This window comes from Helianthus annuus, chromosome 16 (genome assembly GCF_002127325.2).
Source record: "Helianthus annuus cultivar XRQ/B chromosome 16, HanXRQr2.0-SUNRISE, whole genome shotgun sequence".
Taxonomy (NCBI): domain Eukaryota; kingdom Viridiplantae; phylum Streptophyta; class Magnoliopsida; order Asterales; family Asteraceae; genus Helianthus; species Helianthus annuus.
This window is the reverse complement of record NC_035448.2, coordinates 167,335,102-167,407,190: the sequence shown is the minus strand read 5'-3', so window position 1 is coordinate 167,407,190 and position 72,089 is coordinate 167,335,102. Positions and strand designations below refer to the sequence as shown.

Below are 72,089 nucleotides of genomic sequence, written 5' to 3'. Positions count from 1 at the left end.
TAGACATGTTAATGGTTTAAAATTTTGAGTTTTATATATCATTTTGATTAAATTCTTCCAACATATTATAGTAATTTTAAATTTAAATTATATTTGATTTATTTTTAAATAAAGTTACCTGAAATAGAAGTTGACTACATTCATTTTTTATAATTGCTAATTATCCTAATTTTTAATAAACTTTAATCAACAATTATTGGTTTCTATATAGCTAATTAGATTCAAATTATTCAACAATCATATGAAAAATATTTATTGGTTGTTACATATATGTTTTAAATCATTAAAATTAAATTTTAAGCTTATATGTTTTTTGTTTCGATTCATAGGAAATACCGTATGATTTTGCAAGCTTATTTGGCTGATAATTTCCTTATTTAGATGATAGATAATAACTTGATTTAAAATTCAAAATTTTGAATTGGAGGATATTATGGAAGTAAGCGATTTATAGTTAATAACATTAATTGGATTTCCTTTTTAGGTGGATTCAATGTACAAAGACATGTTAGTGGTTTAAAATTTAAAATTCTATATATAATTTTGATTAAATCTTCCAACATATTATAGTAAATTTAAATTTAAATTATATTTGACTTATTTTTAAATAATGTTACCTAAAATAGAAGTTTAATATATTCATTTTTTTATAATTGTTAATTATCCTAATTTTTAATAAACTTTAATCAACAATTATTGATTTCTATATAGCTAATTAGATTCAAATTATTCAACAATCATATTAAAATATTTATTGGTTCTTAAATATATGTTTTAAATCATTAAAATTAAATTTTAAGCTTATATGTTTTTTGTTTCGATTCATAGGAAATACCGTATGATTTTGCAATCTTATTGTGGGAAGGAAAAGTTCCATATGGTCAATGTCTTGAACTTATTGATGATGACTTATGCAACTACAGGAGTTTGAATCTTTTTCAAACACAAGAGGTAAGTTTAATTTTATCGTTTTTTGGTGTTTTTTGATCCGGTATAATGATAGTCAATTATTATTTTAAATTTATATTTTTATTTTGAAGTAAACCATTATTGTGTGTGATTTTATATTTTTAATTTCGAAGTCAATCATTATCTTAAATTTAAATTTTGAAGTTTGCCATTAATGTGTTTGATTTTAAATTTGGAAGCCAATCATTTTCTTAAATTTAAATTTGGAAGTAAACCATTAATGTGTTTCATCCATTTAGCCATTCCTTTTTCAATTAACTTAATTCATCTTTAGGGTATGTTTGGTATGGGGTAATGGAATGTACGGGGGAATGGAATGGACGAGGTAATGGAATGGATGATGTAATGGAATTGATCATTACCATTCCATGTCTTGTTTGATTACCATGTGAGAATGGAATGAACCAAAACTTTTTGTTGTTTGGTATGCGAGAAAAGACGAAGGAATAAAATCGGATGGCGGTGGTCAATGATGGGCGGCGATGGTGGGTGGTGCTAGGGGGAAGTTGTAGCGGCGGCGGCGGTGGTGGGTGGAGACGGCGGCGATTGGAGACGGCGACGGGCGGTGACAGTGGTGGTGGTGGGTGACGGTGAAGGTGGGTGGCGGTGGTGGTCAGAGGTGGTAGCGGTGGCGACAGTGGTAGCAGGTGGTAGCGGTGGTGGTGGTGGTGGTGGTGGTGGTGGTGGTGGTGGTTGATAGCGATGGCAGAGGTGGGTGGCGACGACGGTGATGATCGGAGGTGGCAGCAGCAATGGTGGTGGCGATGATCGAAGGTGGGTGGTGGCGTTGATCGGAGGTGGCAACGACGATGGTGGATGGCGGCGACGGTGGTGGCGGGGATGGAGATGGGTGTCGGCAACGACGGTGGCGGGTGACGGCGGTGGCGGGTGGCGGCGAAGGTGGGTGACGGCGGCGGATGACAGTGGTGGTAGGTGGTGGCAACGGTAGTGGGTTGTGGTGTTGTTAATGAATGATGAAGATGGAATGGAATGAAAAAAAAACAAGGGGGAGAGATGGAATGATTTTGAGGGAATGAAATGCATTTTGGAATGAGCGATTCCATTCCATCGACCAACCAAACACTCTTTTCTTCATTCCCTCTCAATGGTTCATTCCATTCCACCTCTCATTCCTGCATACCAAACGCTACCTTAATGTGACAGAATTGATGGAGTGATATAAGAAGGTTTCTTTGTTAATTGATTATTCTCTTCCGCTTACAGGGGATGGCGCTAAGGTAATTAACATCAAAATTCTATATTTCTATTACTTGAATTCTCTTGCTTTATAATTTCTTTCAATGTATTATTTTGTGTTTTGACTTGGATATAAAACATAATGTGAAGGTATATTTTAAACTTATTTTACCGAGTTTTTTTATTTGGATTGCAGAATAAGTGCTTTGATGAACTAATAGGTGTTTGGATTTTGTGTTTACTTTGCTCTGCATAGGGCTCCTTCAGTTTTTTGTATTCTTTTACTTCGCTCAGTAATTCTTCTATTTTCAAGATAAGAATACAGGCTGCATCTGCATTGGCTACCCTACCAACAATAGTGGATGAATCGGTAATAACAAAACTATTGAGATAAGTTTTAAAGTTTATCGAGAAATATTGATTGTGTTTCTATAAATACTTTACCGTTTAATTTTGTAAAAAACCTTCATATTTAATTTTCAGATATGGATCCCATGAACAACAGTCCTTCATTTTTAAAGCTTATTGAGGAAGATGACCCGATATTTTTGGTACGGTTATTGGTATTCTAAATACTAATCAAATTTTTAGTAAACTGATGTTTGTCTTTTTTTTTTTAAACTCATAGCAAGTACCTAATGACTTTGCTTCAATGATTTGGGGAGACCAACCACCTTACAAAGATTCAGTTAAGATTGTTGATGGCAACAAGTTATGGTTTGTAAGACTAAAAAAAACTGATGTTGGCCCTGTTCTTGCTAATGGCTTCACCAAAGTTGTTCGGGATAGTTGTATAAGAAAAAATAACTATCTTATGTTTCAGTCATTTGGACAATCATCATTCTTTCTAATGGTGTTTAAATCATTTGTTCATCAATACTGCTTTATATCCAAAATCACACCTGACGAAGACGTTATTGTAAGTAGTATATTATACAATCAGTATGATGAATAATGTTTTCTTTCTGTATATTGGTTTTTAAATTAATTTTTAATTATCACTGCCTATGCAGGTCATGGCTGATGAATTTTGGAGACAATTTTATGGGAAAATTTTCAAAGGTGGTCAATCAACTCTTTATTTAGGAGATAGATTTTGGAACGTTAAGATGGACGGATTAACTGACAACTGTGTTTTTACTCATAGATGTTCTGAGATGGTAAACGATCTTGCCTTAGACAGGCGATCTATCTTTGTCTTTTCAATGGTTGGAAATAAAATTTTCGAGCTTTCAGTCTTTAATCATCAAACCAGTACTCAAATTCACCCGCGAACTTCGCGGGTCTGAAAATTTAATCTGCATTTGAAAACGCCTCAATCTTAAGCTTCAAGATCTCGAGTAATTACATTATTTTTTTCCTTTATATTTTATAAATATTACCTAATTTTGTTAATCTGAAATTAATTGCCTATATTCTTTTTTTAGAGATGTTGAGGTTGATTTAACTCTTTGGGATGATTATGCGAAGGACATATGTTCATACATGCTTAGTCAAGATCTTGAAGCCTATGTTGTCAAATCTGTTCATTTTGGTGCTGTTAAAACCTAAAAAGGTATCTTATTAAGTCTAAGATTTAAAAATGTATCTTATTAAATTTCCCATCATAAAAAAACATTCCATTTATAATATCATTTTATATATATTACAACATACATCTCCATTACATATCAACTTTCATTCTATTCTTTGGTTTCTTCAACCAGGTATTTTGCAAAATTCTTAAGTAATACACAATCTCTTTTTCATGTATCAATACAAACTAATATCATTTATGTTTTATTATACGTTTCCATTTTACTAGGTGTTTCGTATAATGGATCAAATTCCGTTTGATGTTGTGATCATGGAAATTTTTGTATCAATACAAACTAATATCATTTATGTTTTATTATACAAAAACAAGTCATTTGGATACAATGTTTTATTTGATCAATAAAGACGCATGAATATTTTTTTACACAAACAATTTGAATTTCCAAATTAATATATTTTTAAAAACAAACAAATTGAATTTAAAACCATCAATGATGTAACCGTGAGTACTTTCTTATATTTTTAAAATCAAAGTAGGTAAAAATTTAAGGTTTTCGAATTTGTTAATAAACTAAACATTAATAATTTATATTTTATCTTTATTATTTCCCGTTTGTTAATATCAATTTATAAAATATTTTGTAAATCAAACAAACTACTGAAATTTGTCTCTGTAATTTTGAGAATGTCGTGTATGTTTACCAATGATACTCCATAGATAGATTTATTTTATAATTTTGAGGTAATAATTTTGTTTACAAATTGACAATCTATTATTATGAAGTAAGATTTTACCTCATATGTTTAACTTTTAAAGTTTCAAAAACCACTTTTAGTATGTTTTGTAAATAATAATTAATAGGTCAAATATAGTTACGTAAATAATATTATAACAATAATAAATACATTTGAAAACTATGCATTTGAAATTTGGATTGCACTACAGTCAACTTTCAACATGTTTGGCCTATATGTGTGGTACTCAACCAATGTGATTCTGCATATCAAAAGATATTGTGTTTGTGTGTTTCAAAGGTTGGTGACGATGGTGGTGTTAAAGCCTTGGAGAATTCATTATAGTTTTTTTTTTGTACATGTTAAGTGTTATAATAAAGAACGATCAAAATATTAATAAAGTTCTAATAATCTGTAATAAATAAAAGTTTTTTTTTTTTGTCGTGGGTCATTCAGGCAAATTTCTGGCTCCGGTTCTTGCCCAAAGTTTCTGACCTTACTCGCAACCCTAACAACTACAACTTTCAATTCAAAACAATTATAAAACAAGTTTGTTCGCAACCCTAATGACTACAACTTTCAATTCAAAACAATTATAAAACAACTTTCTGACATAGTTTGATTAATATAAAGTAAATTTTCCTACCCGCGAAGTTCGCGGGTGATAACCTAGTAACTTATATAAAATTAAATAGTAGTTTCAACTCACAAAAGTTTTTTTGTGAAATTATAGAGGGAAATTCACTAAATTAATTTTGAAAAACAAATAAATATTGATTTTTGTTATCAATGGCAATAAATCCCAAATCTCAAAGACGATTTTGACAAAAAAGGTCAGACGTTTAAATGAAAATGGAAAAAGATATCAAAAGTGAAGGACTATATGATACAAAAAGTTTTTTTTTTTTTGAATGAAAATGACAAATATGCTTAAAGCTCAGAGACGATTTTGGCAATTTACTCTAATTAAAATAATGTAAACTAAACTAAACTATGGTATGGTATAGTATAGTATGGTATAGTATAGTGTAGTGTAGCATACAACAACAACCATACCCAGTATATCCCACAAATAGCAGAACTATTCGTAGGGTCTGGGGGAGATGGGATGTAGGCAAACCTTTCCTCTATCCTACGAATAGAGAGGCTGCTTCCTGAGAGACCCCCTGATCCAAACGTTGATTTTAAAATATCTATTGTGTAGTATAGATATTAAAATATTATCATATTTATTTCCAAGTGTTTAGTAATTTGTAGAAATTCACTAAATTCATTTAGAAAAAAGAGTAAATTACAAGTTTTGTCCTTTATGTTTGTCCTAAATTTTAGGCGCTGTCCTTTACCTTTAAAATTGATGAGTTTTGTCCTTAACGTTTCAAAATCATGCACGTTAAGTCCTTTAGGGCAAACTCAGTTAATTTTCAATGTTAAATCTGGTCACATAGACCCCACATAAGGGCAAATTTGTCTTTTTACCTTTCAATAAAAATATTAAATATATATTTATAAATCTTCATCTTCTCCACTCAATCTCCCTCACCTCTCTCTCTCTTAACATCTAAACATCCACATGAGTACCCAAGCGATCAATTAAACAGTTTGTCATATAACACAGCAACAAAATGACAATAAAGTCAACAACAACCAATATGAATGCCTGTAGCAGATAGATAACAAAACAGCTCAACAACAAATTATTAAGAAATAAACATAGTGATTGTGTCACGCGCGAGTTTTAACAGAAAAGGACCTAGATCGGGGGTTATCGAGAGAGGATTCATCTAGTAATAACTGCTTTTCTGGAGATTTCTTCTTTCCGGAGCTCCGATCTGGCGACGGCTTGGCGCGTGAGGATGACGGAGAGGGTGATGGAGGCCTCCGTTGCGCCGGTGGTGTTGTTTTGGGGTTGATTGAGTCGGGAGTGGTGTGGATCTGGTGGTTGTCTTCTGGAATGGAGATTCGTGGTGGCGTTTTGACGGAAACTAAACCGGGTATGATGGAGATGTGTTGATAAAATGCAGATCTGAAATTACCGGTGAGTGCGGAGGTGAAGGGTGGCGGTGGTGGTGGGGAGTGGCTCAGATTTACTTCTTTGAATTCGATTATCATATGTCATTAATTGTTTTCGTGTTTATGCACCAATGTTGTTGGATCTCGTTTTGTTATTAGGTCAAGACTCACCAAATATCAAAGGTTTTGTCGACTAAAAACGTTTAGAACCGCTTTAGCACTGCAATTAGGCTGTTATTGATGAAGAGATGAGGAACCAAATTACTTGAATTATGTTGGAATTCCTGGTGATAAATGATATTTGTTGATTTTTACAGCTTGTTTTTGGGGGTTTTAAAGTGCCTAGGTTTTTGTTTCAGCTAGCTTAGTAGTGGTTGTGAGGTGATAATAGCAATGGTTCAGCTCAGTCGGAGTGATGATGGAGAAGGTGGGTGGTGTGAGATGGGTGCAGGGGGTTTGGTGGTCAGTGATGGCAGGTGAAGGGTATGGCGGCGGCGGTGGTGGGGAGTGGTGACAGCTGCTGTGGAGGTGGAGGTGATTGTGGTTTTTAGTGAGTGAGGGTAGAAAGAGAGATGAATGTCTGCAATTTGAAGATGGTGAGGTCTTTATTATAAGTTAATTATATAAATTTCTCAAAAAAACGAAATTACAAAAATGCCCCCATGTGCCTTGCACATGATCAGATTTAACATTGAAAATTAACTAAGTTTGCCTAAAAGGATATAACATGCAAAATTTTGAAACATCTTTTCAATTTTAAAGATAAAGAACAACGCCTGAAATTTGGGACAAAGATAAAGGACAAAACTTGTAATTTACTCTAGAAAAAAATAAACATTGATTTTTGTTATCAAATCAATTTATGTATATAATTATTATTTTAGTTAAAATAAAGTAAATTAGGATTGTTACTATATAGTATGTAACGTGTATATTATATGATATAATATATGATATTAATATATTATAATATTTATTTGAAATTAGAAAACTTAAGTAGGGATAAATAGGAGATATAGATGAAATTATTTAGTTGAATAAAGATAAGAATTAATGATAAATAGTAAAGCATAATTAAAAAATTTAAGATTGAAGGAGAAAATAACATATGGCATTAATTGTAGTCTTTTATCATAATTTAGATTGAAGTTATAATTTATAACTAGATATTTACATTTACATTTACATTTATTTATTTACAATACATACAAAAGAAAGTGGCCGGCGAGAATAGTTGTGTTATGTGGTTGGCTAAAAGTGGCGGCCACTTTTTTTTCATATAATATTTATTTATAGGTCTTGTCAAATTACAATTTTATCCCAAGTTTAGAATTACGATTTCGCCTTCGGTTTAAAATATAATTTTGGTTTAGCCCCCGTTTAAAATTACGATTTTGCCCTCAGTATAAAAATACGATTTTGCCCCCAGTTAAAACAAATATGGTTTTGCCCCCAGCTAGTGTCCTGCCAAATTACGATTTGGTTCCCAGTTAAAAATTACGATTTCGCCCCTAGGTAAAAAAAATTGTTTTTTCGCTAGCTAAAAATTATGATTTTGCCCTTGGTAAAAAACCACGATTAGAAAAATGGTTTTGCCCTCAGTTCAAAAAATGATTTCCATTTTAAAGTTACGAATTTACCCCAACTAAAAATTGCAATCTTGCCATCGTTTTTTTTTTTTTTTTTGGAAAAACTATGGTAGTGTTTTATTTTACTTGGTTGACTCAATTTAGTTTTTATTCATGCAAAACAGCTGCCTAGCACTCGCTAATTGGTCCTCACAAATTATTGTTTTGCTCCCAACTCTAAATTACACACTTGCCATCGTTTTAGTTATTTTTTATCATAACTATGGTAGTGTTTTTGTTTGATTGGTTGACTCGATGTATCTTTTTTGAGATCGTGTTATAAGTAGCATATATAACTAACCGAAATAAAGGCGTATATGTTATTAAACTAAGAAATACTCGGTTTATCGCCGTGCAACGCGGGCGGCGCATAACCCTAGTTATATTGCATAATTCACAATTAAGGATGGTATAAAAACATGAGTTTGACAGACCGAAACCTAAAACATCTGGGACGGATATTGATGCATGGCATCGGGTAGGGATTGAAACAAAGATACATTATATGGGTATATGATTATATGATACCCAATTGGATTACCTGATAGTCCGAAACTATATATCTGTTTACCCGCTTTTATTTACCTATAACCCTGTTTATTAATGCTTTATTCTAGTAGCTTCATCATGTAAAAAATAGACATTCCTTTTGAAATATATTATACTAGTAATAGTAATACTTGTATGCTACAAAATACAAATTTATTTTTTAAAATTTATATCATCACCAAATTTACATATTTAAGATATTTAGATCTTAAAATAAAAGATTAAAATATAAGATTTTCTCTCAACTTGTATTCCCATGATTTGACTTTAACAAGCAATTAATAAAATTATCATTTACGATATCTAAAATACATCCTTATTAATGTTTTATGTTAATATGCAACGTCAATTTATTGTTAGATATTTTAGTGGTAACTAGATTGTTGTCCAAGATCACGCGCTATGACGATGATGTCTTAGTTGTTTATAGTCGATGGCGGCACGTTATATGACGCTAAGCGTATGAAAACGTGTGTTTTGACATATCTGATCTAACTTGGTATAAATTATATAAACATTGCAGTTACAGTGTATGATGGGGACATTGACATGTGGTGCTTGCACGTGGCATTACGTGTTTTTTACTTTGTTACACAAGTTACGTTCGTGACAATAACATCATTAGATATAGATAAAAAAGTACGTATCAGTTGTTTTGGTGTAAAGTCGTAAAAGTAATTTAGACAACGATGTAAAGTCATAAAAGCAATTTAGGTACTAACATGTTTAGGCATAGATAAAAAGGTATAATAATGTGTCGTACATTGCGGTGTAAAGTCGTATAATAATATAAAAAAATGAAGTGTCACGTTATCAAGTAGAAAAGGTTGTGAGGTCAGAGTTGTCAATTACCAAAAGTTAGAAGTAAACGTGTAACTTACTTAAAGTAGAGGGGTACAATTGTGAAAGTTTGGGGTTGTTTTGGTCCTATTTTGAAAGTTTGGGGGTGTTTTGTTTGCTAGTAGCGGTGTTCAGAATTCGATTCGGATTTGAAAAATTCAAAATTCGACTCGATTCGAATTCGATTAAAATAGTTTGAATTCGTGTTGATTTGTATTCGAGTCAAGTAATCGAATACGAATTTATGATTTTCAATTCGATTCGATTAGAAATTCGAATTAAATTTATATATAATTTTTTAAATATATATATATATATACACGCACACAAACATATACACACATATAACTTCTAAACGTGACCCAAGTATAAACTACCTACATAAGTGATAAGTTCATTAAACAACAATGCACAAGAACTAGGTTAGTAACCAATACAGCATTTACGATAACTCACGAGATACAAACCCTCACAACGAATGACAAAGTGCAATACTAAACATCCATCGAATTTACGACGAATGACAAAGTATAACCCTAATGTGGGCAGCACTTAAACATCCATCGGATTGGTTTAAATCGATCGGACATTGAATCGTAGCAGCGATCGAGTTAATACCCGGTATCGTAGCAGCGCCTAGCTATCTTGAATTTGTGATTTTGACAGTATAACTTCGTTTTTGAAAGTTATTTTCGACACCAGAGAACATGCCATGACCCGATCTATTTATAGGTGAAAAATGGGGTTCACGCGGCCCGCGTGAACCTTGGCTCGATCCCTACGCGGCCTGCGAGGGCACCTAGTTATAGATTAGGGCTAGCGTGTCATCAGTAGGCATGCTACGTGTGTGACACGTGGATCGGGAACGCTTATCCGGTCAAACATATGTTGACACGGCCCGCGTAAGGGTCTGGTCATCCTTTACACGGCCCGCGAGAGGACCAAGAATCTTGATTTCTTGATTTTTGACATGGATTAGGGTTTCAAGGGTCTGGGTTTTTACTTATGGGTCGTTTAGGGACATTTTTGGCATTCCTTACAGATGTTAAGGACTTAAGCTTTGTGCGGATGTTATGGTTTATACAGATGTTAAGTTTGCTCCGGACTTTGAGGTTGGTTCAGATGCTAAGGTTTGTCCGGATGTTAAGTTTCATCCTGCTGTTGGTCCTCAAGTTTGGTTCCTAGTTTTGTAGTTTATAGTGTTTCCTTATCTAAAAATTGTATCTGGATATATATTATTTGAACGTTGATCATGGCCAGACGTACTTACGTCATCATGTCCCCTGATGCATTGTGTTGTCGTCTTTAGTGATTTGTACTCCACGGGCATGTTCTCATCTGCCTCTGTTTTTCCTTTCACCTTAACTATGGCGAAGTATGATATGTGTACAACTACCTCAAGGTATCAAACAAATATGTCACATGCTTTTGTCAAAAGCCTCATCTTTCCAATGATGGTTTTACAGAAAGCATTCTATCCTTCTGAAGCAAAATCCTACACCACTCCAGCCCTATTCGGAGCATGTTCTTTTTTTGGCGAGCATAAGCCTGAAGTCAGAGCCATTACTTTGTGAACTAATGTTAGGGTATGAGTAGAGTCTAGCCAACGTGAGATATTTCTAGTTGATGTGAATGTGACCTGTGCTTGATATTGAAAACCAATCGACATTGACACGTTTTTGAAAAAAAATTAGCTTAGCAACCTTATACAGAGATTATTATTAGATAATCTTTTGCCTACCTTGTATAATCTTTTATTTTGAAGAACACTATAAAACTATACTTATTATTGGATAATCTTTTTCCTACCTTATATAATCTTTTACCTTGAAGAACACTCGCTCATATAAAGCTATACTTTTAAGAAGATCTATTGCAACAATATTTGCTTAACTAGGAGTGTTCAAGACTGCCTCCGAAGATGACTTTAAATCTAAATGGCCAACCAAAATTGAGTCATAACTCATATGAACCAATATGATCAATGTAACGAGACACTTTCTATTTTGGCACGTTATATTCTTAGCTTGATAAAGTAATCGAAGCTGAAAAACAAGCTGCAAAAGATTTGCTTCGTGAAAAGAAGAAAGAAAGGGCCTTGTTAGCACTAAAGAAGAAGAAAGTACAAGAAGATTTATTGAAACAAGTCGATGCTTGGCTTGTAAATGTTGAGCAGCAAGTAAGCAGTTGTTTATATTCATTTTTATTTCCATGATTTTTGCAATAAAATAGTAGCTTAAATTGTATCAAATATTTAGTTGGCAGATATTGAACTGGCAAGCAAGCAGAAAACTGTGTTTGAGAGTTTAAAAGCAGTCAATAATGCAATGAAGGCAATCCAAGGTGAAATTAATTTGGATGCTGTTCAAAAACTAATGGATGATACAGACGAAGCCAAAGCATACCAAGATGTGAGTTATTTTTCCTTTTTTCCATTTAATAACCTATAGATTTTACGAACTTATAAACAAGCAACTATAAATGTATTGTTAGAGCTTATGAGATCGTTGGTACTTGTGCTGGATTAGTTTGATAATAGTTTGTATGCATTTTGAATGTTTAGGGGGTTATTTTGTATTTATCTAGAAGTTGTATTCCTGACTTAGTGTAGTTAAGATTCCAGCAAATTTATAAATTTGCTGGCAAGTCAGGAGGCTAGTATAAATACCCCAAGCATTGTAACTTATTCAAGCTTTTGGCTCTTGGTGGAATCAAGTGTTGTTTACATTCATATTGTGCTTAGATCTGATTTCCAAGGTTATTCATTGCTATATCTTACTGTTTGGATTAAATACAACACTAGTTGTATTCATCAATCCATTAGCTTCATCTTCATTCTTGATCTTTCTTGACTCTTCATAGTTCAAACACTTAATCAATAGGTGTTTTGGACTAAAACAACCAACCACTGTGATCTGGATACGTTTTGGGATCTACAGTATAATCCATGTATTTTACATGCAAAATGTTGTAAATGACCCTTTGGTTTGTGGTCAGGAAATAAATGCAATCTTGGGAGAGAAGTTATCTGCTGAGGATGAAGAGGATGTTTTAGCAAAATTTGAAAACCTAGAAGCTAAGGTAAGAATTGTATATAGTTACATAAATAATAATTATTTTTTTTCAAATTTTGTATAGTTAGTTAGTTATTACTCCCGTATAAGAATTGCAAGACGCTGACATGGTAATTTTGAAGTGCTTACCAACAGGTTATTAAAATTTCAAATGCTATTATTTGTATTTTAAATTATTGCTATTTGATGTTACAGATGACAATTCAAGATCTTCCAGAAGCTTCTGTTTCCATACAAGATGAAGAAAAATTGGATCTACCTGATGTACCAACAAAAGCACCTGAGATTGTTGCTGATAAATCTCAACTTGTAAAAACAAAAGGTTATATTTCTCTAATTTTATTATTCTTACCGTATATACTTTGCAATTTAGTTAGGTGGATGTTTCCCCGCAAGCAATAAACTCATTAATCGACGTTTAACATCCATCAAAATCTTCAAAAACATACTAAAACATTTAGCCATTCGACGCTTATACTTGGTTTTAGTAATTTTTATTTCTTGGTTTATACTTATAAATTAGATTAAAATCTAACAATATCATGTTTTTTGGTCTTTCTTGGACGATAAAATAGTTATGGAGGAGCATCTACCTGCATAAGGTATTCACGATCAATGACCCACTAGAATACTTGGTGATATGTGATGACATTTGCTGCGGTTCATCTGCAATCCTTTTATAACCGATTGAAGGAACTGTGGGTCCCGCAGGCGGATTTTTGGTGCACAATCATAATCTTATTTTCAGTTGTGTATATTTGAATGGATGCAAGGATTATTGAAATTGTGTTCAAGTAAAGTGTACAAATTTTTTGTGTTTATATGTAGACAAAAGCTGATAATTTATAAACTTTATTAACATAGGCGCTGTTTATTTTTCTTTTAGATTAACCAATAATTTGGTCTGGTTTTCTTGTATTAGTTCTTTTGGTGACAATTGATTTTGTACATGGTAAGAGTAATATATAAAATTTAGAACATATATGGAACACAAATTTAAGAGAACAATTGCACATGCACAATTTTTTATATAAAAAATGAGTAAATTACAAAATTCGTCTTTTATGTTGACACTGAATTGCAAAGTGTGTCCTATGTCTTTAAAAGTGATGAGATTCATACATTATGTTTGCAAATTGTAACATGTTACGTCCTTTACCTAGGGATGGTAAAAAAGCCTAAGCCCGACGGGTATACCCAGAACCCGAAACATACGGGCCGGGTATACCCGAAGCCCAATGGGTATGGGCCGGGCACGGGCTTAAAAATAGAAAAAATTCAGGTATGGGTACGGGTATGGGATTTAGTGATACCCGACCCATTTACCCGAATAATACCCGAAAGTATCATATTATAGATTTCCATATATATAAACTTAGTACATGTACTTATTACCTTCTCTATAGTCATATGTGGATATGTACATGGTAAACGTGTAGTGTACATATAACTTATTTTTGAGCATGTATATTAGATATGGAAGCTATCACCCTTTATTACGTGGATGTTTTATGCAATTAGGTGGTCTTGATACAATTACTTAATTAAGTAATCGTTTTAATTTAGTTTAGTATATGTGGTCTGAATATGATATGTAAGTTGTTAATCGTATTTTCATTTGTTATAGTCATTATATAAACATCAAAGTAAAAATTGCACATTTGTCCCAACGAGTATTTTTAAGAAATTAACGGGTATACCCAATACCCGCGGGTATGCCCGATACTCGACGGGTAATTACCCGAAAAATACCCGGCGGGTAACGGGCCGGGTATGGGACAAAGAATTACAACTGGGTACGGGCCTGGGATTACCTATAGGCCCAAGCCCGGCCTATTGCCATTCCTACCTTTACCCCAAACTCAGTTAGTTTTCATAGTTAAATCTGATTAAATGGACCCCCACATGAGGGTATTTTTGTTATTTTACTCTAAATACTAAAATAAAAATCATAATCAGAAAAAAGTAATTATTTTTAAAAATATATATTACACACATAAATCCTCTCTTTATCACAACTCTCTCTCTCTCTCTCTCTCTCTCTCTAACTCCCTACCACCGCAACCTGCACCCACCGGCCACCACCACCGGCACCCACTAGCCACCACCAACTTCCCCTACCACCACCACCACTACCGCCACCTAAAATTTTATCTTCTTTTTCCTCTATTTTTCAGATCCCCAATTTCACCAAATGTTTAATCAAAACAAAACATTGAATATAACCCTTTACCATCAATTCACATATTATAATTATTATCTATAAACCCGTAAAATCAAAAAGCAGAACCTCCTCTTCCTCTGTCGTTCACAGCCACCTGTTGCCGGAATCCGATTCGCCGGAAATACCTTCACCTTAGGTTTCTATCGAGATGGAGATATAATAATAATAGTGTAACCATCGCCTTTTCTTTTCTTTCTGTATAACGGCGAAAAAAGAGGAAATAGTTGGTGACGAGCCTGGACGAAGTGGATCGGACGATTTACTCTTCGTTCTGTAACGCCGCTAATTTGCTCTCGCAGATTTTGATTTTTGGTACCCAATATGTACGTTTCAGATCTTTAATCAGAGATCTGTGGTTTTGGTGTGGCGGTTTTGGTTTCGGAGATCCATGTTATGGTGTGGGGGTGGTGTGGTTTGGAGTGAGGGTGGTGGTGCCATGGTCGCCGGTGAACCTGTTGTCGGCTTCAAGGTTGTGGTGTGGGGTGGTGTTGGTGTGAGGATGATGGTGTTAGAGAGAGAGAGAGTGTGTGTGTGTGTGTGTGTGTGTGTGTGTGTGTGTGAGTGAGAGAGTTGATATATAATTTATTTTTGTTTTTGTTATTAAAATTATTAAAATTGGTTTCTAAATAAACAAATAAGTAAAAGACCAATCTACCCTTCACTTAATAGTTAAAATTAATTGGGTTGGTGTTAAAAGACATAACGGTGTAGTGATTTGCAAACATCGAGTACCTTTTTTGTACTTTTTGAAGACAAAGGACACACTTTGCAATTTGATGTAAACATAAAGGACGACTTTTGTAATTTACTCTAAAAAAATAAATGTACGTATATAACTTGAACGTGTTTGGTAAAACTGTAAACATAGTGTTTACGGAATAACGATGTTTTTGGATAATTAATTAATTCGCTTTAATAATTACATTTTTACTTGTTTATAAAGTTATACTTTATTTTGAACAAGTGCCATATATTGATTTTAGTTACGCAAAAAAAAAAAAAAAAAAAAAAAAAAAAAAAAAAAAAAAACTAGTTTGGAATCAAACCTGGTTTTGAACTCCAACCAATCCGTAGGGTTGAAATCGAGTTGGCATGCTATACTTTGAACTGGTTTTAAACTGGCCAAGCCCGAACCTAACTGGTCAAAACACGATTCTTTCCCCTTAAGAAACCAGTTTCACCAAAACCGGGCTCAACTTTCTTGACCCAACCCCACCCGGTTTCAACCCAAACTCGTTTGGGCCGAAAGCTTGAAACGTGCACCTCTGATTTGGACCGTCATATATTTATCATTACTTGGGTTGGTTTGGGCTTTAGGGGTGTCAGAATAGCCCAATAAGCCTCGCTACACAGCCTACACTACACGACAGTCCACAGTCCACACCACACAGTCACACACCCTTCTGATTTTTTATTTATTTTTTTGTTTTTAGGTAAGAGAAGATCAAGAAGAAGAAGAAGGTGCAAAAATGGCGTCGGCGTTGAGAGCAGCAATCCTAGGGCACCTACGAGTCCCCGTGGTGGCTAACGGATCCAAGCTTCTCACTCCTCTATGGACCACATCCGTTCGTTCAATGTCATCTCACGATGATCATCTCGAAAAGACTCAAGTCATTGATAGAATCCTCGATATCGTCAAGAGCTTCCCTAAAGTCGATCCTTCTAAGGTATTCTCACTCTTCACTCTTCTCAGATTCAACTTTTAATCTCGGTTATTTGATTAAGGTAGAGCTTTGATTCTGTTTGGTTTTAGTTTGACCTAGTTTAATTAGATCGTGGAGATGATTTGTGCTCCGTTCTTTGAAAGTTTGAATTAACGATATGCTGTGATTGTTGTGATTAAATGTTGTCATTGTTTGATTTGAAATAAATGTATTGCTATCTTAGATTTAGACGATAACGACGATGCCATTTTATTTACTTATGAATTTTGATACTGCAATAAGACTGTCACTTACTGAGGTGAATCTGGTATGCTTAAATCTATGCAGTTAATATCGGTGAGATATCGGTGATATATCGGTCATATCGGTCCCTTAGTAAAATATCGGTGTCAAATATCGGTCAAAATATCGGTAGCGATATTATCGGTGATATTGACCGATATTTGACTGATATAACCGATATTTGACCGATATAACGGATATATCACTGATATTTGACCGATATAACCAATATATTGAATTATTGGTGTTAAATTGCTATATATATAAATTCTGCATTGTATTAAAATTACCGATATCCCACCAGTATCTCACCGAGATAACCTATATTTCAAATATCAGTCCTTTACCGATATCCGATATTTTACCGCATTAACTGCATAGGCTTAAATACAAACTTATTGTTAGGAGGTGTTTGGATAAGTTCTAGGGCTTATTGAAATTCTGGAAAAGATGATAGGTTTATCTTGCACAACTTATGAGCTTATCAGTTTAGCACTTTAGCCTCAAATAAGATCAATCTTTGTAACCATTTTAAAGAAATGATATTTCTATATGTTTATTTCTACTATATTATTCGAAATATTTCAATCTGTCCCTTCAAAAACATAGGTGGTGTTTGTTTTTCTAAAAAAGATCTGCGCAGGCTCTTCTGTCTGCGCCGCGCAGATCACGCACAGACATTGCCATTTGCAGACTGTTTGTTTTTCTGAAGACGTTTCATTAAAAAACGTCTGCGCGAGCTCTTCTTGGTGCAGACTTGGCCCAATCACTTCTAAGATCTTCTAAGGTCTGCAGAGGGTTAAACATCACCACCCGCCACCACCGTCCATTACAACCCACCACCATCGTCCGTCACCACCACAAGTTCCTATTAGAAGTCTACATACGTTAAAAAACTAACAACCTTCTTCTTGCAGACTGCATAGGTTTGGTCCACCTCTTCTTCTACAGATGTGGTCTGCAAACTGCAAACATTTTACCTCTTAGAAAAACAAACACCATAGTGTTAGACTGCAAGAGTCAAAAACTCAAAAATTTTCAGCTATTCTGAATTGGGACATTGAAATCAAGGTTTTGTTAGTTATTTGAGTAGTAATGAAAGGTATTATGTTATAATGGGACTAATGAGAGTTTGTTGTCATGGCTTACTATTCCATTGGGATACAATGAAATGCCAATAAAACCTAGTTACAAATTCAATGTCAGAACCTTAGGTTTGACCATTTCTATATATATATATTTTTTTAACTTTGATGATATCTAAACTGGTAATTGTGATTGGTGAGGATGAATCTTGTCTTAATTTCAGTCGTTAACTTGTTATATATAATAATTTGTATGATTCTTCTATTTTACTTGCACAGTTAGTGTAATACAAAGGTGTCGACAAACGAGAAAATCTAGTTTAAGTTCTCATGCTATTTGTAAATGTAACGAGTAGACGTTAACCTGCGCATTGCGGCGGGATGTTGATTATAATTTCTCATTTGCTGAAACCAATTAGCCTCTAGGGTAAGTTGGAATTGAAATGCTTAATATGAGACTCACCTTTGATTAACTCAAATACCATACAAAACATCATAGTTTGTAAAGTAATGATCATATAATAATAGCAATGCTAAAGATAAGAGGTTCAAGAAACGAAATCGGTATATTGCAGAAACCGAATCACAATTCATGTGTTGAAAATACGCAATTGCTGATAATCAGTTTAGCACGTAAACACTCAATTGATAATAATCTATTCGGTGCGTAAACACAGTTATACAAAATATATCAAATAATTAAAGAAATTGGTATGTATACATCATATTTAAATGTATGAATTGACTAATACTATAGGAATGAAGAGTAAATAAAATATCTATAGGAATGAAGTGTAAATTAAAGATAGCATGGATACATCACATCGACTAACATCATAGGAATGAACGAATCAAAAAGGAAGAAATGACGCAGTGGCGGCAGGGAAATACAACAACCTCGGTCGCGGGTGGTGACCGATGGCGGTAAGCCGCTGTCCCTCTGGAGAAAAATTGACGGCCATAACGTAGTTAACCGTTTCGCTAGATCTGAGGCAACACACCGTTCCGTTATTTATTTCAGTATTTTAATATTGATTTGTAACCGGCATCTTTTGGATAAAAATTACAATTGAGTGAATAAAGTATTATCCATGGAAAACAACATGCAAGTTTGCAAGGCAACGCAATGGAAAACAGGAATACACGATGCAGTTTAAGTGAATAATAAATTATTATAAAAATATAAATTGAGGCATCAATTTATGAATCTGCACACCTTTATTTATTTCAGAATTTCAATCTACTAAGGAGAAATGACGTATCCCTTGGGAACGGATACATCAATTTACCAACGAACACACCGTTCCGTTATTTAATTCAGTATTTCAATAACGAATGTACCGATTCTATATGGCTTGATGATAAGAATAGGGGTTGAAAAATAACACTCGTAACCCTTTACCCAAACATTGTGTCCTATTTTGTATGTGTATATATAATATGTAATGAAAGGGTGTGAGTAAAATAATCTATAAGGTGTGACTTTTAAACAAATGGGACATAACCCAAGTTGCTAATTGTATAAGGGTATAATGTATTTGAATTTTTACTTATTCCTTGAATCCTCTCATCTATGAGTGCCTTATATGTGAAACCTGTCTAATTTACTATTATATTGCAAGTTATTAGATCAGACTGTGTTAAAAGGGTATACAATATAGAGTTAAATTTTGTATTGATGGATTTTTCGATGATGTAACATCTATAACTCGGTGCTGAAGTTCTTCAAACTGATTACGAACCTTGTGATAGTTTATTGAAAAACTGAATGGACCCTAAAGTTGAAACCCTACAAATTAAAACATGTGCAGGTGACTCCTGATGTTCATTTCCAGAAGGATTTGGGGTTGGACAGCTTAGATAATGTGGAGATAATAATGGCCATTGAAGAGGAGTTTAAGTTGGAGATTCCTGACAAAGAAGCTGATAAGATTGACTCGTGTGCCCTTGCAATTGAGTATGTATATAATCATCCATTGGCTAGCTAAAACCTTAGAAAAGTTTCCAGCATTGATCTGTTTTTTGGTTTCAATTTGTGTTGTGATGCTTGCTTTTACTGTATAAGTTGAAGTCAACCTTAATTTGACCAGGAAAATAATTAGAAGCATTTGTGACTTCATCATCATACTTGCATGTTTGTTAACTGAAATTATATCATGGTTTTGGTAATGCTTTTGCTTTTTGCTTGCATTTGTGACTCATGTATGACATGTTATTTCATTGTTCTCATGTTAAACTTTCGTTAATATAAAAACATTGTTTGGATGTGAGAGCTAAAGTCTATATTCTTCTAAAATACACCGCTAAAAGCTCCTAATTGAGAAGCTACTTTGTAGTATCATGGTATAAAAATAATAAAAACAATCCAAAATCATTTGGTTCTACAAACTACACCTGTTTATGGGTGTTGGTAATTTTAATGTTATCAACGGATTTTAGGGTATTGGATTAACTTGTTGATCGATATAATAACTTCGGTGATTATTCGAGTTAGGTAACACGGAAGTGCGGGCTCGTTTAACATGTTATTTGGGTCTCTTATTTAATTATTAGTTTGATTAATCTAATAATTTTGGGCTTAACATATTTAATATTATTAATTTATTAACAATCCACTAAATGGATAATGTCCTTGAGATTGTTAAATGTTAATGCATATTAAATGATGTTTCGGTCCATTAAAATTGTCTTTGATTTGGGCTGATGATTTAAAGGCCTATAATGTTTTTGTCATATTTTAGAATCATCAAATTCAATTTTCAACAATAGTGATCTATGTCTAATCTGATAAATTATTATGTGTAACCAGCAGATAAGTTTATATGATAGTTCTCATACGATTCAGAGATTAATCCAGATTTCGTCATAATTTTGTAATTTCAATTTGGATTCCAGGTTTGTTATATGTTCGATTAAGATGTTATAGACCACATATACAACAATGGCTTTTCGTTATGGTCCCAAAATGTGATGAAAATTTGGAAAATGGATGATTGCGTGTGGGATACATGCAATGCCCATATCTTAACTGAACACATGTGAAATGACATCATAAAGCCCGACAAATATTTTCAAATTTACCAAATTAAAAATTATTCCCTCACTTAAGAAAAAGGTGTTAGCACATTGTATGATAATGAAATGAAATTCTATCCTTATTAAATGCTTGTAGATTTAGAAATATCTAACTAGTCTACTTTAATAAGTGATAACTAATTTAGAGGTAGACATATGTTGGGACAACCTAAAATATAACGATAGTCGATAGACATTTGTTTTATGACGAAAAAGTAATTACTTTTTGGTTCCTTAAACGATACTTATATTATTTAGATATATAAAAATAGTGGATAATTAGATTTTTAAAATGTATTGTTTCGATGGCATAAAAAAAACCAAAATCACAACCAACAATCAATTCACACAAAGAATATGAAATAATAGGACTTCTCATGCAATGAATATTTTCCAAAATTTAATATTTGGAAGAATCAAATATTATAACAATCTAACAAGAAAAAACGAAACTCAAAAACCATGATTTGGAATAAATTAACAATATTGATTATTCAAATAATAATCTTTATAAGCAAACTTTACATGATTTAATCTATGATTTTGTGTATTATATTTTCTTTCTTCAAGTTATTTAGTACCAACTCGAAGAATATGTATAATCGAAAGCCCTATCCCACACAATTCAAAAGTCACATTATTTCTTTTAGTTAAAGGCGAAACAACATTACGCTTCTCTTTGAACCCATTTTCACAAGTAGTAGCCGCATCCATAACCGAGCTTATAAGTACATTCACCTCTTCATAGTGCTTCGACTTGTAACTTTTCATGGCATGTTTGATATCAGTGACTGCGTTGGAGTAAAGTTCAAAACAATCATCTAAACGCATCCTTTGAGTTGAACTTGCCTTCTTTTTCAACAAGTTTTTGATGTGAGACCTTGTGTCGCTCACATTCGTGTGTGTTAGTCGAAGTGAGATCTTCCCGAGGCCTCTAACGTCAGCATGACGGCTTCCTGAGGCAGCTTCAAGAGAGGTGGTGCAAAATTGGTAATTCACTGTTGGATCTTGTTGAGAGCAAACTTTGCAAGTGCCATGAATTAGTGTTTGTGCATGGATTGAAAGAAAGAAGAGGGTAAAGAGGATGAATGGAAGAGAGCACAAAGGAGAAAACATTTCTTTTATAGCAAATGCTTCTTGGATTTTTAAGAAATGAATTTGGTTTAAGTAGGAGAAAAAGGGGTGTGTTTTGGTCGTTCACCAAATTTCAAACTTTCTTTTGAAAGTTTTTTGGTATTTTAATTGAGATTGAAATTGACATTTATGCCTTTTTTTTATAGTTGGTAAGGTTGTAAACATATATTTGAAATTAAAAAAAAAATAACAACCCATTACAAAATTAGCCACCTTGAAATTGTGTTGTCACGACTCATATCATGTCATATATTTTGAAATTTTTTGCTATGTAGTTACCATGATTAACTACTTTGCAACTGTTTTAAGTAAAATACCAAATACTTTGATAACTAGTTACCATTTTGGTAGATGATTAATACCAAATAATTTGCATTAAGTGTGGTAAATATCAAAGAAAATTCTATAAATTGAAAGACCACTTAACTATCTATATATCAAAATTATAAAAATATATAGAGTGAATTACTTTTAATTTTGAGTACCTGTGTTTTAATGGTTTAAACCACAAAATCAAAACGTTTAACGTCCTGAGCCTCTAACCGCTCATTTTGTAACGTTTTGAGTTTAATTTTAACACTTGTACTTTTGATTTTTGACTTAAGTGGAACCACTAAAACACAGGACTCAAAACGTTATAAAATGAGCGGTTAGAGAGAGCGTTAAACTTTTTGATTTTGGACTCAAGTGGGTAAAACCACTAAAACACAGAGACTCAAAAAATACGCGCGCCGAGAAAACCAATAAAAACAGTTGCAAAGTAGTTAATCATGGTAACTACATAGCAAAAAAATTCAAAATATATGACATGATATGAGTCATGTGACCACACAATTTCAAGGTGGTTATGTAGGATTAAATATTTTATATTATATTTAATCTAGTAGCCATTATAATCATTTACATTATATGGATCAAAATATATAACAATCCTATTAAATAATTAGTTGGTAATTGTTGATGGGCCTAATTACCCTTATTAACTAATTAGGGTTTCCTCCTGGGTGCATATATAAGGAGAATAATGTGGAGGTTAAAGGGTTAGACAATTTCACAAACCCTAATAACGCATAACATCAATCTCGCCTCCCTCTCCTAACCGATTCCCTTGTCGGTTTCTCATCATCACCATCATTAGATTGCACCCTAAGGAGGAACCAGACCAAGCTGACAATCATGTCAAACCTTATTGTTGCGTCTCCATCTGGATTCTCTTCTGGCCTGTACTGATGCAATCAGGTATGTTTTCATGTTTTCCATTATGTCTAAACAGAACTGACCAACATGTGGTATCAGAGCATATGTTGATTAGTCAGTTCTGTTTTCGTATCCATTAATTCTGGGATTGAAATCATGAAAACAGAATTTTATAAATTTTATAAACATCACAGCCGGTTTCGAGTGATTCAATATCACTGTTTAAATGATTAAGTTGGTAAATAAATGACTCGAAATCATAATGGTTAAAATCAAGTCCGAAATCTGTTTGTAAAAAGCTTTAATTTTCAGGTTTCGGGTTCCATAATTTATGTTTTATTTTTAGGGTTCATCATGTTCTTAGGAAAAATTCGAAAATTCCTTTATGTTTTGGAATGTAATTAGGATTATTGATTGTTTTTCCTGTTTTGATCCAATTTTATCTTCTAAGTTTATTCGAAAACTGATAAAAGATACACAGTTATAATTTTCGAAATATTTTTTGATAAAATTAGATCATCTTAAAACAGGAAACCATATCTCATAATCTCTTAGAATTCGAACTTTCAGTTATGTTTTCACATTCACAGCTGTAACAGGAGTTTCGAGATAAATTTTAACCACCCGAGACAAAGGTCTCGACTCGAGACCACAAGAACTCGACTCGAAATCATAAGTGTTCTCAAATGTTTATAACTCGAGACAACGACTTCGACTCGAGATCATAAGGTCTCGACTCGAGACCACTGAGGTTTCGACTAAGGGCTTCAATCTTCACAACTCGAGACTGAGGTCACAACTCGAGACCATGGTTGCGACTCGAGACCTCATAAGGAGTCGAGATCTCATAATTCACAGCAGTCGAGACCATGATTACGACTCGAGACACTGAGGTTGCGACTCGAGACCATTAATGAGTCTAGACCTCATAATGTTATAAGCTGAGTCGAGACTTGACTCGAGATCTCACTCGAGACCTCATAATTGACTCGAGATCTCACTCGAGATCTCATAACTGAGTCGAGATCTCACTCGAAACCTCATTATTTTAGGCTGTTTAATGTGAACTAAGATTTAGCTCGGGGCTCCGCCCCGAACCCCGTGCAGGGGGCTCGCTGTCCCCCTGCAACCCCCAGCGAACTCACAACGGAGTTCGATCCGCGCTAACAGGTGGTTTGCTATTAAATGATTGGTTTTTGTAATTAGTTAGTTAATTAATGAGGATCAAATAATGTTTTACAAAACCAAAATGGCTTAACTTGAATGAGCTTCTGATGTGTCACTTCTGGCCAAAGCTGATTTGATGCATCTACTTATCGTTCAAGTATTACGAAAGTTATGTTAAGTGTGCATCATAAACGTGAATGTCTTGATATCTGGCCAAAGCTGATTTAATTCCTTCATAGATGGCATACTTAACAATTGCATAACTAAAGTGATTGTCTCAATTTCTGGCCAAAGCTGATTTGTTACAACCACTTTGCACACATGCTTAAATGATTACACTTCTGGCCAAAGCTGATTTGTCTTCGTTTAAGTAGAACTTTAAGTAGTCTATTATTTTGATGTTAGTAATAGACATATCACAACCTCTTCACATAATGATCCTTATATTAATGATCCTCAATAAATTTTTATGATCATTTTGTCTGCCTTATTCTTAGTACCCATAATTTTACTCACTATAATTTTCTTCTATAAATCTATATCTCATCCACTCTAATTACTAAATCTAATATGTTTTGCTTTATTTAAAGTTTCTATAAGAATTGGCTCTTATATTAAATCCTTGATTATCTCTTAAGACACGATAATCCTATTGCTCTCTTCTGATAAAGCACTACAGAAGAAAAGTAGAGCATGATGATTAGGATAAATCGAACATGATGTCTCTTATGATAATCAAGAATAAGTGTTGTCACTAAAAGGTTATTCCAGATTAAGTCTTTCCTAAGACTAATCTATAATTGTAGAATAATCACTAGAATTCCTAAGATGCATGCCTTCATTTAAAATTATAAATTATAAAGCTAAGTGGTATATATGAATACATAACAATGTACAATACCATGACCCATAAAGTTAAGGGCTTACGCATGGAAATAAGTACATTTTTCCAGAACATTACATACTAAGATTTTCACTTGTACAATTTTGATGCCTTATAAATCAACTATAACACTCAAAAAAAAATACCAAAGTATAACGAGTGTGTTGATAATCAACATATATACAAAGAAAAAAATGTTTGAAACTGGAAAATAAGATGTTATTCATCTTACAACCACTAAAACCTTAAGAGATGATTGTTCTAAGGTCCATAGACAAATTACAAGTGCTAATCCCAACGTTAAGGTTCTTCAAGGGAAAATCTCACTGCATAATTATGTCATTAGACTAGGCATAAGCAACGAGACTATCCATTATTCTAAAGAACAGTTGGATAAATTAATTAGATAGTCACTTACTAATGATATTTAAGTCTGATAATTCTTTAATATTCCTATTAACACATGATTAGTTGACTCTAGTTTTTAAACGTTTCCTTACCAGAAGTCAACAAATAACTAACGTGAGAGTTAGTGACAAAATTAAATGTTAAGACTATAAGGACCATAATAAGCAGTCTTCTAACAACGCTTTTCGATACCTTACATATTCTGAAGATTAATCAGAATACAGTATCATTACTTAGGCTATGTTATGAAGATTGTGAGGTTTGCATAGTCAACATAAAGTCACACTTATCTTAAACTCTCATCTTATTTGTTCTAAATATCTAGATAGAAACATTCCTAAGATAAAACTAGATGATACCTTACACTTTCACATTTTTTGTCATCATGTAAATGAGAATTTGACAAAAGAAAAAAATGAGACTTATAAATTTCATCCATTATAACCAAAATTCATGAGAAATCATGACATGGTTAATGAGGATGATTATTCATATACTCTCATTTTAAGTGATTTTAAATCATGACGTTACAGCCCTAAATATTACTTGGCTTAAGGAATAAGTATGGGTCCATCATAAGTCATTCATTGACATTCATGGAACTTATTCCAAATGGAATATTCAGACATAATTCATTTATCATTTAAAAGACTATCAACTTGTATCTAAATTTTTGTCGCATATGGCTCACGGTCTTAGAAGAAATCTATTCATATATACTTAACAAGATTTCTATTAAATATGTCCCTAAAGTTTCTTATGATATCTGGACACTAAAGAAATCAAATAAAGTCTAACATATATATGATAGGTTCCCACGTCACGTAGCTCATTGAAACTTCTCTTGTAGCTTTTCTAGAGATGTTAAAGATCAGTGGGAGCATTAAGTGTCTTAATAATAACTTGCAATAGTTGCAAGAGGTGGGGGAGTGAAAATTTCACATTACCTCAATTTACACCTCTTTTACAAGACACTGCTCCATCTTGACACTGTTCTATCATAACTTGTCTCATTAAAATCTAATGCTACTCTTACAAAAGTTTCATTGTTACTTAATTGTGGGCACACTTGGATTTCTTACCTAAACTAACGTAATCCTCAACAAGAGAGATCACAACGACTAACGTCATTAATTTGTTTTCTCTATTAGAATTTGTTGGTCGTTAAATATTGACCCTAAGCATGCTGAGTTCCTAAAGATTTCTAAGGTCAGTGGGAGCAGTCAAAGTCCTTATCATGACTTGCAAGGAATACAAGAGGCGGGGGGAAGAGTGTCATTAAATTTCACTTCGAATTTAACTCCGATTACACCTCTTGTACACCATACTGCACCAACTCTTACAAAACTTAGAATGAAAATGATAGCAACCTAACCAAGAGCTAATCCATAAAGCTGAAACTTTTAAAACCCAATAATCAACTCAGGAGGTCATCTACGTTTAAAAACCTACTAACTTTGATGATTACGTAACCTCCCTAACTGAAGTTGAAATGGATTTTGGAAATGTTTACTGATCCTATCTCTTCTAATTAAGCCATTAGTGTCAGTCAATCTTCTAAATGGAATAAAACAGTTTTCTAGTAAAACTGATTTTATGTGTTCATATAACGTTTGGGATTTGATTGAATTACCTAAGAGTGTTCATAACTAAACCAAATCCTGAAATAAGCGTTAAGACACTAAGAAGCATGATTGATTGTCAAAGGTTATATTTAGGAAGAGATAAATTATCAAAAGATTTCTTTGAGGATCATCACTGTTCTAGTAGCTTATAATAGTTTAAAGCTACATTAGATGAACATTAAAAACAATTTTCCCTAACAACTGGCTGACATATTTACATGTTCATAAGACAACCCGAAAGTTTTAAACTTAAGGTTAAAGAACAGTTTCTCCATCAGCCAATAAAATCCATGTATGGGTTAATGCAAACATCATAATGTGATGAAATCTTAACGTAATTATTTTCATCAACAATCAAGTGGATTAATGTACCTACCTCAAAATGAGTGGGAGCAACTAAGATAAACTTGTCTATATAGATGATATTCTTTTGACAAGTATATGTTACATAAGTCAAAGCATTGTTAACACAAACTTTGATATAATAGATCTCAGAGATGTCTCTTATGTAATAGATATCATAACGTACCAAGATAGACCCAATGGGACAATAGTATCGTTCCATAAGTTTAACCTGAAATGGGTCCTTACATATGTAACAAACAATATTGCTCTCCTTCAGAGGATAATATGGTAAATGAGATTATTTATTTATGCTTCATTAATTAGAAGCCTTATGTAAGTTTAAGTCTATACTCGTTTAGATATTACTCACATTGCAACACACTAGATATGTCTAGATTAATGTGAAGCATCTAATGGAGTATTACCAATATCTTTAAAAGAAACGAGAGGCTAAAATTTGAAGAAAAGTGAGAACTAAAAACTGGTTGATTACTTTAACTTTGTGATATTCAAAGATGACAAAATGTAATTTCGGGTATATCTTTATGACAGCAGACAAAACCTATCTCATGGAGGAGTCATAATGCACTGATATTAACAACCTAAGTTATAATGACATAATATAGTCACTAAATGTTGTTGGAAATTTATCAGTGGACTCATAAGTTTATTAACTCCATATAATTAATGTTTTGAAGAATTAGTGTGATAAAGTCAGCTACCATAACTCCTTGAACAGTAACAGTTCAAGAGGTGCTGCATTAAATTTCGATACGCAATTAATTATTTGTTTATGAACGAATTGAGGAAACTAAGTTTTGTATCGAATACATTCATGATATGCTTAAGGATCCTATAACTGAAGGGCTATTACCCATAAGTCTTATTAAGAGAGCTCATAGACGGGTATTAATTAATGGCCATGCGCAACTGCATATCGTACTATGAATGACTAAGTATTAGTTAATTTTCCTCACCAGTTTGATTTTGTATGTCTCTAAGAATATGTCAAGTCGACATAATGGTATATAGACAAATAAAGTTACAAATCAAACAAAGGGCTTATGCGTATTTTGATCATGACGATTAGGTTTTAAATTAAGGCTATAGTATGATTAATGGGGGTCCTGAGTCGCATAATGATTCAACGGTTGTATTTCTCTGCTATAGTACTTGTTTAAGACTAAAATGAGTGTTAACTCCTGATCAGGCTTATCTAATACTCATAGTAAATGATTACTCGGCTAAGTGGGAGAATGTAAGATTAAATATTTTATATTATATTTAATCTAGTAGCCATTATAATCATTTACATTATATGGATCAAAATATATAACAATCCTATTAAATAATTAGTTGGTAATTGCTGATGGGCCTAATTACCCTTATTAACTAATTAGGGTTTCCTCCTGGGTGCATATATAAGGAGAATAATGTGGAGGTTAAAGGGTTAGACAATTTCACAAACCCTAATAACGCATAACATCAATCTCGCCTCCCTCTCCTAACCGATTCCCTTGTCGGTTTCTCATCATCACCATCATTAGATTACACCCTAAGGAGGAACCAGACCAAGCTGACAATCATGTCAAACCTTATTGTTGCGTCTCCATCTGGATTCTCTTCTGGCCTGTACTGATGCAATCAGGTATGTTTTCATGTTTTCCATTATGTCTAAACAGAACTGACCAACAGGTTAATTTTGTAATGGGTTGTTATTTTTTTTTTAATTTCAAATATATGTTTACAACCTTCAAGAACCAACAGGATGGCCATATGTGGCCCAACGTGGAAGAGATAAAGGGTAGTCATCATATGCATTGTATAGGCCAAAATGGAACCCTCCTTATTTGGGAAAAGAAAGCAAAACCAACTGCTGAAATAACATAAAAAACAAATTAAAACACCCAAACAACGATAATGGGAGTTTGGTGCTTTTATAAAGATTAGATCTTATAATCTCTATGTTAGGAGACAAAAGTATGAGGGTCAATATTGTAAATGTTGATAGATAGTTTAGGGTTGTTGTGTAATAGTTGTAATAAGAGGGGGGTTAAGTGTAAAAAGAAGTGGTTAGTTGTTAACAGGTTAGTTAGATGGTTGTTAAGGGTAGTTAACGGTTGTATAAGTAGGATCACTGGTTGTTAATGAGATTAGCTTGATTGATCGTATTTCTTCTTCTCTTTGATTCTGTGTTCGTTCTATCAAGTGGTATCAGAGCTTCCGTTCCTCGGCAAGCTCTTGAATTCAATTCATTCGTAATTCGATTCAAATTCCGATTATCCATTGTTAGGTCAAATTTCGTCCCGTTCAATTGTTACAGAATTTGATCATTGTTCGATCAAATTCATTCAATTCATTTCAATTCTGAATTGATTATTTTTCAGTCAATTCACTTCAATTTGGTAAAAATGACGACCAGGAATCAATCCCTAAATCAAACCCTAGAACAGAGAGTTCAGGACCGTGATGCAGCAGTACATCGTTTGGAGACTGTCACTGGAAAGAATCTGACGGAATTAGAAGCAATTAAGGTGGCAACAACTCAAAACTCAGCGGATATGGCAGAAATGAAGTCTCAAATGTCTGAGATTCTCAAGAATTTGCAGAATATAAGAATTGGGAGGAATGATTCTTCTAATGGGTTTCGTACAAGTACCAGTAGCGATGATGAAGATCAATCATATCAGAGGCAATTCCATAAGGTAACAAAGATGGATTTCCCAAAGTTTAATGGTACAAATGTGGAGGGTTGGTTATGTAGGGTAGAACACTACTTTTCGGTAGATGAGACTCCAGAAAGATTGAAGGTTAAGTGTGCAATTATCCACTTAGAAGATGTTGCTTTGTTATGGCATCAATCCTTTGTTAAGTCAAGAGGTGGTTCAATTGAGGGAATGTTATGGGCTGAGTATAAGAACTTCATTGCAACAAGATTTGCTGAAGTAATGGTTCAAGATGCAATGGGGGCATTGGCTGCTTTGAAACAGAAAGGTTCCTTACAAGAATTCTGTCAACAATTTGATTTGGGTCTCACTAAGGTAAATTTGTGTGATGAATATGCAGTGAGTTTATTTTTAAGGGCTGTAAAACCTGAAATAGGATACCCAGTGAGATTGTTAAGGCCAAGGAACATTCCTGAAGCTTACATGTTGGCAAGATTACAAGATGAGGCTAATGAGGCTATACAAGGTGTTAAGTATAATAAACCCTATAATGCTAATGTGTTTCATCAAAAGAATAATAACCACTACAGTACTAAGTCAATTGCTGATAATACTTCTTCTAATTTACCTTTATTGACTGCACCTCCTATTAAAGCTAAGCCTATCAATTCTAGAAGATTAAGCCCTAAAGAGATAGCTGATAAGCGGGCCAGGGGTGAGTGTTTTGGTTGTAATGAGAAGTTTAGTGCTACTCACCAATGTAAAAATAAGCAACTATTTTCAATCGAAATAATGGAAGAGGGAAATGAGGAGGAAATGGGTGATGAGTATGAAGAGGAGATAGCAGTAGAGATGCCGGAACCACATATCTCTTTGAATGCTATAATGGGTATTCCCTCTTATTCTACCATGAGAGTTATTGGGTCGATAGGCACAAAAACAATACATATATTGATCGACTCAGGATCAACCCATAACTTTTTAGATGAAAAGTTAGCTTTAAGAATGGGAATTGAGGTTAAGACCATTCAGCCCATGGACATCATAGTGGCTGATGGGGATCAAATGAAATGTGTTAAAATGAGTGAGAATTTGCATTGGACAATGCAAGGGAACTGGTTTAAAGCTGATGCTTTCCTTATTCAATTGTCCAATTATGACATGGTCTTGGGAATACAATGGTTACACAGTCTCAATGATATAACATGGAACTTTAAGGAGTTAACAATGAAATTCCAGTTGAATGGTAGTGATTTTGAGCTAAAAGGGATTAAAAATAAAGGGGTTTCATTATGTTCTGTTGAGAAAATGCAAGAAATATTGGCTGACAGGAATCAAGTGGCTCAAGCTCAGTTGTTTAGTATGGTTTCGGAGGGACAATCACCTCATGTGAGTTACAAGGGACAGGAAGAAGTATTAAACAGTTTGTTGAAGGAGTATGAAGATGTTTTTGCTGTTCCCAATACCTTACCTCCGAAAAGACCTTGTGATCACAAAATCATTCTTAAAGAAGGCACACAACCCATAATTCAAAAACCATACAGATATCAGGCTGCACAAAAGGATGTTATCGAAAAGATGACTCAGGAGTTGCTGGATACTGGAGTCATAAGAGAAAGTACAAGCTCATTTGCTGCACCAGTTGTTCTTGTAAAGAAGAAAGACGGCACTTGGAGGATGTGCATTGATTACAGAAGGTTAAATGATGCTACGGTAAAAAACAGTTTTCCTATACCGTTAATTGATGAGTTGTTAGATGAGTTGGGGGGTAGTTCTGTCTTTTCAAAGCTAGATTTACGGTCTGGCTATCATCAGATTCGAATGTATGAGGAAGACATCTATAAGACAGCCTTTAGAACCCATCAAGGACACTTTGAATTTTTAGTGCTTCCCTTTGGGTTAACTAATGCACCGGCAACCTTCCAGGCTTTGATGAATACAACTTTTAAACCACTGTTGAGGAAATGTGTTTTGGTCTTTTTCGATGATATATTGGTATATAGTTCTTCAATGGAACAACACTTGAAAGATTTGAAAGAAGTTCTGCAATTGCTGTGGAAACATACTTTAATGGCCAAAAAATCTAAATGTTCTTTTGCTGGGGCACAAATAGAATACCTGGGGCATGTTATAACTAAAACAGGTGTAGCTACTGATCCATCAAAGGTCTCTGCTGTTATTAATTGGCCTGTCCCTAAAACAGTGAAGCAGTTGAGGGGGTTCCTGGGGTTAGCAGGATATTACAGAAGATTTATCAGATCTTTTGGGGGTATTGCTAAGCCACTCACTAATTTGTTGAAGAAAGAGGGATTTGTATGGTCTGAAGAGGCACAAAGAGCATTTGATCAGCTTAAACATGCATTATCCAACTCCCCTGTTCTCACTTTACCTGATTTTTCTAAGGTGTTCATTATTGAAACTGATGCGTCTGTAAAAGGATTAGGGGCTGTACTAATGCAGGAAGGGCATCCATTGGCTTTCATTAGTAAGGGTATTTCTATCAATCAGATGTCTATGTCAGTGTATGAAAAGGAATTGCTGGCCATTCTTATGGCAGTCAAGCATTGGCATCATTATTTGATTACCAAACACTTCATCATTAGAACAGACCAGAGGAGCTTAAAATATCTTTTGGAACAAAAGGTTAACACACCCTTACAACAAAAACCGTTGTCAAAATTGGTGGGTTATGATTATGAAATAGTTTACAAGAAGGGTAGTGAAAATTCTGTGGCTGATGCACTATCAAGAGTAGAAGGTTTGACCCTATTCCAAATGAGTATTGGTTCTGTGAAACCCTTGCTGTGGGATAAAATTCAAAACAGTTGGATTCAGGATGATCAAGTACAGGCTATTATTCATTCTTTGAAGTCGGGGGTACCTGTTAAACAGATGACTTGGATTAATGATGTTTTAAGAAGAAAGGGCAAGATACTCATTGGTAATAATGCTGATGTACGAAAAGAAATTCTGGAATTGTGCCACTCGTCTGCATCAGGGGGACATTCTGGGTATACACCTACACTTCATAGGCTGAAAAGTATGTTTTATTGGAAGAAGTGTGACAGAGATGTGAAGGCTTTTGTGAAAGAATGTGTGACTTGTCAAAGGGCTAAATATGAGAGAGTAGCTACACCAGGGTTACTACAGCCGCTACCTACACCTACATCTGTCTTTTCTGACATTGCTATGGATTTTATAGGTGGTCTACCTAAGGCTTTTGGTAAGGATACTATCCTAGTAGTTGTAGACAGATTCACAAAATATGCCCATTTTATGAGTTTAGCTCATCCCTTTACTGCTGCACAAGTAGCTCAACTTTTGTTTGACAATGTCTTCAAATTACATGGTTGCCCCTCTACTATTGTATCGGATAGGGATGCTGTTTTCCTAAGTGAGTTTTGGAAGGATTTTATGAAGTTACAAGGGATAGAATTGGCTTTCTCGTCTGCTTATCACCCTCAGTCTAATGGACAGACTGAGGTTTTGAATCGATGTTTGGAATCATACCTTAGATGCATGGTTATGGATACTCCACTACAATGGCCTAAATGGTTGACTCTTGCTGAGTGGTGGTACAATTCTACGTGGCATTCTGCAATAGACATGTCACCTTTTGAAGCTTTATATGGGATACATCCTCCTGTTCACATTCCATTCATTCCCCATGAATCAAAGCTGGAATCCATTGATCAACTGTTTGCAGCTAGGGAGTTGAAACTTGTAAACTTAAAGAAGTCTTTGTGTAGAGCCAAAAATCAGATGAAACAATATGCAGACAGGAAGAGAACAGAAAGAAGTTTTGAAATTGGAGATTGAAGCTTATGTTCAGAAGACAATGAAGGCTCACACTCACCAGAAGTTAGGTCCTAAATATTTTGGGCCATTTTTGATCATTGAGAAAATAGGGCAGGTGGCTTACAAGTTGGATCTGCCTTCAACTTCGAAGTTACATCCTACGTTCCATGTTTCCCTATTGAAGCCAGCTTATGGCAGCCATGCTCAAGTTGTTCCATTACCTGCTGAACCACGGTTTACACTCCAGCCTCGTGCCATAATGGATAGGAAGATCACTAAAAAGAATAATCGGATGGCTACAAGCATTTTGGTACATTGGGAGAACTTGCCAATCACGGAAGCAACATGGGAAGATTTGGAAGAATTTCAACTGAGATTCCCTCATTTCAACTAGTTTAATACCCGTCCGGTGGACGGGTTACGTTGATGTATTATATAGTAACAACATGAATAAACCTATGAACAACGTGACAAACAAAGCTAACGTATATTAAGGCGGTGGATTTCCCTTGGATTGGGCGGGCCGGATCATCAGTGCTATCTATGTTCCGAAATTTCCTGAAAAGATGAAAAAAAATAGTTAATCGATAATTCAATTTTATAAAATTAAATATTTTTATGATATTTAAAATGCCTAGAGAGCAACATATGCATACTTAAACTGGCAAGTAACTAAAAAAACGATCAAAGACAAAATTGGAAAAAAAAAGTCAATGTACCCACACTTTTTGCCACAATTTCACCATACAATCCAATCCAATAAGAATACCTATAGGTTTATTATCATTATCCACATCCAGAAATACTCGGTGTGTAACTTCAAATCAAGTTCTAAAATGAACTTACAAGCATTAGTGAAACTCTATGTCCAAAGACAACAATTTCTCCGATAACCAAGCTTGTCCCTTGATCCACTAATATCCTCTCCCCGTTTGAGAAACTGTGTACCCACAAGAGAAATAGTTACCGGAAAAAATCCAATATTAAATCTACTATTAATGTTGAAGAAATTGTTTTGAAACATTAACTGGATGTATATCAAGTCCAAATGCCTACACAAAATGGAATAAATAGAAATAAAAAAAAAATACCATATAAAAGATAAATTACAAAAAAGAAACATATCATTACCTCGCTGACCCGGCTTTGTAGTGTAAGAGCCAATACCTTGCATCCTAGATTCCACAAGGCATTTGCTACTCGACGTGTTTGTAAAGACGTTCTCACCCTTGCAATTAATCCAGCCCTGCTTTGCGTATCATTATGATATTTTGCTGATTCACTTCTACTTTTATAGGTTATAATTTTAAATATGTAATGTCAAAAGGAAAAACTTTAAATCTTACTAAATTCAAAAATTTTATCAGATTTAAGTATCAGCAAGTAAATGTTCGAATGGTATTATAACTCACTAAATGTTTCTTGATACATTACTGATCACACCAGCCACTAATTCCATGATCACTTCATGTTTGCAGGACACACGTTATTTCTACAAAATAATGTGTGCAAATTGTAAACCGTAAAAAGAAAGTTAAAAAATATACATATGGTACAACCTGCAAGATAACATGTCCTATAAGTGAGACCTTTTATACAGAACGAAGCTGGTCGGGGCTGAACAAAGGTTTAGAAGAATATATGCATTAAAGATAAACTTGGGCAACCATCGAGTTGTTCTACCCATTCGACCCGTTTCCCTTTAGCTACTTTTAAAACCTGTTTACCCGTTAGAGCTAAAATAAAACCCGGATCAACCCGTTCTTAGCTAGATAGCTTAGAACTGAAATTGCCACTTCTATCTTTCATAAGTATATGTTAACCAAAAAAGTGGTGGAGTAAAATAGGAACAAATATAACAACGTATAGACACATATTGAAGTAGAAAAAAAACATGCAAAGAATCCAAACACTCAAAAGCACTCAAATTACCGATTATATAATTAACCAATTTTCCATATAAAGGTTTTCAGAAGAAAAACAGGGGAATGCCAAAAATGAAATCTTACTCCAATTTCCTCAACATGTGCATGGCAAACAGACACCATACAAAAACTGATTCAACTACTGCTGTGCACATTGTACCCTCTGGGCGCCACCCGACATGTCTTCGTCTTCATCATAAGCTTCTTAAGCATGTTGTTGCTTCCTTCTCATCTATTCTTCAATGTTGACATCATGCAACTTCGTTTCCTCACATTCGTCCAGCTCTATATCTGTCATCTCCATTGACAGCTTTGGCGGCAGCACTGCCTCTAACGCCTTACACGGTTCTGGGGATAATGAATCAGGGAAGGCCACAGTGAAGTGGATGTACAGCTTCCCCTTCATAAATGGCCTCTGGTACATCGGCATTCCTTCATCATTTATCGCCTTGAATTGATCTACAAATTAATCAAAACCCAATCAAACCACCAATCTTTAAAAAATACTTGTTTAAACATAAATCAGAAGTTTGCAGAGGAAATTACCAGGCTTCACAACTTCTCCAGGTTGAGATTTGATGAAAAGCTGTCTATTATCCAAATGAGTTAACACAAACTGGAAACCGCACAGGGCTTCAGTCAAGCTCAACGTGTGCTCAACAAATAGGTCATCACCCTTTCGCTTAAACTTAGGGTGCTCTTTTTGTTGCAACACAAACACAACATCACCCGTAACTGTGTCAAGATGCAGAACACAAACCAAGTCAAACACCGATAACAATTAACATCTCCATAAACGAATTCATATAGAAAAAAAATAATATGATAAAACACGCTTACAACTTCATCAGCCTCTCCAAGAAACGTAATCTTCTGCCCGTTTTGCATACCCTTCTCCACATGTACTTCAAGAACCTTCTTCTCCTGAACAACTTTCTCACCCTTGCACCGTGTACAACGATCCTTATCGTTAATTGTTTCTCTGGTACCCTTGCACTCGTTACAAGGATGTTACATTTGCTGGATCATGGACAGTCCAAGATGTCTGATAGAAACCTGTGTTTTAATTAAACCCGACAGTAAAAAAACAATTCATTCGGAGCCAAAATACAATAAAACTTAAACAAAAGGTGGATGAAGATTGCTTACCACCAAAGAAAGACTGGAAGATGTCGAAGGGATCGTGGCCGCCATCTCCACCGCCCATTCCTTCCTTCAAGGCGTCCTCACCATACTGATCATATATCTCACGCTTCTCTGGGTTATTCAGTACCTCATATGCTTGGGCAAGCTCTTTAAACTAAAAAATAGACAAACATCACATAAAGACCAGTGTCTATACAAACAATAACATTTTATAGTTTCCCATTCATAAGGGTAGAAGGTATCCACCAAAATATGGTGCTCATAAGCTTTTCTCCAACTCCCAAAACTCCCAAATTTTAGAGGATATCCTCCCAAAACCACCAGATACCAAAATACACACACACACATGTATGCATATGTCTGTGAGAGAGAGAGAGAGAGAGAGAGAGAGAGAGAGAGAGAGAATTAACACAAATATTGCTACTACAAAAACCCTTGTTGGATTCAACACAGTAACAGTGACAGCCAGTTTTCGGGATCAAACTTTGCACATAGTTGTATACAAAGAAAGAATCATCTAATGTTCTAAAAGATAAGAGTCCAAAGGTACGGTAAGGGGCAGGGTATGTAACATAATCTTTCGGTTAATCAGCAAACACCTAATAATAAGAGTGATTAAATCATTGGAAATTAACCAGCAACCAAACAACTTCGGATGAAGATAAAATAGAAACAAACCTTGATAAAGTTTTGTGGTGACGGTGAGTTTGATTAAAAAAAAAAACCGCTAACATGCAAAATCATAAACCACAAACAAAACTGAATCTTCAAAATCATAGACCAAATATGACACCTGCAAAACTGTATAGAGAACTGCAAAAATCGCTCAATTTTAAAAAACGAATTTTGAACAAATTTAGATGATGCAGATGATTAAGAAGAATCACAATGAAGATTTCTGTAAATAGTGAACTGATGTAAACTGAAGATAAAAATCTAGAATATAGCTATACATTCGAATCTAAACAAAAGGAGACTTACCATGGCGATGATTTCCAGCGACGGGGTTAAACATCAATGATTTCAGGGCTTCAATCCGGAGGTGGTCGGCTGCGTCATCATATGAAGAAATTAGGGCTGATACGCATCCATCTGGTTACGATTGTGTGTGTATGTACATACTAGATTGGTGTGGTTGTTTGATGGAGCATGTTGGTTGAATTTCATTGGAGAATTGGAAAAAACCCTCGTATAGCAATTGGATAGAGAGCGATGGAGGGGAATGGGGCAAAAATGTAGGTTTGAGATACATCAGGTCTGCTTTAAAAGGAAGTGTACATGGAAGTTACAACGTGGGGAGGAGACGACGTGGGAGAGACTAATCAGAAAACCGTTCAAAACTTCTTCATTTTAGGAGATAGAGAGTATAACTTCCCTTACAGTTTTTTATTTGAGTTTAAAGGGTCAAGATCAAAAGTTGATGAGTTTAGATGCCTAAGATTAACTTAAAAGTTGGATAGACTTAATGGGTTCCATTGATATATATAATTCTTGAGACAAGAATTTTGTTAGGGGGGAAGTATTGTTAGGAGACAAAAGTATGAGGGTCAATATTGTAAATGTTGATAGATAGTTTAGGGTTGTTGTGTAATAGTTGTAATAAGAGGGGGGTTAAGTGTAAAAAGAAGTGGTTAGTTGTTAACAGGTTAGTTAGATGGTTGTTAAGGGTAGTTAACGGTTGTATAAGTAGGATCACTGGTTGTTAATGAGATTAGCTTGATTGATCGTATTTCTTCTTCTCTTTGATTCTGTGTTCGTTCAATCACTCTAACCTCTACTCCTTTAGCCTTCAATCTCTAAACCTCTTTTATTTTTTACTTTCTTAAAATTTAATTATCTGTCTGTAGATGCTAACATGACCTGTTTTGATTTTCCCTCAAAATTCAAAATGCCGGAGAGTCTTACAAAACATAGTTCACAAAAGTATGCAAGTTTGTGCATGCAATGCATTAAGTGAGTCATTTTAATAAAAAAATGTTAGGATTAAAATTAGGGGAATTGATGAGAGTGAACTCATGTTTCTGATTTGTAACGATGGCTGAATGATTACGGGCTCACTACGCTTATAACAATGTGTCATGTTTCTGTTCACGCCGATCATGTTCACTATCACAAATTCAACTAGAAGTTGAAATGTTGGCGAACACAATCCCCTCATGCTTTAAGATTTTCCTCTTATTTTCATAACATTTAAATGTTGGCGAATTTCATAACATTTAAATGTTGGCGAACTCTCCCGCTTACATCTTGCGTGGCATAGATGGGGGTATGGCGAAAAGGCTCTATATGCATGGAGGAGATCATGTTACCACATGAGAAAACCGCTTCTAAGATTAGTCCACGCAAAATGGTTTTGTTGAACAGTCTGTTACTTAGATTCTCATATTACATTATTATGCAACGTATAGATTTGCAACTTCTGTTTGTAGAACGACATTATTCATTCGACTACATTAGTCCGAACAGAAACAAGAAGGATTAAATCAGTGCTTCTGATTAATAATAATAATAATCTGAAATCAAATTCTTGTGTATTTTAACTGCCAACAAAACTTTTATCAAATAACACTCGCTACGATCAATTTTGAGCTGCAGGGAACAAGATAAAGTGATTTCACACTTGTGACTTGTCTACTCGACCACAGCCAGCAACTCTCCTGCTTTGCAGAAGCAGTGTTTTCCCTCTCCCAGATCCACCTGTTGCAACTCATAATAACATTAATTGTGAATTCTTTGGAACACTTTAACATGTTATACAGATGTTATAAACATTTTAACTTTCTTCGTATTATCAACCGTCTTTTTTTCTTTTCTTTGTGTGCGGAGGGGAAGAGTATTTAGTTATTTACCTCATACGCGTTTACGTCAGAGAAAAGAACCTGCAGAGGAAGCAAAACCCGTGTCAATAGATGAATAATGACGGCACCACATGGACATTGGCGCTTCCATGATATCTTATATTAGAAAAACTACTGTATTTTTCATGCATGAACTTTGAATATAAGCTCACTTGAGAAACTAGCCAATCAGAAGTGTATGAAATGAACATACCTTTTTCCCAGCCTCTAAGTCCCCTACATCGGAACCGACAGCAAGAATCTGGGGGCAAACATACAGATTATGTTAGATACACGAATATGATTACAACACAAGCAAACACTAGGCACCCTTCCTTAAAACAGAAGTACAGATCATATGAGAAAATAAACTATTACTCACCTCTCCCATAAGATAACGTTCAAACTTGACGGCTGATTTTGGCAATAAAACTCCACCAGCAGATTTCTGATAATACAAGGTAAAGTATTTTAATTGAACACATAAAGGAAGATCAGGTATAAGTGTTAAGTGTCCAAAAGTGTAATATCCTTATTTCACATTTAGGGAGTAACACAAAATTGTAGGCTTGTAGCTTAAAGAAAGATAAAGCTAGACATAAATAAGTTGAAGTGGTGGTTCTCTGGGTGCTAATCTGCTATACAAATCAATATACTACTTTGTATAAACAATTCAAGTTGATGAGACTTCAACACATATGGCTTGCTTTAGAACCAAACAAGCGTGCGAATAGTAGCAGATAATCAAACGCAGATGGCTAAAAAATGCAACATTAAATAACATACATAGTTTTATAGAAGTACTTTCACGACCTAAATACCACTAAAACTAAAGAGACAAAGTTGAGAGAACTTGGTAATGAGAAAACTTTCAAAGGAATCCTAAGAAAAGAACACACGGTTTTTCTTCAAGAAAGATGAATGGAAGTTAAAAAATGATAAAAGCCATTATCATTTTACGCTTCCACAGATGAGAACAAACTCCATGTGATTTCATAACACAAATAATATACACAACATGAGCATGATAATGCACAAGCAAGAAACCGCAATAAACAGATAAGCTTATTAATCCCGATGCAAATTACTCCAGTGGCTTACATAACTGGTGTGCCAAACTGCCTAAAAAGATAAGCCGGGCGTTCTTGAGGAGCAAACATACACCAATTATACATCAAAGCTTATGTGGAAAACACTGGAGGTCTAAACATATAAGCGGTTCTAAAAGTGTAATGTGCAGTCATTTAAATCTAAGTTCAGATGAAATAATAACTCATCAACATAAAATAAGTGCAGAGTATAATAGCTAAAACGTCCTGAAATGGTTTCCGTCAACAGCTGAAATCATTTGATTCAAACATCAAGAAGTAATATGCCCGCATATTACAAACAAAGAAAGCCCTACAAATGTAAATATGAACTTGAAAAATGTACAATCTATTACATATAAATTTAAATAAATACAAACAAAAGAATAATCACCTCAGGTAGCTCCTCCAGACGAATTAGCACTCGGTCAGCTTGTGGCTTAACCTTTAAACACAAAGCAATTAAAAATTAAAAACCAATGAATATACAATAATACATCACCTTGCTCAACAACATTATAGACACAAATACATACTCAATAATCACAATGTACGTTAGTAATTTCCACCTGTCTTACATACACTTTGAATTAGTAAAAAAATACTTAATTAATTACAAATTCATATAACTCTATTCAATAAGCAGCTAAAAAAAACCGAATGTTAGGTTAATTCTCTTCAGAAATAAATGAAAGTTTTTTAGCAATAATCAGATATAATTACCTTTGTAGGCTCATACTTGGTTGCAATTGCATTAACCTTGAGTGAATTTCTTCGTAGACCTAATCAAAACACAACTAATTAAAAAAAAAACAACAAAAAGATGGAGCAAATAATAAAAGAAGAAATTGATGAAAATGAAGCAGATGATGAATACCTAAACTTGTGGTTTTAGCAGGAACAGAAGAAGAGGAAGAAGAACGAAGGTCTGTAATTAAAGAAGAAAAGGGTTTAGCTGCTGTGAGGAAACTGGAAGACGCCATGGATAGATAAGATTTCAGCTTTGGTTTTTTCAGAAAGTGAGTATAGAGGGTGGGTTAGGGCTACTTGTATGGACTCTTCACTAGGGTTCTAGAGTCTTCGGTTGTTGTTTGGACCGGTTCTAAGCAAACACAGTTCAGGTCACCAATGAACCGAGCTCGAGCTTATCGAGATTAAATTGGTAGAAAGCTCGAATGAGTCGAGCCGAGCTCGAGGCAGAAATATGACTCAGTTAGTTATCGAGCCCAAGCTCCAACTTTACGTACAAAGCTTGTTTAGTCTTGCGAACCTAAACGAGCCCAAACAAATTTTATACTATTTATTTTTATATATAATAATACACCTATTATTTGACAATGTGGAGCTGATCTCAAGGCGAGTTTTGGCTCATTTAAACTATCGAAGCAAGCTTGAGCCGAGCCTTTAGATCGTTTACAATTGTTCGCAAATTACCTTGAGCCTAACTTGATCTCTTGAGTTTTACTTTCGAATCGAGCTCGATCTCAAAATAGTAGGTTCGAACTCGAGCTTCATAGCATGATGAACCGAGCCTGAGCCTGGGCTCGGCTCGGCTTGTTTACACGTCTAGTGTTAATGAGCCAAACTACTCGAGTTATCTCATCAGTTCATTAAAAGTTTTAATCAGACTTATCTTAAACGAGCTCGATAATGAATAAATATATATTATAAAATATTAAAATAATTATATAAATAATAAGTCTGTTTAGGTTCATAAGCCAACTTGATAAGTATAGATCAGACTCATTTATTAGGGCGGACGGTATCATTGCGGTAAACACATGCGGGGAGGGGTTTTACCAATCGGTGATGGAGTGTCGGGTATTGGATCGTTGAGCGGGGAGAGCTTCAGCGGTGACTACTCACCGATGCGGGAAGTGAAGGGGTAGAGGAGAGAGAGGGGGTTAATAGTGGGTCCCACCTTTTCAACCAATCACAATTTTTTTTAAATTCTTTACCACTCTCCGTGTGTTTGAACTATTGTCCGTGATTAAGTGCAAAATTGGGAATGAAATGAGGACTTAACATGGTATGATATTATTGGCTAGAGAATAACTTAAACAACCTAAGTGATTGAACGACTCTCTCCACCCTTATATGAGCTCATCTTTAAGCTAGAATTTGAAAACCCACTTACGAGCCAAACTCAAGTTTTAAAATAAAGCTTGAAAATCCAAAATTAAATAGTTTTAAGTCAATACCATATTTGTTGGTGAATCTAAAGTTTTTGAATCGGCCCAATTTTAAGGAAACATATTATAGTTTTAATGTGATTTTTCTATTTGAAATTCAACTTTGCGATTTGAAGTTCAAATTTGCGTTTGTTATAAGTAAGGGTAACAAATTTTAACACCAATTGAAACACAACACAAAAATAATCAAGTTTTAAATCGGTTAATAGAATTCGTTTATTAAACATTTAAACCTGAAGCTGAATCATTTAACGAATGGGTTAACGTAACAGAATCATTAGTAATAAATGAGTGTTTTCAAACGACTTCGATTATACCAAATCCGCCTTCGACGGGGCTCGAACCCTTGATCTCAATGCACTAACACGTTAACTTAAATGGTTTTGACAATTTAACCCAGCCCCCACCCATTAATAAATGAGTTGATATTTAGATTTAAGGGATGGTTACATTCATATGTGTCAAATTTAAAGTTGAGTAAAATACCAAAATTGTCCATGAGTTTAGTCATGTTTGTTTGTTTCATCCAAAATGATTTTTTTTTGTGCATTTGAGTCATTCGGTTTTACGTTTTATTGCCATTTTCGTCCTTGAGGTATGTCAGTTTATTGTAACTTTCATCCTTAGTCCATGTGTAGTCATAAAGCCCCTGAGGGGGCGTTATGCGACAACTGGCGAAACGCGTAAGAGAGTGGCTTTATATCACAAGAGGGTGTAGTGGGGTTATATATGTATGGGGCTTTATATATGTATGTATATATGTGTGTGAGGGGTAACTGTTGGATTTTTGAAAACAATCCCCCCTCACACCGCGAAGAGGATAACGAGAGCACAATTTTGAACACCCGTAGCGCCCCTTGTAATGGTGTTTGGGGGCGCTATGGGGCGCCATGTTTGATTCGGGCGGTATATCACGGACCACTACGCATGACCTTATAAATCCGACACTCATGGATGAAAATGACATGACTTCAAGCTTTTTTGATGAAATGACACGTTTGGACGAAAATTTTAAAACTAGTAAATCTCAGGGATGAAAATGATATTTACTCTAAAGTTTTATATTCTCTCACTGTTCATTTTCATGTGAAATTAATAATAAATAAAATAAAATAATAATAATAATAAAGTTTTATATTCTCTCACTGTTCATTTTCATGTGAAAATAATAATAAAATAATAATAATAATAATAATAATAATAATAATAATAATAATAATAATAATAATAATTTCTTTTTTAACCACGGTCCGATCTTTTCAGCTCTTTATTTTCATCATTTTTTTAGAGTAAATTACAAGTTTTGTCTTTTATGTTTGTACCAAATTGTAGGCGGTGTCCTTTACCTTTAAATTTGACGAGTTTTGTCCTTAACGTTTCAAAATCCTGCACGTTATGTCCTTTAACCCTAACTGAGTTAGACTTTTTTCTTTAATATGGTCATGTGACTTGCACATGAGGACATCTTTGTCATTTCACCTCCTAGGGACTATTGTGTAAAATAGCTTATATGAAGGGCCTATTGTGTAAAAAATAAAAAAATATTTAAATAAAAAAAATATGCACACACTCTCTCTCTCAACTCTTTCTCTCTCCTTTCATGGATGTGCAAAAGATTTATATACCAACACGATGGAGACTCCATGTGAATTGTTGCTGCAAGTTTTTAAAGTGATGAACAGATTCACTTTTTTAATACTAAAACAAAATAAATTATATTTTAGATATTATATAATATATACCAATCACAGTCTGTTTCTCTCTGTACACCATTATCAACATTCAACAACAAATTCATCTTCACTTCAACAAATTTCATCAACAAATCACCAAAATACATATCCAGAAAGCATCTTACACCTTCAATTCAATCCAATGGCTGACAAAATCTACCTTTCCGGTTCTAATCCCTTCAGATCTTCTGGGGTTTGTAAGGTTGCTTGGAGATCTAAATCTCACTGAGGACCTGGAGTGGTTGAACACGTTATCGATCCTGGATTCCAAGGTATCGGCATCGCTTGCAAAGTTCGACAAAAATTCACAAGAAGATTATTTACACTTCTGCTATGATGGGGGGGGGGGGGGGGGAGGTCCTTCAGGCCAAAAGCTCCAGCGGTTCAGAATCTGGCTACTTCGGTTCAGGGAGTATTTTATAAGCACACAGTTAGTAAAGACGATGAGCATAGGAAGGGGGAGGGTTGGGGACTAGAACAATATGAAGGTTTGAATTTGCTTCCACGAGGAGCGTTATGTTCATCTGCTGTAAGTGAATCCATTGTTAGCAGCTTTGATTTTGGTCTAAAAAGTGTCGTAAATCTGAAAATTTTCAAACGATAGAAGATGAAGGTTTCCCATTTTTTCTGCAATTTTGGGGATTTTGATATTGGAAGAGTTCTGGTTGCGGCTAATGCTTTTTTGTGATGCATGTTGTTCGTTTTGTTTGAAATTGGTGGTGCTAGTATGGGGGTGGATGGTGGCAGGTGGTAGCAGGTGGTGATGGGGGTGGGAGATGGCTCTAGAGAGAGAGCAGTTAGATATATATATAATATATAATAATATGTAATTAATTTTGTTTTAATTATTATAAAATAAATATGTAAAAAGACCAAGATACCCTCATGTGCAAGTCACATGATCATATTTAACAAAAAAGTCTGACTGAGTTAGGGCTAAAGGATATAACATGCAAGATTTTGAAACGTTAAGGACAAAACTCGTCAAATTTAAAGGCAAAGGACACCGCCTGTAATTTGGTACAAACATAAAGGACAAAACTTGTAATTTACTCTTTTTTTTATTATTCTGACTACCCGTGGTCCGATCTTTTCACTGGTTCCTGTGGTCTCAACCTAAATATACAAAACCAAGTTTCTTAATTTTCAAAGAAGTAACGGAACACAAATACATAATAAAAACCATTTAAAAAAACAAATAGCCACTTAGGTCCAGAGGTCACACAACATATTACTCATATTCACATTTCGCAATGAAAATTAAACAGGTCAACTCAATACACAACATGAACATGAGAAATGCATATATACATGGGTCGCGTATAGGTTACCTAATCAATCCCCCAACTGACACGGCTGTCAATTTGACGCCCCTGATTATAAGAGGGAATTAGAATTTGCTACTTAAAACCAGTTTGTTTAAAGCATGAATCAGTTGCTTTTTATCCAGCTTGATACATACTGCGAAAATGTGTAACGAACTAAGATCATTATTTTTTTTTACTGTAACGAACCGGCAAAAGCAAGTTATTGTGTGTATCCCTTCTGAAGAAAAGGTAACCGGTAATATCTGTAATTGTTTGTTAACCAGCAGGTGACATACTGGCCCGATTAACAAAGTTCAGCTTAGTTCGGGTCAAAACGGATTCTTACCAAGATACATCCACATGAGAGTAACTGGAAAACCTTTTTGCAGATCTGATGGGGAGCAACAAAATTAAGAAGAGAAAAAACTATCACCAATTTTGCTTACGTAAAACAAAACTTCAAAAAAAAAAAAAATCATGTAATTATTAATAAAAGATCAACAAGCAAATATATAAATCCATTCCACAAATGAAACCGAGGATATATGTGATTATCCAACCATATAGGCAAAACTCTAATTGTTAGAAAATCAAGCATATCTAAATAAAAACTACCATTAGAAAGAATAATAAATCACCAAAAAAAAAAAAAAAACTTTCAGACTTCTGTTGCCCACCAGTTGATTTGCAAAATCAAGCAAGTTATTGTGTGTATCCCTTCTGAAGAAAATGTAACCGGTAATATCTGTAATTGTTTGTTAACCAACAGGTGACATACTGGCATGTTATAAAATCTAATTCATGTCATATTGCTTATTACATGAGTGCAGTTGAGAATAATGTGAGATACTTGTTATCAAGGTAGAACCGTAAACCAAAATCTGGTTCTTCTAACGCTATGACCTCCCAACATCAATTTCGCCCCCAGCTAGCTAATCTCCATATCGTTAATGCAATCATCATTGATTTGTCCTCATTTGGTTCTGAGCGTTCTTGATTGTTCAAACTCATTTTGGGCGCTTCTTGTATATCCTCTAGGCGCTGAGCAAAAAAGCACCAACACCGGCTCAGCGCGCGCTTTTTAAAACCAAGCCTAGTCGTTGTCGCCGACACCGCCGCCAGTCCAACGCTGCGGTGGCCACCACTGTCGCGGTCATCACCGCCACTCCACTGCAGCCACCACCAATGAACTGTACATCTAGAGAAGTAGAGAGAGGGAAATTCTTAACTCCATTAAAGCTAAATCAGATAAAGGAACACTTACAAGAAGAAGCCTTTTGGAATTTGATCCTTTGCATATAGCTGCTAGTCGAGGTCACCATGGTTAATAACTTTAGAATAATTTCCAAGTTTCCATCTTCTGTTGATTTGTTTTATAATTATACCATCATATTTTTATCGACTCTAATTGCAGCCATAGTCAAACAAACTACTACCTGACCGTGATGCATCCCTGTGCCAAACTAGATCACACGGCAGCAACTCCACAACTGTCACCATCGAGTGTCACAGTACTACTACCATCGCTGCCATCGTCACTACCTTCAGCCGTCGCAACTAACCGTCATAAAATAAAGATAGCAGGTGAACTCATTTTGACCCGAACCAAATTAGTACATTTTTCAAATGACCTGTTTTGACCCGAACTTATTTTGAACATAACCTGTTCTGACTCAACCCTGTTTTGCACTGCTACGCGACCTGACCCGCCGGTTTTGCCAGGCTTGCCAGTCAGTAAGTGTGTTTGTGATATAGTTTTTCTTGAAGCAAACGATGTGAGCTACCATGCTTCGAAAAACATGCCTAAATATTTATTAAAGAAATTTACACCTTATAACATTATATTACAAGTAAACTGTATACATAGAGATAACATAAAGCAGAGGACTGTATTAATATTAATATTAATATGAAATATAGGGAGATCAAATTATACATGCTAATCTATAACCTTTCAACCTATAGATTTCTCGTGCATAAAAAAAAATTCAAAACTACACGAATCACCTCAAACATTTGTTGCACGTAACTGTTCCCCACGTTCTTCTTCGTCTTCTATGCCCCGCTCGTCTTTTTCATTACCCGATTCCAACAACACTTTACCTTCTTCCGAGTTATTAACACCATTAATGGCTGCACTTCTTTTATAATTCCAAACAAGCATAGAAACATAATCTTGAGGTGAAATAAGACCTTCTTCAATTAAAGTCGTACGATTTTGTTCAAACGTTTTCGGATCATCCAATCTTATATATTCAAGCAACGCCTTCTCGTGATCGGGCCTCCAGCCCACTGGAAATGGGCTGTAATCAGTCTCGGGCACCAACGACATTCGTGTATACTGAAGCCCTTCAATCGACTCCGCAAGACCCATTCGTAATAAATTATTATACTCCGGTGACTGCCCTTTTTTCTCCTTTAACGGACGTCGAAGCGTTCTATCACCGATTTTATAAACTTTCGCACGCGAACGAAGCTTATATTTGGCAGCGTAGAGTTTAGCAAGCGAACCTCGTATAATATAGGAACAAAAATTTACGATCTTTTTTCGATTATCGGCAAATCGATACCACTCGACCATTGTAGTCAAAAGCTTGTTCATTTGTGCGTTAGTATGCGCTTGTGTGGCGTGAAACATTCTGAAACACGGTTGTGGGTCCGGATCCCTATCCCCTTTTAGAAATCCCAATTTTCTAAACTGTTTAATGCATTGTTTGAGACTCGCGGTTACGGATAATAACGTACCAACACCTTTTTCGCTTATGATTTTACCACCTGTTGCGGTATATCTAAGAGTCGGATATACAACTCTTCTACATAAAACATGATCAAGAAACATTATTCCTTTTGTGATATGCTCAATCGGGAGAGACTCGTTATCGAGTTTGAGCATGTATTTCTGATCACAAAACTCGATTAATTGTTTTCTAAGAATCGCTGCATCCGCTCTCGGGCCACGAACTCCAATCAAGAAATGACCACCGAAACGTATATAATCGATTTTTCGGGTTTTATCGGGCCCGCTAGTCGGAACGAACTCAGGCCACGATGTATTCCCTTGGTCAACTTCTCCTTCTGGACTATTCCATATTACGTCACTCTTTGACGGTCGGTAAAATTCCTTAATTTTACCCTCCATCCAACGGTCTAATTCATCTAGACAAATGTTAGCCAGTAACGGGCTTAAAATCCCGCAATGCCCCCAAGTAGGAACCTTTTCAGCTTCTTCAGGTGCAAACCCGAAAAACGACTCTAACCAATACGGGTCGGGTTTCGGCTCGTCTTCCGCTAAAACCCGCTTTTTCTGATACTTCCGCTGAATTCTCTTCTTTTCCACAGGCGGGCTTGTGATTACCGGAGTCGTCAACGCAGATTTCACCAAATCAATCACCATTTTATCCCTCACATCCCTCATCAAAGCACTAATCACCAATCCAACTTTCATCCCATCCAAAACCGTACTCAAATCCCCTTTTATATACCACAAATACCCCGCGAAACTCCTCCTAATCACCCTCAACGCCGTATGCGCAGTCCTCCCAGGCCGAAACGCGTACGACTTCTCCGAAAACCGCGCTTCAAACACGGGCTCCAAAATCATAAACAAAACCTCCTGAACAATCCTATCTTGAAACGGGCTCGGCTGCGTAGTAGTCAAGATCGCCCTAATCTTCCTCTTCGACAACGACTCATACTCCGTCTTATCCTTCGGCGACTTAATAAAAAACTCCAACCGCGCACCCCACCTAAACCGGTTATCAAGAACCGCGTTTCTAAGCGCAAGTAAATCCTCAAGTGCTGATCGTTGTACCGAACTTTTCGGCATGTAAGCACCCATTTCATCAGCACAAACTTTCTGATAAGCTAAGACCCATAACTCAAATCTTCTTAAGTAATTAGTTAAATTGGTGACAGTTTGATTAGGGTTTCTAAAACTTTCTATCCATAACTCTGAACAGACTGATACACCGTCTTCTTTCATTAGGGTTGATGGGTCATTTGGGTCTGGACTGACATTATTTTTTCTGAAATTGTAGTTGTAATTGCTGTTGTTATTGAACTGGGTTGATGTGTACATGAATGCCCTAAATAAAGTGAACCCATTTGTTCGAGGGTTTGAAATGGTTGATGTGCGTGTGGGGTATAGTAATATTGAATGACAGAGATAAGTAAACCGGCGATTCATCTAACCTGGAATTGAAAAGTGCTCCAGCGATGAGGTGGGGAGAGAGAATCGAGTTACAGTCGCTGTGTCCGTGAAGAAGATGACTTGCAGAGCAACCTTCAGCCCAGCAGCTATGAATTAGGTCAGATATAAGCCCATCTTGAATTGGGCCACATTGAACTATTGGATTATTGGAGTATTGGGTAGAGGTGTAAAGAAAAACCAGTTTGGGCCCACTGAGTCACTGACCGGTACGGTACGGTACGGTTTGGTTCCAACCCAACCCGATGGTTTTGAAACAGGTTTGGGTTTTTGTGTTCAGAGTCGGTTCCAGCCCGAACTAATTTGAGCCCATCTTAAAGGAAATTAATAAATAAACTCGGTTAACGCTAAAACCGGTTTTGAACCGGATTCAAAACGGTTTGGGTGGGTTTGGGTTTTCAACCTTAGAACCGGATCTTAACCGGAACTGATTTGGGCTAACTGGTCTGAGCCCAAACTTAAAAACCGGTTCAGTTTGGACCAAACTGGTATTTGTACGCCTCTAGTATTGGGTCATTGGATCGTTTTTCTTGTTTTCTTATATTTATTTTTAGAAAAGAAAAATTATTTATTTTTACTCTTTTGAACTTGTGTTTTCCTCACTTTTCCCTTCACAATGAATCTATATTAAATATTAATTGTTTTCTTTGTTGTTTACTCTTTAAATGTGTCTCTAATAATGTGTATGTTAAACAAAATGCAATCTTCTGTCATGTCGAGTGTTGGCTACAATTTGGCTGTTTCATTATATGTCTGCTTATATTAGTTTAAACTGTTATCTTTATTTGTTGAAAAAGAAAAAGAAAGAAAGAAGAAATGGATTACATGCGGCAATTTTGACTAATTACATAAGGAGTGGATTGACATGGGTTATGTATTAGGTCTCTGGCCATGGGTGTACCTTAACATCTAGGGTGTTAACGATGATATGGCATGTTAAACGACACTGCAAGCCACTCCTTTCTTGTGTTAAGGGGTGTTAAAGGGATTATATGTTAACATGTTAACATGATGTTAAGAGATTGTCTTAATTTGTTTTCCTTTTTTACACCTAAACCATTAAAAGTTTTTACACTCAAACCATTAAAAGAATAAAGTTAAGGGGATTAAACCATTTCCTTGATGTGAGGTAAAATGAAATAGAGAAAAGTAAGTGATGTAACACCTAGTTGGTGTTAAAAAAAGTTAAAGTATACCCCAAGGCCTCAGCAGTTAAACAGGTAAACTAGAAAAAGGAACAATAGAAATGAGTAAAACACGACAAATATTTCTAAATATGCATTAACTTTTTTTTTGTTTGAAAGGAAAATTTCATGATTGTTTTATGCATTAATTCAATGATTTATATAATAGTGAAATACTTTACTTTTGTAATTTTATTTGGCCTGCTAATTAATTTATAAAAATATGACTGAAAAAGAGTATTTGTCTATTAAACGTGCTAAAATGAGGTTACAATGTACATGTATGTATTAAGATCATGGTGGGTCCTACTTTTTTATATTTTTGTTTGTCTTAGCATATATTTTTTTTAAAGGACTGTATATATACTTTCTATGAGGTTAGTGATATTTTTTCTTGTCTCTTTGTTCTTTTATCTGTTCTTAACATAGTTTACTCCACCTTGTGCTAGCAGTCGTCTACTACATTATTAGTACTTTTGGTTGGTTGTGTTTTGTTTCTCTTGATTACATTGTATGATATTTGAGATACTAGATTTTTTTTTGTTTTTTACTTAGCTACGCTAGTTGATATGGTTATGCATTGTATTTAAAATTTGAGTAAATTATGTTTTGAGTAATTATGTTTTAGTGGTTTTAACCACTTGAATCCATAATCAAAAAGTTTAACACCTTGAGTCTCTAACCGTTCATTTTATAACGTTTTGAGTCCAATTTATTAACACTTGTAATTTGATTTTGGACTCAAGTGGTTAAAACCACTAAAACACATGGACTAAAAAACGTTATAAAATGAACGGTTAGGGATTCGAAACGTTAAACTTTTTGATTTTGAACTTAAGTGATTAAAACCACTAAAATACAAGGACTCAAAAAAATAATTTACTCTTAAAATTTTGAGTTAATTGCTAAATCATCCCTGAGGTTTGGACATATTTGTCATTTTTGTCCAAAATGACTTTTTTGTACCATATTGTCCCCACATTTGTAAGTTTTTGCCATTTTCATCTAAATGCCTAACCAGGTTACTTTATGCCATCTGTTGGGGTATTTTCTGAAATTTATAAATTATAAGGGAGGTAATTTGTAATTATCTATTCTAAACATGAAAAAATGAGGGGCTAAATTGTTAAATTTATGGTGGCCAACAGTGGTGTTAGGAGGTTGGGTGTCACACCCCAACCGATGGCGGAATCATCGGGGCGCGGCACTGAGCGAAACAGATTGTTCAGAAGTCTCCACAACAACTATCATACAATTCAGTTAAATAACACGTCCCATACCGTGTCCCAAATAATAACAAGTTATCATAGAAATCAACCAAACAATATGGGAACTGTTTCGACAACTCAAATTCTTAATTATTACAGACCAAATGTAAATATTGTTTCAAGACTACTAGACGGTTAACTATAGATCTTACTGACTACAGGTGCCAGTACAAGATCTACAGATAATTATGGCCCTGGAGCAGGTACGTGGACACTGTCCTAAGGTCACAGACTCCTAGAAGCTTATTATTGCTTCGCTTCCCTAGCAAGCTAGTAGCTTAAACACCTGTCACATACGTTAAAATAAAAGTCAATACATATAATGTAAAGGTGAGTACACAAGTTTGATATAGCATATAGAGTTCGAATAGTTTACGCATAACCAAGCACGTACACAAGGGAAAACGATGCATGTAAATTATCGACATGGGACCATCGATACCAACGACTGCGGGTTGACTGTCCGAGACAGTTCGCAATACATGATTACCACCGTAATCCATGCAAGTAATTGTCCTTAGCAACCCCCGTGTGAACGGGTGCTGAGTCCAAACTATAGTACTACGTTGCTAAAGCAGGTAGATAGCACTCCACGTGTAAACATAATAAACAGCAATCATTTAGACAAGTAATACATGCGAGTAGGTTAGCGTTCAAATAGTTTGTGTTGTTTGTGAACTTGATAGATTACGTATGTAACACCCAAAAGTGCTGAAAGCAAAAAGGGATCGAGTATACTCACAGTGGTTGGTTGTGGATTGAAGGGAGCACTGAGAATAGGTTAGCCTGAATAGTTCGATAACACAACGATGAGTAACGCGGAAAAAGTGAACAATGTACTTGGATCGAGTAGGCCATTCGATCGGACAGCAGTTCGATCGAGTGGGCTGTTCGATTGGTTTGAAAGTCCGTTCGAACATCCGTTCGATCGGCCGGCTGGCTCGATCGGCTGGTTCCTTCAAGTGGATTGTTTCTTCCTTTGATGTGAAGGATGTGTTTGTGTATGATGGTTTGTACTACCTTTCAAGTTGGTCGATCGAACGGCTGTTCGATCGGTTAGCCCAACCGATCGGTTAGCATTGCATTGTTTTCAAATATGTCACTCGATCGGTTGGCATGTTCGATCGGGTGACATTCCAATGTTTTGAAAAGTCTAAGTGTTTTAAAGTATAGTATCTCATGATCCGAGCAGTAATGATTACAATCGAGTGGCTTAGTCGATCGAACAGTACCTCGTCAATACTACACTTTTGTGAGTTGGTGGGTCTAAGTGCTAGTCGATCGGTTAGCCTAACCGATCGGCTGGCATAGTCGTTCGGTTGGGCTGTTCGATCGAACAGCCTAGCCGTTCGGCCAGCTTCTCGATGCGGTTAACTTATCACCTAACACTTGGTTATTCCCGTTGTTCGTTGATGTTTAGAGATATTTTGACTACGAGTTGAACCACAAAACTGAAGTCCCTACTTAGTCTACTGACTCGAGCAGGAAATCACCCAAACTCGGTCAGGGACGGTTTAGAACCTAAGTTTAACGTTTAACCCGGAATCGGTATATCTCTCGGTAGAACCCGAATCTTGAACCATGTGTTTGTTTAGATTGATTTGTAAATCGGTTCAAGTCTCGTTTTCACCTTTTTGAGTGTAAAAGAGTTGAAAGATATATGAAAACCCATCTTTCAAATCCTTTTCCACCGTGAAATGTTAAGATCTTTGGAAGATTTTAGGTTATTTATGTGGAAATCGGTTAGATCTAGCTTATTCATGGTTGAATGAAGTCAAGAACATGAAGTTCTTGATGAACACCAAGAACACCATGATGACATCACTCAAGAACACCTAGATCTTGGTGATTTCATGGATGAAATTCAGATTTTGAAAGATAGAAAGATGGAGAATCGATTAATGAACAAAAACGTACAAGGATTAGAGTGAAATACTTACCGGTTTGAGAGAAATCTTGGATTTAGTGAGAAGAAGAGGCTGGTCGGTCAGAGCTTTTCCAAAAGTGGAAAGTTTGACAAGGACAGCCCTATTTATAGGCTTCCAAAAGAGGAAAGGGTCAGCTGATCGAACAGCATCCCTGATCGAGCAGCTGTCCGATCGAACAGCCTGTTCGATCGGCTAGCCTGTTCGATCAGGTTGCCCTGTTCGATCGGCTTGCCTGGTTTTTGAGTGTTTCGCGACGATTTTTGATATTTCGAGTTCGATGAACGATGATTTGTGAATGATAGAATTCCTAATCAAATTACTTTTAGTCTCAACTACTATATCTAACATACAAGCATCCTTACAACCATTTTCAAGTCGGTTTCGATTGAGTTTGATTCACCTTTGAGTCTTGATTGATTTGATTGATTCACCACACACTTTAACATAAAAGTAAACATGCACAAGTAACACATAAGGCACACACACACGTATAAAAGCATTAAAATCCCCACACTTGAGTTCGATGATTGATTTGATTAGCTTGATTATTGATTGACTAGCTTTATTGCGTTGTTACTTCCTATCATTCACAGTCGATCGTTGATTCACAGTTCGATTATCGGTCGATTAGTTTGATTATACAACACTTACTCCAAATAATATGAAAATCAAAATGAAACTAAAATGAAATTAATCTTTATTAATCTTTAATTCCAATAACAGTCAACACTTGACTTTGACTTTGACTTTTGGAAAACACGGGGTGTTACAGTCTCCCCTCCTTTAGGGAATTTCGTCCCGAAATTAGGCCGAGAACCGTACATCACCGTGTGATTTTATCAATTTGATGCTTCAGATCTATCTGAATAACTGCGGGTACTTGGCCTTCATGTCACTTTCGAGTTCCCAAGTGAACTCCGCGCCTCGTTTGCCTTCCCATCGTACTTTTACAATAGGAATGCGAGAGCGTCTGAGTTGCTTGGTCTGTCGGTCCATGATTTCGACAGGCTTTTCCACGAAGTGCAGCGTCTCATTGACCTGAAGATCGTCGAGTGGTATTATTGCGTCATGGTCGGCTACGCATTTTCGAAGGTTTGAAATATGGAAAGTCGGGTGGACATTGCTGAGTTCCTCCGGTAATTCGAGTTTGTAGGCAACTTTACCGATCCTTTCCAGAATCTTAAAAGGTCCAACAAATCGAGGCGCAAGTTTCCCTCTTTTGCCGAATCGGACTACTCCCTTCCAAGGTGATACCTTTAGGAGCACGTAGTCGCCAACTGCAAATTCGCGGGGCCTGCGTCGTTTATCGGCGTACATCTTTTGTCTGTCCCGGGCCTTTACCAAGTTTTCCCTTATCTGGTGGATCTTGTCAGTCGTTTCTTGCAGAATCTCGGGCCCAGTCAATTGTGAATGACCGACCTCGTGCCATACAATAGGCGAGCGACATCTCCTACCATACAAGGCTTCGAAAGGGGCCATTTCGATGCTGGAGTGATAGCTATTATTGTACGAAAATTCGACCAACGGTAGGTGTTTGCTCCAACTACCACCAAAATCGATAACACACGCACGGAGCATGTCTTCAATAGTACGAATCGTTCTTTCAGTCTGCCCGTCGGTTTGCGGGTGGAATGCGGTACTCAAATTCAGCGTCGTACCAAGAGCTGCTTGAAAAGTTTCCCACAATCTCGATGTAAACCGAGCGTCGCGATCAGAAATGATGTCTCGAGGCGTACCATGATTCTTAATGATCTCGTCGGTGTAGATTTGGGCTAGCTTGGCCACCTTGTAGTCTTCTCGTATTGGCAAAAAGTGGGCTGATTTGGTTAGACGGTCGACTATAACCCAAATACTGTCGTGACCTGATGGCGTGGTCGGAAGCTTAGTTATGAAATCCATAGCTATGCTTTCCCACTTCCATACGGGTATCGGCGGTTGTTCGAGTAAGCCTGAAGGTCTTTGGTGTTCAGCCTTGACTCTTGCACAAGTTAAACAGCTACCAACATATAGAGCAATATCCCTTTTCATCCCCGGCCACCAGTACTTGTAGCGAAGGTCCTGGTACATTTTGTCCGCACCGGGGTGAATGGAATATCGGGATTTGTGGGCTTCGTTCATGATGATCTTTCGCAAATCTGTCCTCCTCGGAACCCAGATTCGGTCCAGATAATAGAATATCCCATTGGCTTTGCTCACGAGCTGAGTTCCATCGTGATAGATTCGTTCTTTCCTCAACGTACGCTCGTTAAAGCAAGCGTGTTGTGCTTCGCGGATGAGAGCTTCGAGGTTATACTGAGCCTGGATGTTTCGAACACCTATCACGTAATTCTTTCTGCTGAGGGCGTCTGCAACTACATTCGCCTTGCCTGGGTGATAACGGATCTCACAGTCGTAATCGTTGAGAAGTTCTACCCATCGGCGTTGACGCATATTGAGTTCTCTCTGGTTAAAGATATGTTGTAGGCTCTTGTGATCGGTGAAGATCCTGCACTTTGTACCATACAGGTAGTGTCGCCAAATCTTTAAGGCAAAGACAACTGCGCCTAGCTCGAGGTCATGGGTTGTATAGTTCTTCTCATGGATTTTGAGCTGTCGAGATGCGTAAGCTATAACCTTGTCTCGTTGCATGAGAACACAGCCAAGTCCAAGGTTTGAAGCATCACAATAGACGACGAAGTCATCGCTTCCGTCCGGCAGTGTAAGAACTGGTGCATGGCACAGCATGTGTTTGAGGGTTTGGAAAGCAGTCTCTTGCGCGTTTCCCCACACAAAAGGCTTGTCTTTATGAGTAAGGGAGGTAAGCGGTACAGCAATCTTTGAGAATCCTTCGATAAATCGCCGGTAGTAACCTGCTAATCCAAGAAAAGAGCGAACTTCTGACGGATTCTTTGGCGTAACCCATCCCTTGACTGCCTCAATCTTTGCAGGATCAACGTGTATACCCCGACTATTCACAATATGACCCAGAAATTGAACCTCCTCCAACCAGAACTCGCACTTGGAGAATTTGGCGTAGAGTTGGTTTCCCTGAAGCAACTCGAGAACCAATCGCAAATGCTGCGCATGTTCGGCCCTCGATCTGGAATAGATCAAGACATCGTCGATGAATACAATGACAAAACGGTCTAAGAACGGTTTACACACGCGATTCATCAGATCCATGAAGACCGCGGGTGCGTTGGTCAAACCAAAAGGCATGACAACAAATTCGTAGTGGCCGTATCGGGTTCGAAAAGCGGTTTTGGGTATGTCTTCCTCTTGAATCCGCAACTGATGGTAGCCTGAACGTAGATCAATCTTGGAGAAACACTGAGCACCTTGTAATTGGTCAAACAGGTCATCGATTCTTGGCAAGGGGTATCGGTTCTTGATGGTCAGCTTGTTCAATTCCCGGTAATCGATGCACATTCGGAACGACCCGTCCTTCTTTTTGACGAAAAGGACTGGTGCGCCCCATGGAGAAGTGCTCGGGCGAATGAAGCCTTTTTCAAGTAACTCTTGGAGTTGGTTTGAGAGTTCTCGCATCTCAGATGGAGCGAGTCGATACGGAGCTTTGGCCACTGGGTTGGCTCCTGGAATAAGGTCGATTCGAAAGTCGATATCACGACTAGGAGGTAATCCAGGAAGATCATCAGGGAACACCTGAGGAAATTCTCGGACAACGGGGACATCCTTGACTTCAACTTTCTTTTTCTTGTCCGTCTCTGCGACAACAATGTTGGCCAAGAAGGCTCGATATTCCTTGCGGAGATATTTGCGAGCTTGAAGACAGGACATGAGCTTGAGATCTTTTGCAGTAGTTTCACCATAAACACATAGAATATCACCACTAGCTAGCACAAAACGAATCATCTTATCAGCACACACAACTTCAGCATGGTTTTCACGAAGAAAGTCCATGCCTACTATGACATCGAAACTTCCGAGTTGCATTGGAATGAGATTAATCGGGAACACATGATTGTTGAGCTTGAGGGTACAATCACGGAGCACAGAATTAACAGCAATGGTTCTTCCGGTAGCGACTTCTACTTCGAAGGACGACGAAAGGTAAGAGCGCTTACGTCTAAGAAGCTTTTCAAATTCAAATGACACAAAGCAGTTATCGGCTCCAGTATCAAACAAACATGATGCATATATACCATTCACAAGGAACGTACCATTGACCACGTTGTTGTCAGCTTGAGCCTGACGTGCATTGATGTTGAAGGTTCTGGCGTGAGCGGCTTGTTGTTGAGGCTGTTGTTGTTGTTGCTGGGGTTGTTGAGCTTCTTGTTTCACCACCCTGTTCGGGCACCGGTTTGCGAAGTGGTTAGGGTCACCACATGCAAAGCAGGTCCGAACATTGTTTGCCGGGGCCTGTGCAGCTTGAGGAGCTTGAGGAGCAGGGAGTAGAGCTTGGTTGGCATTGACTTGGGCTTGAGCTTGACGGGGACCATAGCGGCAACTCGCAGTGAAATGCCCGTAAACGTTGCAGTGGGCACAGAATCGGCAGGCCACACCCACCGGGTGATGATAGGAACATGTAGCACAGAGTGGGTGGGGGCCGGTGTACGCACGCTTCGCTGGCGGCGCATTGATCACTGGCGCTGATCGCTGTGGCTGTTGCTGCTGGGCTGGTACAGACTGTAGTGGAGTAGCAGTGGTTGCGGCAGCGCAACTTTTGTTCTTCTTTCTCCTTTTTGAAGACTTGGAGGCTTGAGCAGTAGGGTTGTCGGTTGATGCGGTAGTAACTTGATGCAACGACTTGGATGGCTTATCCCAGACACCAGCCTTAACTCGCTTGTCATTAATCTCGGCAGCGAGTAGGTAGGTTTCCTCGATCGTTGCGGGTTTGGCGGCGTGAACAAAATCTGCGACACAATCCGGAAGAGCACGGATGTATTTCTTGATGGTCATGTCAGAAGTCTTGACCTGGTCGGGACATATGATACTCAATTGCTTGAAACGAGCAGTGAGACCAGCATTGTCTCCCTCCTTTTGCTTGATACACCAGAACTCATCCTCCAACTTTTGGCGTTCGTGGGGAGGACAGAACTCGTCCATCATGATCGCTTTCAATTCCTTCCACGTCAGCTCGTATGCAGCGTCGTTCCCGCGCTTGTTCCTTTCTGCAGTCCACCAGTCCAAAGCTCGCGACTGGAAGACACCGGTAGCATTGAGAGTACGGAGGTGATCTGGGCATCCGCTTTGACGAAGGGTGACTTCTACCGAGTCAAACCAATGAAACAGAGCCGTAGGGCCATCTTCACCGGTAAACTCTTTTGGCCCACATGCCTTGAATTGTTTGAAGCTAAAAGTAGCTTTGTTGGAGTCTTTGGGCGTGAGGGTTCGGGATTCCTCAGATGACTTGCTTGCGTTCTCGAACACATCACTGACGGCTTTTGCCACAGTCTTAGAGATGATAGCAGCCAGACGTCGATCTCTTTTCTCCTGGCGGGTAAGACGCGAGTGTGATCTAGGTTGTCCAGATGACGACATGGTCTGCAATAGACATCGTCACAGGCTCAACACAACGAATTCGAGTCTCACACGTTCTTAGATCTCTAAAACTTAGAATCACGTCGCATCTCTCGTCACGTAACACATATAATCACATAAGCACATAATCATAGAGGCATATAAGCACAGAAGCAACTAGGGCACATAAGCAATTAAGCAAATAGAGCACTTAATTTCCTAAACACGTACGCATTTTTATTACAGAGGCGGTCAGAAAACAGAAACCTATAACCACAAGTCGAGTGTCGTTCGTTTTGCGTATCGGATATCATCACATTGTATCGTCTAACTTAGTTGTATAGCGTAGCATAGCACACTGGTTTCGTTTAGATCACATCGACAGGGATTTGAATCGAGATAGAATAGCAACAAAGGTCACGCAGATTGATAACAAATGGAGTAATCAACGAATCTTAAAACACGTAAACAGGTAAATCACATAAAATCAACGAAGCAACACTTGAAATCGGAAAATGGATTGTCTGCGGCTACTAGACTTTGACTAACCATGGCAATTTAACTATTCACAGTTGACTTGTCGTCACTTTCGACTCTAGGGGACATGTTTCTGCCTCGATTCTTGGGCATTATGCATGCGCATTCTAGGCCATACTCGTGAGTTCAGGTCGTTGGAGTCCGTCAATTGCCTTGGCGAGATGAAATAAAGTTGGAATAACTGCCAAGGTTAGGGTTTCACCCCTAGCTTAGCAATTCCTTCCTTGTTTTAAGAAAATTTAGAGGAAAGTTTTCATCAAATTACGGGTTTCAGCCCTAATTTGGTACAATTCTCCCCCGTTTGTTGATAGAAATCACACAAAATAATTGGCAAAATTTGTAATTTAGGCAGGAATTTGCGGGTTTCACTCCTAACCCCGTCCAAATTACGAAATTTGGCTCGGAGTTCGGATGTAATGATAGAATAGAAGGAAACAACATAACATAAAATAAGCACATAAACTTGGTCTCTTGGTTCCTAACTATAGTCTAGGTCTCTAAGACAGCGATCCGGACTAGATCGTGTCTAACCTAATTCCCTATAGTTATGGCTCTGATACCAATCTGTCACACCCCAACCGATGGCGGAATCATCGGGGCGCGGCACTGAGCGAAACAGATTGTTCAGAAGTCTCCACAACAACTATCATACAATTCAGTTAAATAACACGTCCCATACCGTGTCCCAAATAATAACAAGTTATCATAGAAATCAACCAAACAATATGGGAACTGTTTCGACAACTCAAATTCTTAATTATTACAGACCAAATGTAAATATTGTTTCAAGACTACTAGACGGTTAACTATAGATCTTACTGACTACAGGTGCCAGTACAAGATCTACAGATAATTATGGCCCTGGAGCAGGTACGTGGACACTGTCCTAAGGTCACAGACTCCTAGAAGCTTATTATTGCTTCGCTTCCCTAGCAAGCTAGTAGCTTAAACACCTGTCACATACGTTAAAATAAAAGTCAATACATATAATGTAAAGGTGAGTACACAAGTTTGATATAGCATATAGAGTTCGAATAGTTTACGCATAACCAAGCACGTACACAAGGGAAAACGATGCATGTAAATTATCGACATGGGACCATCGATACCAACGACTGCGGGTTGACTGTCCGAGACAGTTCGCAATACATGATTACCACCGTAATCCATGCAAGTAATTGTCCTTAGCAACCCCCGTGTGAACGGGTGCTGAGTCCAAACTATAGTACTACGTTGCTAAAGCAGGTAGATAGCACTCCACGTGTAAACATAATAAACAGCAATCATTTAGACAAGTAATACATGCGAGTAGGTTAGCGTTCAAATAGTTTGTGTTGTTTGTGAACTTGATAGATTACGTATGTAACACCCAAAAGTGCTGAAAGCAAAAAGGGATCGAGTATACTCACAGTGGTTGGTTGTGGATTGAAGGGAGCACTGGGAATAGGTTAGCCTGAATAGTTCGATAACACAACGATGAGTAACGCGGAAAAAGTGAACAATGTACTTGGATCGAGTAGGCCATTCGATCGGACAGCAGTTCGATCGAGTGGGCTGTTCGATTGGTTTGAAAGTCCGTTCGAACATCCGTTCGATCGGCCGGCTGGCTCGATCGGCTGGTTCCTTCAAGTGGATTGTTTCTTCCTTTGATGTGAAGGATGTGTTTGTGTATGATGGTTTGTACTACCTTTCAAGTTGGTCGATCGAACGGCTGTTCGATCGGTTAGCCCAACCGATCGGTTAGCATTGCATTGTTTTCAAATATGTCACTCGATCGGTTGGCATGTTCGATCGGGTGACATTCCAATGTTTTGAAAAGTCTAAGTGTTTTAAAGTATAGTATCTCATGATCCGAGCAGTAATGATTACAATCGAGTGGCTTAGTCGATCGAACAGTACCTCGTCAATACTACACTTTTGTGAGTTGGTGGGTCTAAGTGCTAGTCGATCGGTTAGCCTAACCGATCGGCTGGCATAGTCGTTCGGTTGGGCTGTTCGATCGAACAGCCTAGCCGTTCGGCCAGCTTCTCGATGCGGTTAACTTATCACCTAACACTTGGTTATTCCCGTTGTTCGTTGATGTTTAGAGATATTTTGACTACGAGTTGAACCACAAAACTGAAGTCCCTACTTAGTCTACTGACTCGAGCAGGAAATCACCCAAACTCGGTCAGGGACGGTTTAGAACCTAAGTTTAACGTTTAACCCGGAATCGGTATATCTCTCGGTAGAACCCGAATCTTGAACCATGTGTTTGTTTAGATTGATTTGTAAATCGGTTCAAGTCTCGTTTTCACCTTTTTGAGTGTAAAAGAGTTGAAAGATATATGAAAACCCATCTTTCAAATCCTTTTCCACCGTGAAATGTTAAGATCTTTGGAAGATTTTAGGTTATTTATGTGGAAATCGGTTAGATCTAGCTTATTCATGGTTGAATGAAGTCAAGAACATGAAGTTCTTGATGAACACCAAGAACACCATGATGACATCACTCAAGAACACCTAGATCTTGGTGATTTCATGGATGAAATTCAGATTTTGAAAGATAGAAAGATGGAGAATCGATTAATGAACAAAAACGTACAAGGATTAGAGTGAAATACTTACCGGTTTGAGAGAAATCTTGGATTTAGTGAGAAGAAGAGGCTGGTCGGTCAGAGCTTTTCCAAAAGTGGAAAGTTTGACAAGGACAGCCCTATTTATAGGCTTCCAAAAGAGGAAAGGGTCAGCTGATCGAACAGCATCCCTGATCGAGCAGCTGTCCGATCGAACAGCCTGTTCGATCGGCTAGCCTGTTCGATCAGGTTGCCCTGTTCGATCGGCTTGCCTGGTTTTTGAGTGTTTCGCGACGATTTTTGATATTTCGAGTTCGATGAACGATGATTTGTGAATGATAGAATTCCTAATCAAATTACTTTTAGTCTCAACTACTATATCTAACATACAAGCATCCTTACAACCATTTTCAAGTCGGTTTCGATTGAGTTTGATTCACCTTTGAGTCTTGATTGATTTGATTGATTCACCCACACTTTAACATAAAAGTAAACATGCACAAGTAACACATAAGGCACACACACACGTATAAAAGCATTAAAATCCCCACACTTGAGTTCGATGATTGATTTGATTAGCTTGATTATTGATTGACTAGCTTTATTGCGTTGTTACTTCCTATCATTCACAGTCGATCGTTGATTCACAGTTCGATTATCGGTCGATTAGTTTGATTATACAACACTTACTCCAAATAATATGAAAATCAAAATGAAACTAAAATGAAATTAATCTTTATTAATCTTTAATTCCAATAACAGTCAACACTTGACTTTGACTTTGACTTTTGGAAAACACGGGGTGTTACATTGGGCATCTCTGTTTTTTGTTGGGTGTTTGCAGGTTGCAAAGACAAAGAAAGAGGAAGAGAGAAAGCCGAAAGGGGAGGGGGTGGGGGTGGGGTAGGGGTTGAAAAAAGATGCAGCCTACTTTTGTTTTTGAGTTAATTGCCAAAAATCGCCCCCTGAGGTTTGGGCACATTTGCCATTTTCGTTCAAAATGACACTTTTGTACCATTTTGCCCCCCACGTTTGTAACTTTTTGCCATTTTCATCCAAAACCACTAACTTAGTTTATTTTTTCTGTTAAGTTAAAGGATATTGGATGAAATGGCAATATAAACCACAGAGATGAAAATGACAAATGTGCTCAAACTCTTTTTAATTTCTTTTATTTAGTTAATTTTGTCACATATATAATAAAAAAGAATATATATGCAATTTTTATACGAAAAAATAATAGTTTTGTTCACATATTTTTTTATAAATTTTCATCCATCCAACTAATTAAGTTAATTTTTTTCTATTAAGGCGAAAGATGTTTAAAAAAATTTATAAATTAATTTTCTCTATTAATTTTATAAATTAATAGAGGATCTTTATTTATTAAATTTCAAAAGAAATCTAAATACAATTATGAATATTTTATATTGTAAATTAGGTATAATATTCTTTTAACGAGCAACGATACCATACTTCTTTGGTATTGGTACCAAACTGTACCATATCAGTATCAGTTCTCATTTTACATGTTATGGTTACCACTACTATAGAATGAAACATCAGACACGGTCAACGTTTTTTTAGACACGGTAAAAAAAAACCGTCATCAAAAAGTGAGATAAAAAACGGTTTTTTTGTTTAAAAATTAGAGGTTTAAAGTAGATTTATTTTTATAAAATTGATCTATAATAAACAATTGGAAATTAATTTTTGTATTAATTTATAAAATTTAAAACATCCTTCGCCTTAATAGAAAAAAAATTAACTTACTTAGTGGTTGGATGAAAATTTATAAAAAATTGTGACAAAACTAATTATTTTTTTCATATAAAATTGCATGTATATTCTTTTTTATTATATATGTGACAAAATTAACTAAATAAAAGAAATTAAAAAGAGTTTGAGCACATTTGCCATTTTCGTCCCTGTGGTTTATAGTTGCCATTTTCATCCAAATATCCTTCAATTTAACAGAAAAAATAAACTAAGTTAGTTGTTTGGATGAAAATGGCAAAAAGTTACAAACGTCGGGGGCAAAATGGTACAAAAGTGTCATTTTGGACGAAAATGACAAATGTGCTCAAACCTCAGGGGCGATTTTGGCAATTAACTCTTTGTTTTTAAATATTAAATTAGATTTTTTAATCTTTTACCCATGGCATTATAGCCTAGTGGTATCTTGGTGGTGGTGATAAGGCTTATGACCATTAGGTCATTGAGTTCAATTCCCACAAAGGGGGTTTTTCCTAGATTTATTGGGTTTCCTCCTGAATTGGTGTATAGGCATTATTGCCTAGTGGAGATGGATATGATCGGTGGTTCTGCTGGTGACACGATGATACTCCAGTGGTCCGTCAGTGATCCAAATTTGCTGTTCAAAAAAAAAGATTTTTTAATCTTTTATTGTTTATTTTAATAGTAAGGGTAATTTTGTAATTTCAAATCTACTTAACACCAAAAACTAATCACAATTCACGTCAGTGACTATCTGAAAATGAAATTTAAAAAGTTGAGGGACTATAGAACTAATTTTAAAAAGTCAAAGACTAGACTAAAGATGAACAAATGACAAAACATTTTTTTTTTAACTCACCGAACACTTTTTTCCTTCAGTAACCAATTGCAAGTAGCAATCTAGTTCAAGTTCACTGCTCGTCGTTTCAGCTTTCCAGGTTAGAGTGTTTTATGAGTTGCTTTTCCGTAGAAAATCGTTGCTTTGGTTAATTTCTGAAATTACTTATTTGTTTGCTAATGAGACTAGGGTTTGTAATTGATTACTTTATCTTTTTATGAGTTGAAGTGAGACTAGGGTTTGAAATTAGATTACTGCATCTTTTTATGAGTTGAAGACCATGCCCTAATGTTGATTCTGTAAAATGAGATCCACCTTGTGTGACAATGATTCTAGTAATTTACTTTAGTAAACTGAATTTTAAATCTTTGTCATGGCTATTTGTTTCATTAATCTATGAGTTATATGTGTAGAATAATAATGGATCTCATTCACGGGACACGTGAAACATCCAAGTTTGCACCACAAGATTTTATCAGCAACATGCCTGATAATGTGAATAACTAATATTCTGGACCGATTGCCATTACAAGATGCCGTCAGGACTAATGTCTTGTCAAGAAAACTGGAGGTTTAAGTGGACTATGCTTAGCCAACTCGTATTGGATTACGGACTTCTTTAAGTATTTGTTAGAATAGAAGACATAAGTAAATCATGCGAAAAATTATAAGTAGTATTTTTCTTCAACTTAGAGGTGCCATTACAACATGTGTCCTCTCTGTAAACAACGTATTTGGATGTTGAAGATATTAATCACTGGATTTCGTTCTTGTCAAGAAATGAAATTAAGAATCTCACTCTTGGGACGGTTGGATCGTCTCTCTTATATAAGTTGCCTACCCATCTTTTCTCTTGTTTAGGGTTGAAACATTTGAAGCTTTTAAATTGTCTTTATCCATCTTCCAACTACTTTTCATGGTTTTCCAAACTTGTTGAGCTTAGAGTTGTGTCAAATACAATTTGAAGTTGGGAAAATTTGGGGAGTTTATTACGCGGTGTCCCGTACTTGAGAATTTGAAGATGGGTGTTTTCTAATGATCCCGAAAGAAAAGTGAAACCAGATGAGATTGCAAAACTCGCAAATGTCAAAACATTATCTTTGTGTTTGTGTATTGTTGAGAATATGACTATCACAAGTTCTACTACAATATTTGAGCTTCTCGGTAATCTTCCCCAAACTTCAAGAGCTTGATCTGGATTTTCGAGACCGTGGGGTGATAGAAGGTGGTGCTAAAAAGAGGTTTCCTACCGCCTTTGCATGCCTCAGGGCCCTTAAACTATCAAGAATAGATTTAAGCAATGGTACTGTGTTTGTCATGTGTTTTTGAGATAATTAGACAGTTACCGAATTTGCAGACCCTTGAAATCATAGCAACTAGTGTCTCAAATGTTGGGCCCGACACCTGCAATTTGTTCTCCAGACGTCGACTACAATACAATGGGGCCGTTGCAGCTTCGAAGTGTGGGGTTTATAGATTTGAAAGGCTCAGAGAATGAAGTATGTTTGATTACATGTTTACTTGGGTGTTCCCCTTTCCTAAAAGGATTGGTATTCGTCCCACAAGTCTTTAGGCGCGCGACGAACAGTTGATGTTTGATTCAAAGTTGTTGAAGCTCCAACGAGCCTACCCCGTAGTTGCTATCAATCTATATTAATTAAAGTTACATTAACTTATCTTTTATCTGCTGCAGATTTGTATAAATTTATGGTCCTTGCTCTAGTAATTAAGGTGACATTTGGTTTCTGTATATTTGCTTTAAAATTAGAATAATGTGTTGGGGCATTGGTGTTTTCTTCTTTTCTTTGGTGTTTTGTAAGAGCATCAACCCAAACACCTAAAATGCCCCTCATGTCACTATATTTTTGTTATGATATTATATTTATTATGTTCTTGATCCGATCCGACCCGGAAATTTTAACGTATATTTGTGAAAAATCTGAACACCCAAAAAAATGTGGACCACATTGGGAAAAAATCCTGGTCCTACAGTATCATTTACGGAGTGTGATGACTTTTGCTCTACATAGATATCTCTGTCTAGTAAGGCTAGTAAACTGTTTGTTTGACAAAAAGCAAATATAGAACAAACCTCATCTGCAATATATGATTTTCTTAAAGTTCACTATCTATTCGAGTTGCAGGCTGTCGAGATGACCAAAATGAGAACACACCTCATCCGCGATATATGTTCTGCCGTGCTCGACGGGTTAAAACCATGTATTATAAGCCAAACTCAACTAATTAATCGGATAGTTTGAATCATGAACGAGCAAGTTAAGCACTTCAACTTGAAATGGGTTACGGGTAGAATGGTCAGAATGGATCCGCGGTTTCTCTTTATCAAATGTAGACAGTTTTGACAAACTTCAGATGGTTAGGGCGGTGGGGGTGGCACGTAATGCCACCGTGATACATCAATTCAACGCGTGATACAAGAACAATTCCCACCGCCACCTACTTTTCAACGCGTGATACATCAAGACCGTGATAAAATCAATGCGTTATGGCTTGAGCGTGATAAATGGATGTGAGGGGGTGTGGAGGTCTATTGTTGGGTGTGGTGGTGAGTGATGACCATTGCCACCAAAAAGGTTGTGAGTGATGGAAAAAGGGTTGATGACATGGCGGAACTTGATTGGATGCTTATGAGTGATGAAATTCTATCACTAGTGACCACCCCCACTCCCTTAACAATTATGAACGTAATCATGCTTTTCTAAAAGTATCATTTTGAACTGCACCTATTTTGATCAGACAACCCATCTCAACCAATGGAACCATTTTTTAAATTGGGCTCGGTATGGCCCATTACCCGACCCGATCCACCAATTTTGTCAGGCTTAATTTGAATGTTCTTGGACGCGCTCCACTGGATAATGAATCAAGGCGACAATCCTCAAACTATGTTCATATAAACTGTTCTAAGAACATCACGAATCTAGGGTTTGAATGAATTCCTAGGTGTGCATCATAATTCATTTGGAGGTTTACACATCTGTTTTGATAACTTTTATCACTAATATTTTTTTTCCCTAAAATGACCCGTTTGAACCCGAACCTATCTTGCGCATAATCCATTTTGACCCGTCTAATTCTACCTGACTAGAGTCATCCATAATTAATTCAAACCCAACTTACGAATTGTACCACATTACTCTCAACTTTAAACTAAATTTTCTCTAGCACTCCCAAACTAACTGAACCCTAGCTCAATTAGTCGTTTTTTATGTGACACTTGTTTAGTGACGTGGCATTTGACGTGAACCTTTTTTTTGCTTATGTGAAACTTATTTGGCGACATGGCATATGACATGGCCTTTTGATGACGTGACATCTGATGTGGTACTTGTTTAGTGACGTGGCGTTTGACGTCAGCTAATTGGGTTATGATTCAGTTAGTTTGGGAGTGTCAGAGGAAAATGAGTTGGACGTTGAGAGTGATGTGGTGGAATTCAGAAGTTAGGAGGTTATTTAAATCCAATATCACTTAGAAAAAAAAAGGGTCCAACTCATTGCTATAAAATTATTAGAAGAGGGATTACTTTTTTAATTGTTAGTAGTAGACCTTTGTGTAAACGTCAACTAACTAAACGCAATAACGGTGTAAGTTAGTAGTATTAACTAGTTATTGACCCGTCGCACATTGCAGCGTCGTCGAAACTTAAATTAATTCGAAATCTTACCGTCAAATATCTACCCGACTTGTTTCGAGCAATAGTTATGTCAAAACGTAGACAAGAAATTACGTCAAAAACACCCGTAAACCACTTTGTATTTATAGCGAAATGGTACTTAAATAAAGTACGTAAGAAAATAGTATTTCTTTTAAGTTAAAAAACGATTAATTCTCATGTTGGCGGCATGTTGGAAACGTAAATGTAACTCCGCATTGTTTAGTGAAACGTATTATATATGACAAAACGTAGATCAACTAAAAAAATACATAAAAATAAGCACGAAAGTATATTACCAAAACTTAGGACCAACCGAATAACGTAAACGTTTTATTTTTGACCTTAAAATAAGCACGTACAACTCGAAGGGATCAAAATGACATTTTACAAAGTTTTTTATAAAGCTAAATGGTTGTAAGTAACAATACTAAAAGTAAGGGTAAAAAAAAAACCAACAGGAAAAAAAAAAAACAAAGAAAAAAGAGTTAAACTGGTCATTTTTGGTCCCCTGTGGTTTGTCATTTTTCCATTTTGTCCAAAACTCAAACCTTTTGCATCTGGGGTTCCCTGTTGTTTCATGTTTATTGCCATTTTGGTCCAAAAATGAAATCAGATCATATTTTCTTATAAAATCGCTATTTTGTCTTTTTCCTCAAGGGCAAAATGGTCATTTCTTTTTATAAATAAACCATATTTTATAAGACAAATATGACCTGATTCCCCCTGAGGAAAATGACAAAATTATAGGATTTATAAAACAAATATGACCTTGATTTTATTTTTGGACAAAATGGCAATAAAACTGAAACCACAGGGACCCAGATGCAAAAGTTTGAGTTTTGGACTAAAGTGGCAAAAGTGACCAAACCTCAGGGACCAAAATGCAGTTTACTCAAGAAAAATGAAAAAGTAAAAATAAATGTTACTACAGTGATTAGCAGATGGGAAATGTTATTGTGTATTGAATGAGAAAGTATAGATAACAAGTTAGGCCTTCTCTCTCTTTAATTCTTCTTCTTCTACCTCAGCCATTTCATAACACTCATGAATGCTAAGTCCGGCCTTGAATCAAACAAGACCTAATCAAATCGGTCTAGATCCAAGTGTTTTTATATTTTTTGTGGTACCTTTGGAAAAATCCACAGTCATCCTGAAAAATCCACAGTCATGCTAAGTTAACATCTGGTCGTCTTTGGATTACTTGTCAAATTCGGGACGAAAATTTCTTTCAAGTTGGGATGATGTGACAACCCGGACTTTCAAGGTTAGTGCCAGTTCGATCGTGATCTTAAATTCTCATTAATCCTTTCCAATGTTTCCTCTCATGTTAAACTTGTAGACGGTTGGGCCGATTATGCTTTTGGGCCGTCTACATCGTATATATGTTTCAAACCACACACACACATTACATTTTGGGCCGCAGTGGACATCTTGGCACACGCATACGCTTAGGATAACTTGTTAAGTCATGGATCGGGTATAAGCCCAAGTGAGGGTGTGAGATTAGGCCAAGATCTATTATTAAATCACTAAACATGCAAAACCAATATTCATACCAATATTCACAAAAGTAATTGATTCAATATTTGATAAAACTATTAATTGTTCAGGACATGGCCGACATTAGACTCCAATCAACACCTAGTTTGCACGTGAATTTGATGTATTGCATTAGATGGGCCGCACATGTGCTGATGGTTTTTGGACCAAACCCAAACCGAGCCCACCTTTCCCCCTGTTTATGTACGTGCATCATGATGTAAAAGATTCCCATAACACCTTTGCAAACCCCTACGGCAAGTGGATCCCCATCCGAAGCACCATCTCCCAGTCGAGTTCCTTTTTTGGTGATCCGATTTGTATAACTTGTCATCATAAGCTGATTTCTTGACACTCTTGGCCGAGGATTATACATGTGGGTTAGTATTCGTAAACCGATCTGGATTGTTGTCAGTTGTGCTTATTTTGATTATATGTGGCTATGAGATTAGAAGTAATATTAGGGGATTGTTTAAAATATTATTGAATTCTTTTTATGACCGATCTGCATTTGTATGATTTGACCTACTTGATCTACATGGATTGCACATGTAATTCTATATTGGTTTGAATATAAAATAATGAATATATATATGTCCACACATGTGAAAGAATGATGAAATCTGATGTTTCATTAACTTGTTCATCGAATGATACATGATAATTTATGATGCCGACACTATGATCTTGATTATTTTCTATTGGGCCGCTATTGATGAAACTGTGAATGATAAATTATGTTGAATGATTTAGATTATAATAATTGGAAGCTATATCTGTGTTGATTGGTACCATGAAAATTCATTAGGCTATTGACTGTGATGATTGATCCGATGCATA

The 72,089-nt window shown here is 36.2% G+C and overlaps 4 protein-coding genes and 1 pseudogene across 4 annotated transcripts; 2 read left to right on the top strand and 3 right to left on the bottom strand.

Moving 5' to 3' along the window:
• The first annotated feature begins 10,537 nt into the window (after positions 1–10,537).
• LOC118488297 (vacuolar protein sorting-associated protein 20 homolog 2-like) lies at positions 10,538–13,387 on the top strand. The gene is made up of 6 exons (XM_035985645.1): positions 10,538–10,594; positions 11,491–11,643; positions 11,723–11,875; positions 12,462–12,545; positions 12,734–12,847; positions 13,367–13,387. Exons 1-6 carry the CDS (start codon positions 10,538–10,540, stop codon positions 13,385–13,387), a joined length of 582 nt encoding a protein of 193 aa, XP_035841538.1.
• A 2,762-nt stretch (positions 13,388–16,149) lies between these two features.
• LOC118487943 (acyl carrier protein 1, mitochondrial-like) lies at positions 16,150–19,983 on the top strand. Its single transcript, XM_035984858.1, has 2 exons — positions 16,150–16,429; positions 19,605–19,983. Exons 1-2 carry the CDS (start codon positions 16,232–16,234, stop codon positions 19,779–19,781), a joined length of 375 nt encoding a protein of 124 aa, XP_035840751.1. The 5' UTR covers positions 16,150–16,231; the 3' UTR covers positions 19,782–19,983.
• Positions 19,984–34,462: 14,479 nt separating this feature from the next.
• On the bottom strand, positions 34,463–38,177 carry LOC110920015 (annotated as a pseudogene).
• A 1,402-nt stretch (positions 38,178–39,579) lies between these two features.
• Positions 39,580–42,125, bottom strand: LOC110916802 (10 kDa chaperonin 1, chloroplastic). The gene is made up of 7 exons (XM_022161460.2): positions 41,965–42,125; positions 41,811–41,869; positions 41,482–41,532; positions 40,382–40,447; positions 40,214–40,261; positions 40,012–40,041; positions 39,580–39,859 (listed from the first exon to the last, which is right to left on the bottom strand). Exons 1-7 carry the CDS (start codon positions 42,068–42,070, stop codon positions 39,794–39,796), a joined length of 426 nt encoding a protein of 141 aa, XP_022017152.1. The 5' UTR covers positions 42,071–42,125; the 3' UTR covers positions 39,580–39,793.
• A 6,008-nt stretch (positions 42,126–48,133) lies between these two features.
• Positions 48,134–50,640, bottom strand: LOC110916806 (nuclear intron maturase 2, mitochondrial). The gene has a single exon (XM_022161463.2). The coding sequence runs from the start codon at positions 50,503–50,505 to the stop codon at positions 48,328–48,330; it is 2,178 nt and encodes a 725-aa protein (XP_022017155.1). The 5' UTR covers positions 50,506–50,640; the 3' UTR covers positions 48,134–48,327.
• Positions 50,641–72,089: the final 21,449 nt, after the last annotated feature.

What these genes read in the sequence shown, in the direction of transcription:
- LOC110916806 (XM_022161463.2), bottom strand. Translation starts at nt 50,505, where the DNA reads ATGAATCGCCGGTTTACTTATCTCTGTCATTCAATATTACTATACCCC.
- LOC118488297 (XM_035985645.1), top strand. Translation starts at nt 10,538, where the DNA reads ATGGTTTATACAGATGTTAAGTTTGCTCCGGACTTTGAGGTTGGTTCA. An exon ending in TTGTAAATGTTGAGCAGCAA is followed by an intron (nt 11,644 to 11,722) that starts GTAAGCAGTTGT and finishes TCAAATATTTAG; the next exon opens with TTGGCAGATATTGAACTGGC. An exon ending in TTGAAAACCTAGAAGCTAAG is followed by an intron (nt 12,546 to 12,733) that starts GTAAGAATTGTA and finishes TTGATGTTACAG; the next exon opens with ATGACAATTCAAGATCTTCC.
- LOC118487943 (XM_035984858.1), top strand. Translation starts at nt 16,232, where the DNA reads ATGGCGTCGGCGTTGAGAGCAGCAATCCTAGGGCACCTACGAGTCCCC. An exon ending in CTAAAGTCGATCCTTCTAAG is followed by an intron (nt 16,430 to 19,604) that starts GTATTCTCACTC and finishes AAACATGTGCAG; the next exon opens with GTGACTCCTGATGTTCATTT.
- LOC110916802 (XM_022161460.2), bottom strand. Translation starts at nt 42,070, where the DNA reads ATGGCGTCTTCCAGTTTCCTCACAGCAGCTAAACCCTTTTCTTCTTTA. An exon ending in CCAAGTATGAGCCTACAAAG is followed by an intron (nt 41,533 to 41,810) that starts GTAATTATATCT and finishes TTGTGTTTAAAG; the next exon opens with GTTAAGCCACAAGCTGACCG. An exon ending in CTGACGTAAACGCGTATGAG is followed by an intron (nt 39,860 to 40,011) that starts GTAAATAACTAA and finishes GAGTTGCAACAG; the next exon opens with GTGGATCTGGGAGAGGGAAA.